Source organism: Lissotriton helveticus, chromosome 12, assembly GCF_964261635.1.
Source record: "Lissotriton helveticus chromosome 12, aLisHel1.1, whole genome shotgun sequence".
In the NCBI taxonomy this organism is placed as follows: domain Eukaryota; kingdom Metazoa; phylum Chordata; class Amphibia; order Caudata; family Salamandridae; genus Lissotriton; species Lissotriton helveticus.
The window spans coordinates 471,026,559-471,098,647 of record NC_136073.1 but is presented as its reverse complement, the minus strand read 5'-3'; positions in this window follow the sequence as shown (position 1 = coordinate 471,098,647).

The following is a 72,089-nucleotide window of genomic DNA, read 5'->3' as shown; positions in this document are numbered from 1 at the left end:
CATATATGTATATGTGAGTCATACGGTTTTAACATTTTGTAATGATTTTAAGTAATCAAACAATAAACTTAAAACTTGACTTCTAAGTTGACAATTAAAAAACTAATTAAAATATGAAATATTCAATTCATATTCAATTTGATATTCTGAACTGAGCCTACCTTACACCTGCCTGAATTAACAAAATATACCAGGGAGCTGTAGCTGCATGTCCTTGCTTTATGCAATTAGATGCCTATTTATTTCATATGCTTAGGTCCTCCTTTCATACTGGCAAAGAGTTCTCGAGGTGCTGTCGATCACAATGGGCCATGTACTAACAAATTCCTCAGAAGTGGGTCCCAGGCTCACTGCGCCATTGATTTCTAGGTATCCTGGCTGATGAAAGGTGAAACCCCGATGCCGATCCTAGAATGCTTGTTTCCAGTCCAGGGCGGACCTGGCTTGGCAGATCGGGCTGGACTGTTCCCATGAGGCATACGGTCAAGACTGATTTGCATATGGCCAGGTCTAAACTGGGATGGCATGGTGAGCAAAAGAATTATGGATTTAACACAGATCTCTTGAGTGGGGGTGAAATGTTTGATTTGTTCTGCGTTGCATCCATCAACTGTGTGTTTTTTGCTCTCTCGCCCTAGGTGCACCAGATATGCCCAGACGTGGGTTCCAGGCTCACAGTGCCACTGGATTCAAGCTATCCTGGTGGCTGATGAGCGGTTAAACCCCATGGCCGGTCCTATGATGCTTGTTTCCGGTCCAGGGAGGACCTGGCTGGACTGTTCCTATGAGGCACAGGGTCAAGACTGATTTGCATATGGCCAGATCTAAAGTGAGGTGGCATGGTTAGCAAAAGAATGATGGATTTACCCAAATCTCTTGACAGGGTTGAATGTTTTGATTTGTTCTGTATTCCATCCATCAACTGTGTGTATTTCGCTTTCTCGCCCTAGGTGCACCGGGTATGTCCAGACGTGGGTCCCGGGCTCACTGTGACACTGGATTCAAGCTATCCTGGCTGTTGAGAGGAGAAACCCTGAAGCCGGTCCTAGGTGCTTGTTTCCGGTCCAGGGAGGACTTGGTTTGGCAGTGTGGGCTGGACTGTTCCCATGAGGCACAGGGTCACGACTGCTTTGCATATGGCCAGATCTAAACTGGGGTGGCATGGTGAGCAAAGGAATGATAGATTTAACCAAGATCTCTTGACTGGGGGTGAATGTTTTGATTTGTTCTACATTCCATCCATCAACTGTGTGTCTATTGGACATGATCCACTGCCCTAGACTCAAGAAACCCTCCACCAAATTCCTTCACATGGCTCTTCTCCTAGCAAAACCCAATATTACACTGCTCTAGAAAGATTTACTTCCTCTGGTTATCAGAAGTTGGACCGAAGTCTCGCTCTCTTGGTTTCGATCTGAGAGCACTCTGTTACACAGGGAGGAATGAGACGGTCTGATCAAATATTTTTTTGCACAGGTGTGAGGTATTTTGGTAGAGGGCTTTAAAGACTGCACCAATTATTAAACTTTCCCCCCCATAATCCCCCCCAATACATGTTCTCTTGGTTCCGATATAGTAGTTGTTCTTGCCACAACTAGGTAACTACTAAGAGCAATGCTTTTAAGGCACCTATCTTCGAAACACTGTCATGATTTCCCCTCTAGAACACTTCCTTCTAAGCATTACAGGGTTCATTGCTTTGCTTCCCTACGCTAATAGTTAAAGCGGCGGTAACTAGACAGGGGGGTGGGGAGGGATAGTTTATTATGGACCAGTTTGTTACACAGAAAACTTTAACAATTGTATGCTAACTCTTCATACATAGTCCAGCACCGTTCTTCTGTACTTGTACCATGAAATCTACTGCTACATAACTGGCTACTATCATGATATATAACATATTTTGGCATAAAACAATAAAATCTTTTTGAAATACATCTGATAGTTTTTCAGTTTAGTGCATTAGATCACAACATTGCAATCACATTTATTTGAAATGAAAGTTTCTAAACATGAACTTTAAAACATTAATTAACCCTGCCTCTTAACAACACAGGGAGTAAACAAAGTGATTAAAAATATATGGTGCCCCTTACATCTTGGCCAATATAATTGCTATGGATGGTGGAACATTCCAGGCTAATAAAACATACAAATGGGTTTTGCTGCACAGTCCATCTTAAACTAAATTACTTGAAAATGCTCTCATCTGTCAATATCAAGTAAATTAGACACATGAAGTAAATTGATTTGACTAAGATCACACAATTTAGCCATTGAGGAAATCTGGGATTTGAACCCAAGCTTCACGGATACACATAGTGCACTTAAACCCCTGACTAGATTAATGTATTTTTCTCAATCTCCTTTAAAAGCAGAAGAAAATGTTTTTGTACAGACCTGTAAGATGAGTAGTAAACTGTGTTAAATAAATACAGTGCACAGGCTAATATGACACAATATCTCAAAATAAAAAGGTTCATAATGAAGGGATGGAAGGCAGTACACCATGTGCTAATATCAGTGATAGACATTATATAGCTATTCTATACATGACCTTGTGTAATGTAAGTAGTGCTCATGTATACTGCTCCAATTCCTTTGGATCAAGTGCAAACTATATAAAACCTGCAGAAAAATGCACAAAGAAGTTAAAGCAAAGCCCTTAACATAAGGAAAGACAAATACCCATTTCCTGGCTGATTTGTGCAAAGTTACATTAGAATACCAGGATCAATTGTGGCTTCCCTACTCAAATTGTGTGTTCGCAGGAAAATGTTTTACTATTCCAAAATTATTTTTCTTCAAGAATGCATACGAAAGCACTTTCAAATATGTGAGGTCCAATTACTAGTTGTACAAAAAACGAATTTATTTGATTTAATAGACTTTAATCTGACTTATTACCACCAATGATTCAAATACAGTACTCTTGAATTATATTGTATTTTACATGATTTTGTTACATGATTTACACAGCAAACATATCTATGCTTAGCTCGTGCATGGGCTCTGAGATCTAAGCAAGACCATTGACTAGCTCTCCTTCTTAATTTGTTGGCTCGACCACCTCGTAGATATTCAATGCAGTGGTTGAAGTGCATTAAAAAAAGTAAAGACACTGCCTTCGGGACAGGGTCGGTAAGTGCAGAGGCGTAACAAAGGTGTGGCTAAGAGCAAAATATTCTGTAAATTTTTAGTTGACCTCTCACCATCAGGTGACTACATATAAAATAATGCACTGATAAATAAATAAAAGTGAAACCAATCAGTGTGCAATGCACTAGTTTTTCTTTTGAAACCTGTATTGGTTACTGCAATCAATACAGATGTGTATGTGTACAACCAGTGGCCCACAGAATTGAATCCTGTTTGATGCAGCACGAAAAAGCGACTTGTGTATTTTTAGCACTTGGAGGGACCTGAAAGCACTGCGATAATGTAAGTTATTATTTTAAACATGGATTAAAAACAGTAAAAAGTGCCTCTAAAGTATGCATTTGAATTCATATGCAGACTATACCTAGTGCAAACATATTTTATAACTGCTCTTTAAAAGCATGCAGTCCACAGCTCAGCTTGGAACACTCTTACAGTAGCTCGCAAAAAGAAAATATCTTGTCATCGGGAAGTTTCAAGTGATTCCGTCAATTAACGCCTCCCAAGCAGCCTTTACGTTTACCAAGTAACCAATTGCAAACCTTTGCATTTCTTTGGGGAAACAGAAACCCTGACAAAAAGGCTTATTTATTTTTAGCAGTCCGACCCTCCCTCCGAAATGCGGCACAGAAGACTCCTTCCCTTGCACATCAGCTAGGGAATCTAAATTGTGGAAATACACTTTTGTCCTTTAGCTGAGAGGCTACAATTATGGACAAATGCCATCTGTTAACACATTCATGACGGACAATGGACAGTCCTTGAAAATTAAGGACGGTTGGTCACCCTAATTCAAAGCCTCATATTGTGCTGGTCTAGTTTGGGGTTTAGATTCATATAACACTCGTCTCAAATTTTCAATTATGATCCCTTTAAAAATACCATATTTAGCAAACTGCAAGAACCTTCTTTCTCCTTGATCTTGTTCCATTGATTAAGCGAAACACATGTGGGAAGCTGAACATTTACTGCTAAATAATTTAGTCAGTTTATGACAAATAATCATTTATATTCAATGATCATGCCATCTGAATTTGTGTAGTAACAGGAACAATATGCAAATTATAATGACATGAAGAATATTAAGTAGACTGGTTCCATAAAAGAACTTTTAGTATTGAAAGTAAACAAGGGATTTCTCAGAATAAGGTGTCAACAGCAAATGAACTAAGTTTAAGGTTCAGGGGGTGGGCACAAGTGTTCAAGCATGAAGCTCAACACTCCAGGCAGGGGAAATCAGCAGAGTCGAGAAGAGATCTTCTCTTAGAGAAGTCATGACAGAGTCTCTCTAACTATTCTTATTCCATGAAACACACAATACATGAAAGACATTTCTGAGAGCCTCTCCACATTGGTTCCGATCAAACGGTCTAATCAGCTTCTGTTGTTCCCTGGGAGCAGGTAGAAGTTCTTGTTTCCCAGCGCTGGACAGAGAAACAAACATCTGCACAACCTTGGATGCATCACTGGTCTGGTCTGCCTGATAGAGGACAATCTCTCCCATCACCGAGCTCTTCCTGTCCACAGCCAACTTCCAATTAAATCCCCAGCTATCTAACAATAAGTCTATCCTAGCTATCAAGAAGCTTGATAAGACACCTGAAAAAAGGGGAGGCTTGCAAAGCATTTTATAAATGTGACATGCATGGTAACTCAGGCCTGCTTACAAGTAAGGCCAACTTTTGAAAAACAGGGTTTCCAAGCAAATGCGATTAGCATGAGTAAATGCACTGATTCCATGTTAATAATATATCTATGCTTCTTCACTTAGTTAAATACAACCGGGTACAGCACACTGATTAATATTGTTTAGCACACATTGAGTATAAATTGCATATAAATGCATGAAGCACTAAATCACATAGGTCTATAGCTGCATTGTAAAAATGTAAATGTCTTAGGTAAACAATTATAAAACTTTGCAGCTATGGGGAGGGGGGCCTATGCTCGTGCCTTTTGTGATCTGCAGACTTCCGATCTGCAGATACTTATGCATCGAAAGCACCTCCAAAAATCAAAGCTATGATTCAAAAGTAGAAACTGTGTATGCGGAGCGGTAAAAGCATGTATGTACTCCTTAAATTGTTGTCCTCTTTACTTTCTAAATACACTGAAATTTATGAGCAGAACACAAGCACCGACCTAATGCCTAATTAAGGACATTTAAAATGTGAAACTTTAATGTGTTTCATTTTAATAAGTACAGAAATATGCACAACACAAGGCAGAAAAAAACTGATTTCATGAAACGTGATTTAAGAACCATGACTCGCCAGACATTACAGAGGCCTTGAAACTGCCAGAATTTTCGAGGAGAGCCTCTGTGGCAGACTTCACGTGCGCATCGGTCACGTGGTTAAGAAAGGCCCGTCCTCAACAGAGCCCACTGGGATATTTTTGTCACATTGTACCTCGCTCACAATCAACTCTGCTTTATCTATGAAACGCCGAGGTTTAATCATTAATTGCACTCGTGTAAAAAAGAAGCGAGAAAATAAACCATCAAGGAAAAACACAACTAATAATCTTTCAACATTCGTGAGCCAATGGGACAAAGGCTGCGCGCCTCACGCTGTTCTGTTTCTGGTTTACCAGCTGTAAATTTCCATTAGACGTACTGATGCTCAAGACAGTGTTGTATTTGATTTGAGGAAGTAAACCAAGCGGATTCGGTACGCAGGGGCGTAGCTTCAGGGGGATGTTACACCAGTGGATCAACAAAACTCGGAGGGGGGTAGGGGTCTTCGGACTGAATCAGGAGCTCCCATGCCAGGGTACTGTGCTTAGGAGGCCTCTGCAGCTTGGAGGCCCCCAGTTACACCACTGTGCCCCCCCCCCCAAATAAATGCATTTTCTGGTAAATAGATGGGTACAGGTGCTTTTGGTGGAGAAGCGTGGCTCAGTGGTTAGAGGCGGCAGACCCGGAAGCTGAGATCGGCTGTGGACCAGGGTTCGATTCCCCACCTCGGCGTGTCTCGGGCTCAACAATTCTCGCTCCGGTGCCTACTCGACTCACGGGGTCACACTCTGCGACTCTGGGCAATAGCTTGCTTAATCTCCACTACGGCCCCTCGCGGCAGGATGCCTGGCTTTCACCTTGTGGACACCCTGCCGGGGTATCTCACAGGGGAATACCAGGACGGCCTCCCTAAGCAAGCGCTTAGATACCATGTCGGTGATTTGCGCTTTATAAATACATGTACATTGTGAGGTGTCTGTTGGATTTCCCCATGTACACACAAAGAGGCAAAACCACGAGTACTCATACACACTCTCGCTCTCAGTTAGTTTACAAAATATTGTTTCCCCTCATTTAGTACCTCTACCAATCAGCATTCTCTCCCTTTCCACTGCCCCTTAAGTCCCTCACAGGTGTCCTGGTTGTCGTATAATGTATTTTAACATTATATGCCAGCATGACTTTTGGAAAATTTGAGGCCCCCCCAAGCTTACTGACCAAGTTACGCCCCTGTCGGTACTGCACTAGTCGGGGAGTAGTACTCCCCGACTAGTGCAGTACCGACAGGGGCGTAACTGGAGTAGAGGAAAAGGGGTGCCTGCATGAGGGCGATGTGCGTTTGTGAGAGACTCGTGCGTGTGTTTGAGAGAGGGCGAGAGAGTGCTGTGCGTTCGCATGTTTGCAAAAATAACTTCTGCACTTATCCATGGAGCCAATAGTTTAGCTTTTAAATATGACAACACATTTTAATTTGCAGTCCATACTACGTAGGCTGGGCCTCGTATTAAACCAGGGAGGGAGCAGGAGAGAGGTCTCTGCCAGCACGTACATTTCAGTTTAAACACACCAATCACTTTGTATTGCATTTTCAGTTTTGGGACATGCGCAAGTAAAGCTGAGGATACCTCTTGGAGTTGGCAGTTTGCTTCAGAGACTCCTTACAATACAGGGAGATACCCAACGAACGAGGAAACTTGAGGAAGCATATGCAAAGAGAGTGGGTGCTACTAAAAAGTTTACTACCATTTGGAAATATATGGCAAAGTTAGAATTCACGGTGGAAGAAGAAACCCATATTGCATTGCAAAGTCTTGTTTAGAATGAAAGGGGGTTGTTAAAAAAAAATACAATGCACTTTAATACTGCACCTTAGGATGAATAGCCTAGGATGATTAAAGAAAGTTGTCACTGGATGCACTTGCGCACTTTAGCACTGTACTTTAGTATTAAGTTGGGATATTAACCACTGTGTTTTATAAGATTTGTATGCAGCCGGGATATCACTGGAATATGCCACACTGCACTTTTTAGTATCTGCTTTATCCAAATGCTTTATATGTATAAGGATGGATATTGGCTAAACGGCGTCTTAAAAGGCCCTGTTTTTATCTATGGTTGTTTATCTCTTCATGCGTTTGCCCAATGAAAAAAAAAGAAATACCAAACTGCTCTTTTTCCACATTCCAATGCCTAACTCTGAACCTGCTCAATACAGATCACCTTTCAGGCTAAATTTCATTTATCGCCCACCAGGCGATAATACAGCCTTTATCAAGGAATATGTGGATCTCACAAACAACCGATCAATGCAAAGCGACAAAGTGATAATTCTGGTAGACTTTAGTCTTCATTGGGTCACCACAGAAGCCTCTGCAATCAGTTCACCTTCTTCCTCTCCAGAAACGATCTGATCCAACACAACTTAAAACCAGTACACACAAAATGTTCGATACTTGACTTAAGCCCGGATGCATCAAGCTAAAAACCGCTTGCAAAGGGGCAGATTCTCAGAATCTGCCCCTTTGCGCCCAGTATTTTTGCATTTGGAATGCATCATCCCAAATGCAAAAACCGCAATTTAAGATATCACAAAATTGCGATTACTTAAATTGCTATTGCATTTAAGGAATCTCAAATTGAGATTCCTTAAATGCAATGCATTAAAGTTAAAAAATTAGCGATTTCCTACAAATTACCATGATGTTGAAGTTCATGGTAATTTGCAAAAACTTTTAGAAATGCACTAAAGTTAGAGCATGTGTGTGTGCAAGATGTACCCATATGCAGATTTCACGGGTGCAACAAGGTGTCCTTTTGACACCCTGGCACCCTTGAAATTGCAATCTCAATTTGCGATTCTCTAATTGAGAATCGCACATTGAGTTTGTCTTCCCATTCATTCCTATGGGCCTCTTGGCCCATAGGAATGAATGGGGAGGTATTCCTTAATTGTGATTCGCAATTTGCGAGTCGCAATGAAGGAATTTTACGAAATCGCTATTTTTTAAGCGAGATCTTCATGCATAGCATTTTCCTATTCCTTATTAGCGAATCCTTATTTTTCGCTAATAAGGAATCGCAAAATGGGTGCTTGATGCATCTGGGGGTTAATCTCCAAAGAAAAACTACTCTAAGTGGATGACCCCATACCACTACACTTGTCCGATCATTTTCTTATGCCTTTCTCATTTGGAGTCTCTCGTTCCGTGACCATGGGCCAACCAAGAAGAACAATACATATTATATAGCAAAAGTAATCCGGTAGCCATGAAAGATGCCCTCTAGAATTAAATAGTTACCTTCCTTATCTGCTCAAATTTCTTTGATTCTCAGTGAGAAATTGCACTTAAGAAAATTGCTACACCTTGTTGTTCGGTAGCGGCAGAGGAGTGATATGTAGCTGAATATATTCTGTCTCTCATCTTCCCCTGACCTTTGTTTAGTAAGTGGGTCTGCTGAAAAAACAGGATGTCGGACCACCTATTTTTGAAGCTTTTCCCCATTGCCCCTCTCTTAATTGGGCTATTCAGGCCTTTGCTTATCAGGGTAGTGATAATAATCATTCATCTGCTATATTGGGGATGAGTGTTTTTGCAAAGATAAATTGGTCCCTAATGTAGTCCTTTAAGTGTGCTTGGGCTGTTTTCCCTCTCCTTAACTTCCCAATAAAATTCCCAAACCAAGAACTTAGAACAAGACAGGAATAAAGCCATTCCCTCCAAACTTAATAGGACAATGAGCCTAATTGTATCTCAAAGGCACCTGGAATCCGGGCACAAGGATCACCCCCTCTCCAACCAGCACAGTCCCAGACTAAGGATTTGTCTGCCACCAGGTCGAGTGTCTGAGCAAGTGAGAGCAAAATTATTAGATTCCCCTTCCTCAATTTGTGTGTCTCTGGCAGTTCCTGCATCCCAATGCTCCTCCTCTTACCTTAACATTCCTCCCCTGTCCAGTTAAACAGTAAACGAAAAAGGAAGAGAAGGATAAAGCGAAAGTCTCCCTGCAGCAATGTCAATGTGCCCCTCTGTATGCTAAGGTTCAGTGCCGTTCTTGATCCCCTAAGCCACGCCGAGCGGCAGAACACCTCTCGGACAGCTCCATCCATGTACGGCCATCCTCTTCTTGGCCAATGCACACAAGTCCTTTTTTTTGCATTGTACCTCTATAGTCCATTGCCGATGCAGAATGACCCAGGAGCTGGGCAACTTGCAATTTATTTGTAATGTGGAATGTTTTCACCACCCTCTCAAAAGTCAGGATGAAAGGAATGGTCCATCTGTAGCTGATATTTTGGCCTCTCAGGTTCCTGAAGATTGGCCTGAAAATCTATAGGTGCTGAAGAGTGGCTTGAGAATTGTCTTGACAGATGATACAAGTATTTTCTTGGAAGAAGATATTGCAGTAGTTGCATGCTTTCTTCAATACTGCATCTTTCTCTGTGTAATAGTAAAACTTGGCTAGTATGTCTCTCGGTTTCTGTGAGGACGAAGAGCTCCTGGGGCCGAAGGCTATCAAGCCACTCCACCGGTTGTCTGTCTCCCAGCAAGGAGGAAAACATTGCCACTACAAAAGCTTCCAGGTTGGAGCATTCATTGTCTTCCTCCAGCCCTCATATTCTCCCAGTGTGAATGGTTCTCAAGGTTTTCAGTTTTGGTGCACGCATCCTGTAGTTGCTGATCCATGGCTCCCACCTAAGGGAGTCACTTGCCAGTGCCTTTCCTAGCTACTCCATCATGGCTTCCACGTCAAGCAGCCTCTGTACTACTGAGTCAACATTGGACCGGAGTTCTTGGAGTTCTGCGCCAAAGTCAGTTCTCAGTTCAGCTAGGCTCTTCTCTGTATCCCTCTTGCATCCCAGCTGTGCAAATTATACTTATGTGAGTTACTCGTATGTGGGACATTTTAGTATTTTGGGGGGATTTTAAACATTAGTGCTTTTATTCTAGTGAATTACTGTTTTTTCCTCACTTATAACTCTACTTTACTCTTCAAACTCAATGAATTTCTATGTTTTTCATAATTGTAAAGTTCTATCTTATTGCGATCCTTTTACAGCCAATCCTCTACCCCTGCCATGCAGGGCCTTCGCCCATGCGTGGGGGGCCCTCCATCCAACCCTTCAACAGGCGAGCAACTACCCATGCACTCCCACCCCATAGTCTACCTTTTTTTTAAATTGTGTTTCCGATCTGTAAGAGTGCCATAGAATCACGATGCCCGACATGGCCCCTCCCCACACCCATCCCCTCCACCACCGCCGACATTTTTTTTTTTTCAATTTGATCCTGGCAGAGGATTGCGACCCTCTGGACCTCCTTATACCTTATTGCATTGTTATGTAAATGACACAGTGACAGAGTTCCCAAGTCCTGTAATGCCAGGATAAAGGCGGGACAACATTTTAGTTCTGTTTGTGCCAGCCAATTACAGTGCACAATCCCGTGGGAGCAGTACTTCCTGTGTGAGCAATTGGAAGACTTGGTGTTTTTGTATTTGTAGTCTTGCAGGATTCATAAGGGACTCTTGCGTAACCAAAGGTTAAGATATCTATAAATGTGTAAACTTAAATTCTCAAAAAATGTATGAACAAATGTACATCAAATCATAAAAAGCACGCTTTCTGAGTAAAGAGCTAGCTTTTTGCAAAATTTGGTGTAATTATGTTCAGCTGTTTTTTCTGAATTGTTGTCTAATTTATCCTATGGAATAAGTGTTTAAGGACCCCCTTTAAATTCCCCTTTTTCATGGATCACCCGAACCGTTTCAGAAAAGAGCTGAGGTGGATTAAATGTTTTGATGAAAGTTTCTAGAAGATTCATAAAAAGTACCAAAGTTAGTAGCCCCAATAATGAATAAGATATAAGTGAGAAACACAGAATGTGCATCTGCTAGTCCATTAATACAATTTTTCATTGCAATGTGATAATTAAGTCTGCTTAAGTATATTCACAGTATTTAATCGCTATAAATAAATATTTTGAGTATTTGAGTAATAAACATAGTTTAATGGGAGTTGATAATCTCATCTCTCGATTATAATGATAAAGGGGATGGATTTGAATGAAACAACACTTTTAAAGTGCATGGCTACCCAAAGGCATCTCAGTGCTAAGCGGTAATCTGAAGCTTCATAGAGATCACTTGGGGAAGAGCCATGTTTTCAACAGCTTACGAAAGACCATGTGATTGGGCTCCTTTCGTAACTGAAGAGGAAGAGAGTTCCAAAGTTTTGAGGCATTATACAAAAAAGACGGCCACCACTTCTGGCCCTCTTAATTCTAGCAACTACGGCCAAATGTTGTTCGTTAGAGCGCAGCTTCCTGTTCGCTTGATAGGGCTGGACCAAAAAGGAAATAATAGCTGGTCCTTTCCCACCAATCACCTTATGAGTAATGCATAAGGTCTTAAAATGAACTCTCTCCTGAATCGGAAGCCAGTGAAGGAGTTAAATGGCGGGTTTTGCCGATTGCCTACTTGGGGTCCCCAAGAGAATCCTTGCAGTACAAATCTGCACAATTTGAAGTTTCGCAAGGACCGAACTCGGAGCCCCAAGATAAAGGGCATTTCAATAGTCCAGGCACAATAGAATGAGCGCCTGGCCCATGAGCTTTCTAGCTTGGAAGGGGAGTAGAGGATGCACTTTACGAAGCATTCTTATAATGGCAAAGCAAGACTCCACAACCTTCCTGGCTTGGGTTTTAAAGCTAAGATCTGAATCGAGCCAAAAACCAAGGCTCTTTATCTCTTGCTTCGGAACAGGAGCTGGGCCCATGCACATTGGCCACATAGTGTCTGCCTTGAATAGAGAGGGGTTGCCGAGAAGCATAAGCTCTGTCTTGTCGCTATTCAATTTAAGGCATGAAAGTTCCATACATTTAGTTGCCTCTTGCAAGCAGGGACAGAGACAGATAGAGGCTCTCTCTGAGTGATTTAGTGCAACCACCAGCTGAGTGTCGTCAACATAGGTTACAATAGTCACCCCAAAGGGGAGAACAATGTCCGCATGAGGGGCCATATCAACATTTAAAAAAGTGGAGCTCAGGGAGGAACCCTGAGGAACCCCACAATGGAGAGGCAAAGGTTTTGAAATAGTCCCACCCTCGAATACCTGGAACGACCTGCCCTCCTCAAAAGATTGCAGCCAAGTGAGAGCGGCTCCAGACACCCCCAGACTTGTAAGTCGTTGGACCAAGATGCGGTGATTGACTATATCAAAGGCCGCGCTGAGGTCTAAGAGGATCACAGCCAGGGAGCCTTCAGCATCAAGGATTTTTCTGGAGTCTTCAACGACTGCCAGTAGGGCTGTTTCCGTTCCTTGATGCAGCCGGAAGCCAGTTTGGGTGGAATGGAGAATGTTAAAAGATTCCAAGTGCTTAGAGAGCACTGAATTGACATACTTCTCTGCAATTTTGCTAATCCCCGGGAGGAGCAAGATGAGTTGGTAATTGCCAAGGCAGTTTGGGTCCAGGCTGGGTTTTTTAGAAAGAGATTTGACCATAGCCTTTTTCCAAGGCGGAGAGACCACCCCGGTGGACAACGAAAAATTGATCAGATCCAAGATAACAGGGCCGGCTAATTCAACCACCTGAAGCAAGATCTTAAGTGTAGCGGGGTCTCTAGGTGACCCGCTTTTTATGAGTGCCGAAGTAGTCTGGAAAGTTTCCCAATCCATAAGCGGGAAGGCCTTTAGAGGAGGTTCTCTACTCCCAAGGCAAGGGTCTTCAGAATGGAGACTGGTCTGACAATCGACCAGGGAACAGGAGCGATAAATGGTTTGAATTTTATTGCAGAAATAGTCTGCAAGTTAGTTGCAGCGTTGGTCCGTTGCTTCTAGAGCATCAGGTGGGGAGGGGGCTTTTAATGATTTTTTATAATACGAAAGCTTTCACGGGGGAGTTGGCTGCTAAAGAGATTTTTTCCTCATAATAGGAGGTCTGAGCTTTGTTGATTTCAATTTTATAGTTTTTGATGGCATCCCTGTACTCCTTTTTCTTATTCGGGGAAAACACTTTTCTCCAGATTCTCTCAATTTTTTTATTTACAGATCTGGTTTAACTCACAGAGTTTGGGGGTGTACCAGGCTGTTCTGCTTGCCTCTTTATGCGTCTGAATAGATTTCTTCAGGAGGACGTGGTCTAATGACCCCTCGATCCAGCTGGTAAATTGGTCGTTAGCCACAATAGGGTCAATGTCAAGGGATGGCTTAGAATTTTCCAATGTAGGTATCCACTATTCTAAGGAGAGTTTCGACCATCATCGAGCTGTAAATTGCGCTGGCCGAATTGGATGTGTGACATAGGTGGGCGACCAATAGAAAAGAATCAAAAAATGATCTGACCAAGGAATAGGAATCGGCTCCTGGCCAAATAACTCCATCAGATTTGAAAATAGAGGATCAAGGAGATGACCTTTTGCGTGTGTTGCGTGAGCCACTTTCTGTGTAAGCTGAAGGGCCACATGATCATGGGAAAGCTCAATTGCGGTCGTTGAAGCAGGGTCATCGAAATGAACATTAAAATCGCCTAGGAGAGTAAAATTCAGGGCGGTGCCTGCGAGATTGGGGACAGTTTCCAGACGTAATTTGCAGAACTGACCCATGGATCCAGGGGGATGATAAATTAAAATACCCGAAAGGGAGAGCATAGGTGTGAAACCAATTGTGAAGTGAAGATTCTCACAATCGGGTAGAGGGCTCCAGAATGTCCGACATCTGAGATGGCTTTTATAAACAATGGCGATGCCACCTCCTTTACGTACAGCCCTATCCAACCTCTGTATTACATAATCTGGAGTCCTTGAACAATGTCCGTTTCTGAGCTCGCATTCATCCAAGTTTCTCTGAGAAACAGTACATTGGGGCTTTCATCCTTTAATAACATAGACAGCTCTGCTACATGCTTAAGCAGTGATCTGCAATTAAGCAGGAGCAGTTTAAAATGTCTATCCAATAGCCGTGTTGTGGGTGAAATAAGGGAAGGCGAGAGGAGCCTAATTGGGCAATACGCACAGTCAGTGATTAGGTTACCAGGGATGATAGAATGAGTACAATTTGAGTCAGGTACTAAGTTAAGCTTTTTTAGCTGCTCTGTGCTATAGCTATACCTGTTGGGCTGAAAAGGGGCAGGGGTAGAGGCCCCTGGCCCTGTCCGGACACGGACGGGTGCAGACGGACTTGCCTTTGGCACGCCATTGGCGCGTTCGCTGCGCACATCCGCTGCGCACGTCCGCTGCGCACGTCCGCTGCGCACGTCATCAGGCTCTTAAGAAGCCTGGGTAGGGTCCAACCACTAGACCGCTAACCCAAGATGGCCACCAAAGTGCGAGTGCGTGTGTAAAACAGCCTTTTCGCCAAGCGTGACTCGTGGCAGCTTCAGGAACTGCTGCGCGGTCGCGTTATCAGGCTCTTAAGTAGACTGGGTAGGATCCAACCACTAGACCGCTAACCCAAGTTGGCCACCAAAGTGCGACTGCGTGTGTAAAACAGTAGTAGAAATACCAATTTGCCCCCCTGAGCTTTAACACAGCTCAAATAACAGCAAAAAGGTAAAAACAATTTAAAAAACAACAGTTCAGTTGAAAAAAAAATCTTAAAATATATCTGTGCCCCCTTTACGCCGAGCGTGACTCGTGGCAGCTTCAGAAACTAGGGACTTTTTTTTCTGCTATGCTTCATACCGAAAGGTTCAACAGTGAACAGGTAACATCATATAAGTTAAGAAGAAAGTATGATTAGTTAGGGAGGAACATCGTGCCAGAAGACTGAGACAAACCATGATGAATTTTGTCACCTACTTCTGCAGAAGGGTAACAACAAGAACATGAAGCCTTCACTTGCTGGTCTTTTTAGCGTACCTGCCAATGCAGTGGACAATAACAAACGGTTTGAAATTCAACTAAGGCCCTTGCTTTGATGCAAGAATTAGTCTAGTTAGCCAAAGAAGTGATGATGGGAATGGAAATATTGACATAATGAAAGCTTTATGCATCAACCAAAATGTTGTAATACTTTTGGCTGTTCACACTTCTCATAAACATTGCAGCTTCTATTCTGTTTACTTTTATTGTGGTTACATTTCACATTGTGTATGATAGGATAGAATTTTGATTTTGCAAAAAAACCTTTAAAATATATCACTTGTTTCCTAGTGTTCTTCAGTAGGCATTTCTATTGGGAAAGATATTTTAGCTTCCACAAATCATCCCTGTGATATGTCACAAAATAGATTGTTACCTGGAATGTATCCCACTCAGATACTGCTCAGTGCATTGTGTGGTGATTTCTGCCCAGCTGGCTTTCTGTCTTGTGTTGGCAGATTGACAAAGTCCTTAAAGCCAGGGAGTCTAAAAAGCATATTTCCAGGCTGTGCTCTGGAAAATTCGGAAAAAGTATCACTGTGTCTTAGACTCAGTGTGTCCTGTAAGGATTCGCCTTCTTGGAGCCTCCAGGCTTACTGGGAAAAGTCCTCTCACCGGCCGACACCGCAGTGAGAAACCAGCTCCTCTCTCTTTAGTGGTGTCCTGATCAGAGCCCCTTGCTGTGTCTGATGACCAAAGTCCCATTTGGGCTACTGTGAAAGTGGTCAGGCGAAGGCAAGAGCGGGTAAGCAGAGAATGTGTCCTACTGTGCTACCATATTGCCCACGCCACACAAGATGGGTAAAGTTACATTTTAACATAAGTATTGTGGGCAATTAAGAGGGTCCTAAGTGCATTAAACTCTCTGTGGTGCAAAATTAGGCATAATAGCAGTGTTGCAAGAATGAGGTATGTGCAGTTGTTAATGGTGTAGGCACACTGTGGCTAGATCGAGTCTCAAAAAGAGGAAAAATGAGGGCAGGTCCTGATGCGGAAAGTGCACTTTTTCGATTAGCAGAGAGCTATTTATGGAACTGTGCGGCAGTTGTTGGCACACAAGCAGCACACTGGTTCCAGACATAGGGTGAATAGATCCGCAATCTACACTGCAAAAGAGGATCATCCGGTAGGTTTCTTGGACTCACTCCACGCATTCTTGGTGGCAAGCACATGGGAATCTTTATCAAAGTTCCTCTGGACATGATGACAATAAGAGCGCCACTCTCAGCAGCAATCATATTTGGATTGAGCCAGGAAACAACACAGGTCTTTGGCCTTACCAGTACTCAGAAATGTCCTCATGGCAGCATTCTACAAGTGTGTACAGTTGAGAAATTTGTTTCTCATGAACTTCAAATATTTTTTGCAAAAACATCTAAAATGTACATAGGTTGCTCAGTTTCCTGTTAATTTGACTTTTGATTCAAAATCAACATGTTTTGCATGTGAATGTAATTTGTCTTTTTTTACTTGCGAAAAAATTCTAAAAAATGCATTTAAGTATGGAATGCCTGTGAGTCACCTGTGCAAAATAGACTTAAACACAGTTGCAAATTATTGGCACCATGAAACACTAGCAAACAAACTGCATGAGTGCCTAGGCTTGGAAAACTCTGCAAACTATGTGAACTATGGGTATGCCAATAATCAGGGACTCCGTGAGACTAAATTCACCCACCTCTACAGAAGACCAGGAGAAGGGCTAGTTGAGATTAACGCACTGTGTTGCGTAGAGGGCCATCTTAAATCTTCAGAGAGTGATCATTTAGGGGAGGAGGGGCAAATAGTCACTTAGATTGCGTGTAATACATGAGATTTTATAGGTGTTTCATTAGGGTTGATTGCATATTGTAGAAACTGTAGTTTAGTTTATTAAATCATTCATCAATTAGTTTTCTAAAAATCCTCATCCCAGGATGATAGCAAACATCCTGTAATATCAAAATGTTTTTTCAAATCAAACAATCTTACAGCCTAACAGATTATTCTTTCTGTACCTCAATCCTCTTCTACCAGAATATACTTTGGTGTGGGAATGGAACATGAAATAATACAGACAGGGCATTTACCCTTTGATGTTGTGGAAGCTCTTAAATTCCACCAAAGTGGTAAGGCACTGCTATGCCTGTGGCCGGGTTCTGATGGGCAGGACTTTTGTCTTTGGGCATGTAGTGCACTGTATTTTTGTAGCAGTTCCCTTAATGAAAAGAAATCAGAACTTTTCCCAGCAACTCCAAAGTCGATCCCCTCTATTAGGTGCTTTTGCATGGCACTCATTACTTCAAGGTCCTCTTTGGTTGGTACAGTGTGAGGAGTCCTGGAGCAATGGTTTTTTTTCTCACATTGAAAGACATGTGATGCAAGTATCAGATGTATTTATCATAAGGGAGAAGTAGCCTTACTGATATCGTGAGAAGCATATATTGAGAAATTCAGCCCAGTGCTTTAGATATCTTCCCTCACCTTAGTACACCAATGGTTTGATATTATTGTTTCAATGTTCCCCATTGCTTCCTTTAGTGATGTGTTCCTATTAGAGTGTTCTATATGGAATGTTTGTTGTCAAAAGTGGAAACAGTGGAAGACTGTGGCTGGAGTTTCTTCTCCAAATAAATGATCTTATTGTTTACATCTCAACATCATTTGATTACTCTGGAGTGTGCAACCTCTTTAACACAGGGCTTCCCAGTTCCAAATGTTGGGGGCCTCAGATTCCCTGGTGCAGGTGTAAGTGCTGGTTAGGGTGTCTGATTCTATGAAAAGGTGTATGAGTGTTAAGGTCCTCATTCTTCCTGCATGCTCCACACAGTAAACACCCTGGCCCACTAGACCACAATACTTCTGATCATGGTCTGTCTGTTGGACCAAGGTGAATGTGGATTCAGCAACTTGTTCCTGGTGAAGACTGGATCTATAGAGGTCTTCTAGATGCCATCTTTCCCTTTGACTCCCTTAGTGGTCTTCTTCATTATGTTGCTTCTCCATTGCTTGACCCCCTCAAATTCCTTTTGCTATTCTCTGCTTTCTTATGCATCCACTGCACCATTCTTGTCCTTCTCTGCTCCTGCACTCTTTGCTAACGCATGTCCTGAACTGCCCTACTACCCTTTGCTGTGTTGCATTCCTTACACTCCCATTTGTCACCACTGTTTCCCCCAAACCTGGGGTTGAGGGTGTATCTTTATCCAGTTGCATATGGGGTGTCTGATTTGCCTAATTTCCAGTCCAGCAGGGTAGCGCTTTAGCTTCCCTCCATGCAGACATGGATGGACTTCAATGTAATTACGATCATACTTTTTTCCTTTATTCTTCATTCTGGAAGCATCAGTCCCTGTAAGTGGGTTACTGCAGCATTTTGAGGAATTTTGCTGTCATCGTCGAGGCTGTTATTGACGAGAGATGTGAGGAGCTGCGCTGGAGAAAGCGCTGTACACTCACTGTTCCGAACGCAATGCGTTGGTCCCAAGATGTGAGGTGCGGCAGCGATGCAAGTCTTTTGCGAAGAGCCAAACCACCCAGCAGTGGCCATGCATTGGTTCTGCTCGGGTATAAGCTGCTCAACCAGGAGATACATCAGTTCTGCTTGGGGTTGTGCCGCTCAGCAGAGAAGATGTGTTGGTTTTCTGGGAAGCATCTTAGGCCCACTTTTCCGGGATCGAGGACTGGGTAGGCACCACTTGGCAGGGTAGACTCACAGATGGCAGAATGCAGGTGCAGGGGTTTTGCAGCCTGTTATGTCCCTGATGCTTCAGATCAGGGGGCCAATCAACTAGCCATTGGAGTCTGGCAAGAGGGCAGCAGACAGCAGTTCAGCACAGCAGAGCAGGAGTCCAGCAGAGTGCCAGACCTTCAGCAGCACAGCACTCCTTCTTGTTGACAGAGTATCCACAGGCCCAGAAGTGTACTGAAGAGGTGCTGTCTGAGGTCCTTCTTTTATACCCAGCTGTGCCTCTGAAGTGAGAAGAAACTTCTAAAGGCAAGCCTTTGAAGTGTACAGATGCTCTGCCCTGCCTGCCCTGACTCCAGACTAACTACAGAGGGTATGCAGACCTTTGTGTGGGTACCAGACAAAGCCTATTCTGGTGTAACAGAGGCTGGTCCCAGCTCCTTCCTCCCATCCTGCCAGTGATAGTCCACTCAGTCACACACAAGCTTCCATTGTGAGTTGTTGTCTAGGAGGAATACCCAACACCCAACTGGCAACTACACCCAGCCAAGTGACCAGAGACATGCTGCAGGCACCAAATGGCTAAGGCAAGAAAATACCAACTTTATAAAAGTGGCATTTTCAGAACTAGAATTTAAAATCCGACTCCGCCATAAATTAGGATTTTAATTTAGGAATCTAGAGACACTAAACTTGAACTAGTTATATTATTTAGAAATGACACTTATAAAATGTCATAATGTAATCCCAATGTTATCCTACGGGAGATATAGGCCTTGCAGTAGTGAAAAACGAATTTAAGAGATTTTTCCCTACCAGGACATGTAAAACTTAAACATACATGTCCTGCTTTTTAATTACATAGCACCCTGCCTGCCGGATTATCCAGGGCCTACCCTGTGGTTGTATTATATATATTAAAAGGAAGGTTTAGACCTGGCAAAAGCTTTCGCTTGCCACGTTGAAAATGCAGTTTAAAACTGCACATTCAGGCTCTGTTATGGCATGCCAGAGCCATGTTTAAATGGCTACTTAAGTGGGTGGCACAATGAGTGCTGCAGGCCCACTAGTAGCAATTAATATACAGGACTTGGGCACTTGTAGTGCACTTCACTAGGGACTGAGTAAAAAAAATATACCAGTTGGGGATAAGCCAATAATATCATGTTTAGAGGAGAGAGAACATGCACTTCAGCATTGGTTAGCAGTGGTAGAAGTGCTCTGAGTCTTAATGCCAGCACCAGCAAAAATGGGTAAGAAAAAAACGAGGAGAAAGGCAAACAACACCAGGAGTGGAGAAGACCACCCTAAGGCTAACAGCATGCACTAGGCACACACAGAAAATGCCTTGTACCGATTTTTTTTACGGTTATTGTAACCATAAAAAATGTGCCACAAATGTTTCTGAAGGTGAAGTAATGATTGTTGCTATAATCGAAAAGAGCCCTTTTATGCTCACTGAAGGCAGAGTTGGTTTCCAGGAATATTTGTGTAACTAGGCCTGTGATTTCATGAAAAAGGGATTTACCCTTTCTGATATAAAAAACATTGATGCAATTGAGAATTGTGGCTAGTTTTAAATGATATAAAATTAAATGTGTTCCTTTTATCAGCCTTTTGTGAGGTATTCAGGCAAATACATCTGCTATTGTTTTATATGCACAGAATTTGGGGCCATTTAGCTCAAAGTTTGCATTCTAAAGAAGCCTTTTTCAGGAACAATTGTAATGTTTAATCTATACCTCAATGGAAGTGCATATTGATGTTGCAGGGTGTTTAGGATCCAACAGACATTGCTGATATTAAACTAGCCTTGCTGTGGATGCAACTCTGGGCTTATATAGCTACCAAAGTGTATCAAGTACTGTACTAGTTCACAGCCAAAAAATACACCCACACCAACTGAACAGCCATGGAATAACTGAAAATATCTGCTACATACAACTGTTCAGAGATGGACTCTAATTTAGGCCAACCCTCAGGTCCCAACTAGCTACATGTGCGCTTCTTGACATCTCAAAATGACAATCAGATATTGGATGATACCGATAAAGTCAATCCAACCTGTTCTTGCAACCATTTCTCCCCACTGATGCTTGCTCAAGTTCATAAATTGTAAGCAAAAAATCTCGGAATGGACAACTTAGTGCAGTACCAACTCAGTGGACTATGGTCATAAGAAATACCATAAAGAGGCCTAAAGAGCACTTCAAAGCTGCCAGGTTACTGAATAACATAAACTGCACATGTATCTCTAGCATCTCTTCATCCACCACTCTGCTAAGCGCTGTGTTCCCTAACACCATAATTGCATATTGGTGGTCATCACACATGACATGGAAACACTTCCCACACAGATCAAAAACAAAGACAACAACCTCCTAAGCATACGTCCTACACATTGCCGTATAGTGTCCATGTAGGCAAGTGCTTCAGTGCCCTACATAGGGGTAGTATGTGCGATGTAAATGTTGCAGTACAATACAATACAAATAACACTGCAGAATTTTTTTAAGCAAAAAACGGTAGCTGTCTCCCTCGAGTCTCACATATAAAGCAGACTCTGATATCAGTGTATATAGACAATATATACATCAGGAAATATCAGGATATATTTATCAGGAAATGTTTTTAATTTTCAGCTTGTTTGTTCCCCTCCATTGGCGGTATCTGCTTGCCCTGACGAAGGTGTTTTACACCTAAACGCGCGTCGGCGCCTCTTCCAAGAATGGCAGTATTTGAGTCCTTGTGGACAACATCTAACATCTAATCTGCCTTCTCACCTTTACGTCCCCGTCCATGCAACTATAATCTCATCTTTTAGTTGCAGGCTATGTCAGTTACTTCCTGATAATTTGTTTGATTGTATGTGAGGTTGAGTGATCCCCTGAAGGTATGAATGTTTGTTGAGCCCCTAGAATTGCCCTGGAGTGAATGGAACCTGGAATAGTGTGAACATATCCTGTTCTGTATGTTATAGGTAAAAATCAAACTGACCTCATCTCTTGAATGTTGTATGTTTATATATATCTATGTATTGAATATTTTTTAGAAATATCAGATTGTATAAAGACAAATAAATATATATTTCTTATAAAAAAGTATTGACTGATCCATATATATGTGATGTCTCTGGCTCTGATGCATTGTTTGGACTGCTCCCCCTATAACATGTGAGGATCCCTAGAGGACCGTAGATATATACCTTGGCAGGGTGTCGCTTTATCTATATACATTGTTCTAAATCCCCTCCCTTCCTGCCTATATCTTTCACCATACTGGGGAACCCCCTTCTATTATATATTTTCTTCACAGCCCTGTGCTGTGGGGGCAGTGTTGTCGATTTATGTGGTGAAGACTAAGTTTCATTTTGAATTGATGTGTGAGAGAATGGTAAGCTAGTAAGACTGGGTTGTTAAACATTTTGTACTCCGAATCTGGATTGCTTATATTTAATTCTCCTAATATACCCAGATATTTAGTTTTGGAAACTTTTATACATCCATCCCTACATGGACAGTATCAAAACCTTTGGCTTCTCCGATGAGGAGTTTGCCAAAATGTTAGGTGTCCCCTTAGATGGAAACCCTCCATCTCTCCCTAAGGGACTCAATGGGGATTGGACAAAATTACTTAATTTAAAGAAAAAAACAAAGAGGACTGAACTTCATGCCCAATTCATATTGGACTATTTAAGAGCTGGCACCATCCCCATTGGATTGAGGGTACGTAACATACCCGGCATGTTCATTGAAATCAGACAGTTCCTGGAGTGATGGGCCTTCATCTCCAATCGGTGCTCCAGGGACTGGATGATGCTCATTGTTGAAACTGCCCGGATAGTGATAGATCTTCTAAACAAGGAAATTGCTGAACTAGAGGATAAACTCAAGGATGGTGATGTGGTGGATCTTGGAAAGAAAAAACTAGAGGAAATCCAACAGGATTTGGACTCATTCTCTGATTATCTCCTGAAAAGGAAAACGGAGAAATTGCGTAAAGACATTCGGTTTTAGTCCCAAGAACGCGATTATCCTTATCTAGCATCTGGATTTTATACCAACCAAAGTGACAACAGCTCACGTGGTCAAACATCCAATTGGGGATACAAAAAGGTCACCACCTTCTCAGATATTACAGATTCTGAGGGGAATACCCCTGATGAATATGACCCTAATTACGATCAGGGACATAGCTCCAGCCGACCCAACAGAAACGGACCTTATGAGCAAAACAACCCTCAGAACCGTCTTTTAGGCAACCGCCGGGGCAATTCACGCCCAGCCCAACGGAGGAACTTCCATCAGGGTCGAGGGCAACCACAAATGTATGTCCAGACCCGCCAACAACAGTACTGGAGAACATAAGGGGCATCCCTGTTTTTAATCTAACAGGTGATGAAATTGATCCTATTGCCATCAAATTGTTAACTTGGGGTCTATCTTTTGTCCCGTCCACCAACTTTGACAAATTTGAATTTAACCGTGACCTACAACTCTTTTTTCGAAAAGTGCGTCTAAAGAAATTCTTTCTGGACCGCCCCCCCAACGTTGATGTTGAGAACAAATCTGGTTGTAGACCCCCTTCCTCTTTCACCCCACCCTTGAAATGGTTGGCCCTGAGGTCAACATTTTCGAAAAGGCCGTAATGAGGAAAGTAGAAAAAATTACCCGATATGTACCAATTCCTACTGCCAATCTATCTGATTCTGAAAATGTAGTTCTCAGGGACCTGAAGGAAAATAAAAAATTAACTATCACACCCTGTGACAAAGGGGGAGGGATTGTCATGTTTGATACTGCTAAATATATTGAAAAAATGAACGAGCTTCTATCGTCCTCAGGGCATTACATGCGTACTATCCGCAACCCTGAAAATACGATGAAACAACGAATTTTAACAATAGTTGAAAAAGCAGTGGAAACAAAGGCCATCTGTGAATCTGAAGCTGAATTCCTTACCCCGAAACATAAGAGTATGCCCCTCATATATGGAGTCCCCAAAACACACAAAAACAGGAATGATCCACCCTTGAGACCCATCGTCTCCACGAATCGCTATATTCTGATATACCTTAACAGGGAGCTTATACCACCATTGAAAACATCTTATCTACCAGACCTGAGATCAGTAACTCTGAGTTCATCCTTCAATGTCTTGAGATAGTCCTCTTTGAGAATTATTTTGAATTCGGGTCCACCATGTACAGACAAACCACTGGAGTCAGCATGGGGGCAAGTTGTGCCCCCAGCATTGCCTGCTTCTACATGGGTGAATTTGAGCGACTAGACATTTTCAATGAAAACGTCAAGGATTGGAAACGATTTATTGACGATGTCTTTTTTATATGTAAGGGGGACCAAATAACTTTGGAAGAATTCATCCTGTGGCTAAATGCAGCCGATCCCAATCTTCGGTTCACTTGCCACTCTAATCAGCACAGAATTGAATTTTTAGACATATGGGTAGAACACCAAAACAATACCATAAAAGTATCTCTGTATACAAAACCCACGGCCCGTAATACCCTCCTTCAATACACAAGCTTCCATCCGCGGTGTCTAAAGGAAAGTATCCCCTACAGTCAGTTCCTCCGTATCCGGAGGAATTGCTCTGACATACGGGACTTCCTCACCCAATCCGATATCCTCAAAGAAAAACTTCTGTTTCGAGGATATCCACTCAAACTGGTGAAGGATTCCTTCAAAAGAGCTAGATATACTAACCGCGAGATAATGTTCCAACCCAAATCATCAGTAAATACTGACCAACTGATATATATCACCCGCCATTCAAACCTCAACCACAAGGTCCGCCAGGTCATAAACTCGAGCTGGCACCTACTAAATCTGGAAAAAAACAAGGCGCCCCTAAATAGACCTATCTTTGCTTTTAAAAAAAAACAGAAATCTGAAGAACCATCTTGTCAGGGGCAAGATATTGGAGACCCCTGCCAATACTCAAAGTGCCATCACTGGCAGCAAACCTGTTTTTGGAAACCACAGATGCGGTACATGCCAAGCGTGTCCCCATGCTATCATTGGCGATACCGTAACCACTATTGAACGTACAGTCTCTGTAGCTCGATACGAAACTATGACCAACTGCCGAACCAGCAACGTGATATATGTGGTTCTTTGTCCATGTGATCTCCCCTATGTAGGGGAAACTGGACGCGAATGCCGGATAAGAATAGGGGAGCATAAATCTAATATCAGGAACAAAAAAATCTTGCCCCCATCGTAGCCCATTGGATTGAAAAATCACATACTGAACTAGATCTCCGCTGGTTTATATTGGAAAAAATAAAAGCCAGACCTGGAACAGATCCCGTCAAACTCCGCAAAAAAAGAGAGGTTTTCTGGATTTTTCTCATGAATTCAGTCACCAAGGGCCTGAATGAAGAATGTCCTTGGCATAACACCTTCCTATAACACCGCCCCTCTGTGGAGACAATAAATATACCGAGTGGGTGACCCCAGCGAATCCGGATGAGCATTACATATGTATAACACCTAGGAGTGTTTCACTCCTGCTCTAATGTAAACCTTGGCATCAGATTTATATTTTACCCGATACAATCCTGAAAATATAGATGTCAGTGATGTACTGACCTGTTACGTCCCATTAGATGATGGACTAATTTGCCTATTATTCCGATGAACCTCCACAAGACTGAGTATATTATTAGACGAACAGAGAGATCTGCTCGTCATTGTCATCCGAGTTTTGACCTATAGATAAATGGTTATACACTAGCCCTCCGAGTATAACAGTCTCAGTTAGACCCTAGATCTGTCTCCTATTGGTTTATACCCGAGTTGCCTTTAGCAATTTTTCCACTCCAAGATGGCGCGTCTCTGTGGAAAACCAGGCCTCCCAGCTATTCCATATAACCGATCTAAGATGGCGCTTGATGGCGGGAATTCCAGTCCGTCATCCATACGACGTTTCCCTGCCCCAGCTGAATCCTATTGCTCCTACGCGCCTTTAAAAATCATGTTTATCGTAGAAGGGTTTCTTTTCTTATCATCTATTCGTCACTATCGGATGAGAATGAAAGAACCCCGGCTATCTGGAAGCATATCAGTTTAAAAACGGTAAGCGGCGTCATTATGCACCCCCTGCTCCCCCTCTCCTGGGCTTTGATTCTATTCTGCATGTTATAAGACCTACCCTGTTTTTTCTATGCAGGGATTTCGCCATCCTGAACCACCCAGACGCGATGGCTACATATTAGCTACCGTCAGGCGAGCTGTCCGATTTCCGAACCACCCAGACGTGAGGGCTACATATTAGCTACCGTCAGGTGAGCACTCCGATTCCCATCTAGACATCGATAATGTGCCCCTCCATCTCGGGATTTATTTCCGTTGTCCCATCCTTTTATGTACAATAATGTTCCCCCTTGGGCCATCCATCACTGGGATTCACTTCTGTATCAGTAACTGCCATCGGAGTCTCGTAATCGGAGGCTTGATCTTGATATATTCTGAGAAAGACCTCTCGGGACGTATTAACTATCACACTCTCTCTTGTCCATACAGTGTTTCGATCATTTGCTATACAAAATCCAGTCTTTAAGAAGAACGATTGACACCGGTGTTGGACATCCCCTTAGTAATCCTAAGGTAGGGAACCATGTATTTTCTTGACCTATGTGGCCAATTGAACAAAAACCTGTGACAGTATACAGAACTACTCATGGTGAGAGTTAGGACCATCCTGAAAATGATGACTAGGGCCTCCATGTATGCGCAAGCCACCTATCTTGACGATGTGCCATTTTTCGAACGAATGACATCTTCCCTCCTCTATTTTTAGGTCTTTTGAATAGGGAGGTGCTTGTCCTTTTTTGAAATCAGGAATTGCACGTATATTACACAGTGCTTAATACCCTCCTTGTTTCTAATTTAAACAGAAAAGAAAAACAGGATTTTCTCTTCGGCCGAATAGAAATTCTTCTACTCCAAAATTGGAAAACCTGGCCCCGCTGAACTCTTGGTTCATTTGAAATTCATCTGGACCCCAGGTAATAACTTATCCCATACCCAGTCCAGATATGCCGGACTAGCAATATTTCGAATGAATGACCTGGAACTACTAAGCAACAATGAATGATTGAATGTTTTAAATGTAGACTTATGATTCCTTTGTCTTCACCCAGGCCTCCATCTTTGTTTGGCCTTAACTCTCCAATCGTGGGGAGTCGTATTCTGGGAGCCTTCATATGATATCAGAGCCTCAACCTTTAAATTTAATAAAATGAATCATAATGCCAAAATTAACTCTTATTTGTAACTATACTATATACTATCAAACTTGAGACTATTAAATTATCTAATATCAGGAAATGTTTTTAATTTTCAGCTTGTTTGTTCCCCTCCATTGGCGGTATCTGCTTGCCCTGACGAAGGTGTTTTACACCGAAACGCGCGTCGGCGCCTTTTCCAAGAATGGCAGTATTTGAGTCCTTGTGGACAACATCTAACATCTAATCTGCCTTCTCACCTTTACGGTTCCGTCCATGCAAATATAATCCCATCTTTTAGTTGCAGGCTATGTCAGTTACTTCCTGATAAATTGTTTGATTGTATGTGAGGTTGAGTGATCCTCGGAAGGTATGAATGTTTGTTGAGCCCCTAGAATTGCCCTAGAGTGAATGGAACCTGGAATAGTGTGAACATATCCTGTTCTGTAAGTTATATGTAAAAATCACACTGACCCCATCTCTTGAATGTTGTATATTTATATATATATCTATGTATTGAATATTTTTTAGAAATGTCATATTGTATAAAGACTAATAAATATATATTTCTTATAAAAAGTATTGACTGATCCATATATATGTGATGTCTCTGGCTCTGATGCATTGTTTAGACTGCTCCCCCTATAACATGTGAGGATCCCTAGAGGACCGTAGATATATACCTTGGCAGGGTGTCGCTTTTTCTATATACATTGTTCTAAATCCCCTCCCTTCCTGCCTATATCTTTCACCGTACTGGGGAACCCCCTTCTATTATATAGACTCTGATATCAGGCCTTACATCCTTTGATCAGATTCCCATTTGTGTGGTAAGAGATCTAAAAAGGAGGTTTGGGGATCAAAATAAATGTAAAACAGTCAACTGCATCTTTGCAGCTCCTCGGGCCCAGACTTTCTGCACTACAAAGTGACACACAGGCAGTGCTCAATTTGAGCAGGTGGTTTCTGGTGCTTGGCACCGGGACTTAATTTTTAACACGGGCGATTGTGATAGTCTGCCACAAGGTGGTGCTGTCTGGATAATTTAGAGATGACCACGACAACAGGTAATTATTAATTCAATATACATTAAAAATGACTATTACCTGCCACCCATGCCATTCTTATAGCGTTTTGGAGGCCTGAAGTCGTCCAAATAGTCACACTTGTAGGACTGTGATGGTTAGTAGTTGTGTTGATAGTATCACTGGCAGCATGGCAAGAGCAATGTGTGGTGCAAGCTGCAGTGGCCTCCTGACAAGAGCCCTGGCACTTATTGCTTTACAAATTACGCACTGCACACAGGCCCTGATTCTGAGTTGCATGCTATTGGGGCCATGGAAAAAATACATGCTATTTTACCGTTACTGGCCAGTATCATTGTCCCAGTATCATGCAATTATGAGTAAAACTCCATGGAATTGGGAATTACTGCGTGGACTGATTTTTGTCCACTTGTATAAACCAGTGGAAATCCCCATCACATGAGGTTTTACCACACACGTTTACCAACTGCTCTGAGCATGTGGTAAATATGTGCATGAACATGTGATGTGTGTAGGTGGGGTCCGAGTGAGGATCCGAGTTGTAGGGAATAAAAGGGGAAGGTGTTTTATGGCAGAATTAAAAAGCAATGAGACTTGCCTGTTATTGCTGTCTAAGTCTCAGAAACACAGGAAAAAACTGTTGTGGAAAAACCTAACAAGTTAGAGTGAGTCGGAGAGAACTAAGGGCCAGATGTAGGTGGCTAAATACCGGTCAGTAATGCCGAAATTCGTTGAATTTCTGCGTTACCGACCGGTATTTGGCAGAGTGCAATGTAGGTGACTTTAAAGCTACATGCAAAATAAGGAATCGCAAAATAGCGATTCCTTATTTTGCTCTTGCATTTAAGGAATCAAAAATACCGATTCCTTAAATGCAATGCACGTAGCACTAAAAACATAGCACTTCAGACATAAGGAATTGCTATTTACAACCAACTTCAAGTTGGTGGTAAGTAGCGATTTCCTTTCAAAAGCACTTTTTTGCTTTTTGAATGTGCCATGGGGCACACATCCATGCCCTTAGGGCATGTATGTGCCCCACATGTGCACACATGCACCATTCAGGGATGCAACAGGGTGTCCTTTGGACACCCTGGCACCCTTGAAATAGCTCCCGCTATTAGCGATTCGGTAATACCGAAACGCTAATAGTCAAGTCAAGTCAGTCAAGTCAAGAGATTTATATAGCGCGCTACATACCCATAGGGTCTCAAGGCGCTTGAGGAAGGGTGGGGAATTACTTGTCGAATATCCAAGTTTTAAGTTGTTTTCTGAATGCTAGGTGGTTCTGAGTAAGGCGAAGGTGAGTGGGAAGTGGGAAGTGAGTTCCAGGTTTTAGCTGCCAGGTAGGAGAAGGATCTACCTCCCATGGTGGTTTTGTTGATGCGAGGTACAGTGGCAAGGGCTTGGTTGGAGGATCGTAGCTGACGGGAGGGGGTGTAGAAGGACAGTCGTGTGTTGAGGCATTCGGGTCCAAGTTCGTAAAGTGCTTTGTGTGCGTGGGTTAGGAGGCGGAATGTTATCCTTTTATTGACGGGGAGCCAGTGGAGGTTTTTCAGGTGACCAGAGATGTGTTCTTTACGCGGGATGTCTAGTATGAGCCTGGCTGAAGCGTTCTGGATGCGTTGGAGTTTTTTCTGGAGTTTTGCGGTGGTACCGGCGTATAGGGTGTTTCCGTAGTCCAGGCGGCTCGTTACCAGTGCGTGGGTGACCGTTTTTCTAGTTCCGGTGGGGATCCAGCGAAATGTTTTTTTGAGCATGCGAAGAATGTTGAAGCAAGATGATGAAACAGCGTTGACTTGTCTGGTCATCGAGAGTGAGGAGTCCAGGATGACGCCCAGGTTCCGTGCGTGGTCCGTCGGGATGGGTGCTTTTCCAAGGGCCTCTGGCCACCAAGAGTCATCCCAGACGGAGGGGGAGGTGCCTAAGATGAGGACTTCTGTTTTGTCTGAGTTCAGTTTCAGACGGCTGTGCTTCATCCACTCGGCTACTTCTTTCATTCCTTCGTGTAAGTTGGTTTTGGCGGTGTTAGGGTCTTTGGTGAGTGAGAGGATCAGTTGAGTGTCGTCAGCGTAGGAGATGATGTTGAGATTGTGTTGGCGAGCGATGGCCGCAAGGGGGCTCATGTATACGTTGAAGAGGGTGGGGCTGAGTGACGATCCTTGTGGCACGCCGCAGATGACTTAAGAGGCCTCTGACTTGAATGGTGGGAGGCGGACTCTCTGGGTTCTTCCGGTGAGGAACGAGGTGATCCATTCCAGTGCTTTTCCTTGGATTCCGACGTTTCTGAGGCGCTGTAGAAGGGTGCTATGACAGACTGTGTCGAAGGCAGCGGAGAGGTCGAGGAGGATGAGGGCGACTGTGTCTCCATTGTCCAGTAAAGTTCGAATGTCGTCTGTTGCTGCGATAAGTGCGGTCTCAGTGCTGTGTTTGGCTCGGAAGCCGGACTGTGAGGAGTCGAGGGATTTGTTGGTTTCGAGGAAGGTGGCGAGCTGGTTGTTGACAGCTTTCTCGATGACTTTGGCCGGGAATGGAAGAAGCGAGATGGGGCGGTAGTTTTTGAGTTCGGTGGGGTCAGCTGTGGGTTTTTTCAGAAGGGCGCTGAGTTCTGCGTGTTTCCAGCTTTCCGGGAAGGTGGCGGAGTTGAGGGAGCAGTTGATGACATCTCGGAGGTGTGGTGCTATGATGGAGTCTGCTTTGTTGAAGATGTGGTGAGGGCATGGGTCTATTGGGGATCCTGAGTGGATGGAATTCATCAGGCGGATGGTGTCCTCAGTGGAGATTGGGTTCCAGTTGTTAAGGATGTTCAAGGGGGGTGAAGGTTCTGCAGAGGGTTGGGTGGGTTGGTCTCCGGGTCGGTTGTCGAAGCTGTTGTGGATGTCTGCGATTTTGTTGTGGAAGAAGGAAGCTAGGGAGTCGCAGAGGGCTTGGGAGGGGGTGATGTCGTTGGAGTTGGCTGATGGGTTGGTAAATTCTTTGACGATGTTGAATAATTCCTTGCTGTTGTGGGCGTTGTTATCTAGTCGGTCTTTGAATGCGGTTTTTTTGGCAGACCGGATTAGTTGGTGGTGTATGCGGGTGGCGTTTTTGAAGGCGTCCCTGGTGCTGGTGTTTGGGTCTATTTTCCAGGCCTTCTCGAGGGAGCGACAGAGTTTCTTCGATTTCTTAAGATCATCGTTGAATAGTGAATCTCTTCCCATTCATTCCCACTAGCCCGTAGGAATAAATGGCTAGGTATTCCTTAATAATAAATCTCAATTACCGATTCGTTATTAAGGAATGTTAAGGAATCGCTACTATTTTAGCAATTCCTATCTACATTCCATTTAGCGAGTCCTTAATAGCGATTCGGTAAAATCGCTATTAAGGAATCGCTAAATGGAATTTACCTACATCTGGCCCTAAATGCGCTATTTTTTATCCGTCTAACTTGTAATCATGGCCTAAGTCAAGAAATGTATCTGGGGCTGATGACATTGCCATATGTGAAGTGGCGCCAATAGATAGTTGTCTTTGGACAGCCTTCCCCTATACAGCTTTACAGCTACTTGGGAAGTAGATGAATACTGTGTATTTTGATCATCAGCAGATAAAAATAATGACATAAATTTTCTTTTATCTGCCCCTTGTGTGATAAAACATGAAGGAAGTGTCTGAAAGTACTTATGTTGGAGTCTGACCGGGAATAAAAAGAGGCGCTGGCCTTGTGCAAGTGTCAACAGAATATGAAATGCCCCAGTTACTTACCATTAATCTTCATTAACCTTAGGTGGATCCCAGCTCATGACAGGAAAAATAAAAAGCAGGAAGTGGGAGTAGTAAGGCCATAAGCCCGCTCACTTTGCAGGACCCTAGCAAACATAGGTTACCCATAATCCTTCCTGGAACCTAAACCAAGGCCAGATGAGACACAGAAATGACTGTGATGAGGATGTAACGGTCTCCAGAAATTGAAGATTATGGGTGAGCAACTAGAGCGTGACTCTATGTTCTACGTCCTCATCACAGTCATTACTTGAGGAATATCAAAGCTCCTGTTGGCTGAAACTAAATTATGGCATATATATGACTACTAAATGCTAGAATTAATTATTTATTAATGATCAATTAAACATAAAACGAATGTCATACACGTTCATAGAAAGATGTTCCGTCAAGTTATTCAAACAATACGGACTTCAAAACATTTAGTGCAAAATGATCGCCATCCAACTGCAAACCTTGACACCGATAATCACTCATAATTGTGCGGGGGACAGCCCACATGCCTACCCTGCATATCTCATTCAAAGAAGTGTTATTCAATTCAGCTCATGAACCCACAACTCCCTTTATCGACTTTCCCAAGATTTTATCAGGAACTTTAGCAACCTCATAAGCTGGTGAAATGGTTTCCCTTATCCGTCCACTCGTGGAAATGTTTGAAGTGCTGTTGCCATGTTCTCTGCCTCCAAAAGCGATTAATAAATTGCCAGACTTCCTAAAGTTTTAGCTCTTTTTACACCCAGACAATGCAACATCTGATAATCCTGAGAAAATAAAGTGGGAAGAAAAATCGCCTGTTCTCCATGTGCATTAGAAGTAATTTTAGGAATAAATTCAGGATAAGGTCTTAACACAATGCCTCCCTCCACCACTCTCAAAATGGTGGCATACACAATAAAGCTTCCAACTCTCCAATCCTACCAGACATAATCACTACTAAAAAAACTTCAATGTTAAAAAATGTTATTCCACAGTTTTGAGGTGTTCAAATGAAAACCCTTGCAAAGACTGTAATACCAATGGCAGATTCCTAGGAAAAAAGGTCTGACCACAAGTCTAGACAAAGAGAAACTTTTGATTAGTCTGGACCCACCCTCCCCTTGTTTTGAAAAACATTCCTAAAATTCATGAAAAGCCTTCCATGCTTCCCACCAAGAAAAATTATAAAATCGTATTGATGTCATATTTATTCAGAAAAAAAGATCATTCAGAACACTACGCATGATAAATCTTCCAGTGCCTGGAATATTCTTTTAACCCGTTTTACCAGATTCATTACTCTGCATGCCAGCCAGCATGTCCATAGTTCATGCCTGAATTTACCCTTAAAGGACTCTTCCACATATTGAGCTCTACTACTCCTGGTTCTTTTCCTATGTCAAGATCTGGATAATTGTGAATCAGAACTTGGATCATCCAAGTGTCTGGCCGATCTTGATCGCTTGCCAGTGTCACCAACCAGCATTCATGGCACAAGAAAAGCCCAAACAACAACGTCAAAATATCTGCAGAACTTACCTTCTCAAGCCCGCTGTTTGACTACCACTACCCTTAATAAAAAAACCTGTGCTGCAGCAGAAATCATGTGCGAATGAGACCTGCCACTTACTCCTAGTGCATGTGCACTTTACTCAAAAATGCTGGATGCTTCTCACCACTTGTGTGACAGACCAATACGGGAATACAGAATGATCATCATGGAAGGAAATCAAATCTTACCTTCGCTCGCTGGACCTCAGACATTCTTGGATGCAGAGACCTCAAAACTCCTCCAGAGATCAATCACCTCTCCTGGAGGATTATCGAATTTCCCTCGTTGCACACCCAAACCTTACTGTGCGAGATACAGAGCTGACACTGAGTGTGAAAATGCTGGAGGCCCAAGCCCAGCAGAGCCATCCTCCTATCTCCTCATCCGGTGGCCCTGGGCACTTGGTGATCCCCCTGATCCCAAACCCGCGGTGAAAAATCTAGGTTTCTTAGTTGATAAAAACCTCAACTTTGAAACACATGCCAAATCAGTGGCCTGGAAATGTATTGGATTATTGCACGCCCTCTGACGGATTTTGGGCCTCTTTGATGCCCAAACACACCAACTGATCATTCAAGCTTCTATATTGGCTCGTCTTGACTACTGCAATGTGCTTCTGCTCGGTTGTAATAAATCTGTGCTTAATAAAATGCAGCGGGTCAAAAATGCGGCAGCACGTGCTATTTTTGCCCTTCCTAAATCCAGTCATGCTTCTAATCTTCTCCGCCGCCTACACTGACTGCCCCTTGAACAGCGTATTTGCTTCAAGATGCTCTGCATCACATATAAGATATTGACAGGAAGTGCCCCAGACATCCTAGGTGATCTCTGCACCCTGTACACCCCCTGCGGGCCCTACGTTCGGCGAACAAAAGTCTTGCATGTATCCCTCATATGCGTAGAGCTAGATCTGGCGGCAGCTCCTTTAGACACCTGGCCCCCACTCTCTGGAACTCTCTCCCCCTACACATCGGCAGCAACCCTGACCATCAGGCTTTCAGACGTCTTGTGAAGGCTTGGCTTTTTTCTCAGGTCTAATTCCCTCTGTCCTGTTCCCTGTCTCTTCCCGGGTATATTTCCCTTGTCTTGTTTCCTGCGTACTCTAGCTTTCCGCGCTGGGACTCCCCTTTGCCGATCTAATCTAATTTATATGATGGGCGTGTCTTTAACCTAATCATAAAAACAGGTGTGCTGTTCTGGGGAGGAATTAATACTTTGCTGGTATTTCAAATCGAATAAAAGGTCATGCAGAAGATGCATTCCTTATTGTCCCTCAACTACCAAAGAGGTATGTTTCATCATCGGGGTGTTCTGCTCGCTAAGTGGGTGCTGCAGGGTCCAGCGGGCCCCAACAAGGGGACTCTTTGCCTGAGTTCTTTTTCTACCTCAGAACTGCCAGTAAGAAAGCAGTCAATAGTACCCTGCACCTAGAACAGGAGGGGGATGGAAGACAGTGTGGTAATTTGGGAATGAGTGAGAATAAGACTCATTAGTCTCAGCACAAATAAAGAATACGCTATTGATAACCCATAGCCAACTTAATCTCAATCATTCCCAATCCACCATCACGAGAGTAGACAAGCTGCAAGATACGAGCCGGAGGCAGCAGCGCGTGTTGAAGGGGAATTTATTGCACTGCTGCCACACAACCAGAGGAGCCAGAGTCAGCTACAGTGTGCTCCAAGTGAGATCAAATGCCCTCCCCCAGATATTTTAGGACATTCTGCCAGCTTAGTAACCTGATGACTTTACTCAGTAACACCAGCTCAGTGGTGGGGGCCTTCTCATCAAGTGAAGGGCAATGCAGCACTCAGCAAGCAAGTAAAGCAAAACCCACAAAATTAGCTTGTAGAACAGGCATCTTGGGTGAAATGCAGTAGTGGCTGACATAGATTGTGGGTCACGGGGTGGGGGTTAGGGAGTGTATAAAAGAAAAGAATCGTACCTCCTCGCTGTGTCTCTCCTCTGTTGTCCTTCCATTGTCTCTCACGGCCGGAACGGAACAGGAAGCACCCAGGCTTCCCTGAGCCAATCACAGCACTGCAATACAGCGTTGTGATTGGTCCAAGCGCCATGGTTCGGTGCTCAGCCAGGGAAAGGGAGCCTGGGCATGTTCTCCAACCAAGCTGTAATACAGCCTGAGTGGAGAACATGCAAAGTGCGCATGACTGTTTGACCGGCCCCAGACGGTCGGCCAAACAGTCATGCACAATTACAGTGTGCCAGCACTCCTTTGTCACCAGAGAAGCCCTGCCACGCCCACAAAGCTGCTTCAGCAGAAAAATAAATGATAATAACCTTGTTTTATTATTATTTTATGTTTCCTTTATTTCACTGCTGCAAAGCAGTGGGATGGTGCTCCTCCGCCATAGTGGAGGAGCCGCCACTGGAAAATGCCCAGAAAGCCGAACATCAGTAACTGCAGAGATGCCCACAGTTGTCCTTAACCGAAAATGATTTAGTCTTACAAAAAAAGGCATGCCCAATTGCGGACAATCTGGCATTTACACTTGAGAAAAGTGTGGGTTTCAATAGCTGCAGGTCAAGAAAGAGCACTGAACAAGCTTGAAGTAACGTTAATAAAAGCACCCTTGTGCCTAGCCGTGCCCCCTCTGTGAAGTGATAAAGGCCCTGGCATGGAGCCGCCCTTTCCATCTCCTAGCAGATGGAATAGAAGTTAGCAACCATGTTGCGGCAACCACCATTATCCGTTAGGATTAGGAAACAATGTTGTACGGGATTAATTAGGTGTGTTTTACAGAATCGAGTTCCAGCAAGCTTCAAATTGGCCTTTGGGTGTGCCCGTTTCAAAGCGGTAATCATCAGACTGCCAAAAGCACGTTCTGGGACCGTCGCAGACGTCATCCTGGTTTCCTCAGAGGTAAACTCCATGATAACTGCACCCAACACGCCCCTGTTTCAGTAGCTGCCCAGTCCCAAACCACCATCATTGGTGAGGAAAGAGCTGACACACATTTTCAATGACAGTGCATTCCCAATGTACCTGTGTGTCATTATTCTGAAATACCTATGGAGACTTTGGAAACAACCATCTATAGCAAGGGCTTCAGAAGGGCCGGTGTCTAAAGCCACAGGAAAAACGATTCCCCTCAGAAAAACTCCTTCCCTGCCGCCCCTCCAGGTTTGGAAGTAGCCCACTGACCTGTTCACTTCGAGCCCACCCATAACCCGCATGGGTAAGGTCAGGATCAGACTTTGTATATGTTCAAAAACACTTGTGTGCCATTGTCCACAAACTTACAAGGCAATCCATTTACTTGTTCCAGCTACTCTCTACCTCTTGTGTGGATTCTACTGGTGTATAATTCTACGCCCTGGACAATTAAGCATTGGTAAAACCAATTATACCTGTCTGGAACGCTTCCTTGGTTCCTTAAAAGGAATAAATGAAGCCATGTTCGGATTGAAACGCGCGTTCGAGGTCAGACATTCTGCTGCGAATGGCGCTCTCGGTGTTTGATTGTGTTGGGAATGCACTTGTGTGGTATCTATCTGGGCGCTCATTTGCAGTGCCTGGGAGAATAGGCACTTTCCTGCCATGTGGGTTCTTTTCTAACTTTTTAGTAAAGAGTGCGTTGACGTTTTTACTGGGAGCTTGGCTTATGGTTTGAAGAGAAAATGCACTGGGGGACTTTCCTAGACAATCTTAGATTGTTTTCATCTTTGTTCCAAGGAAAGCAAGAAACAAACAAAGAAGGAAAGAAATAAAGAAACAAAGAAAGAAAGAAAGCTTTTTGTGGGTGGTGATTAATCTTCTGTGAATAGTCGTTTTTGTTTCAAAGATGTTTCCTCCACAATGATCCTGCTCTTCTGGCTGTTTTATCGTTTTTTTTATTCAAGGTGGAACCTGCCTGTTTTTGTTATTGGTATAAGGATTTTTATGAGGCAGATCTTGCCTAAGATCCAGGTGGTGATGGAAAAAGACTGGTCCTTCGGGTTTTTAAGTATGGGTCTAGTGGAGGACTTTGTTCTCTGGTTAGGTCACGGGTAGGCTTGTTTGGAAGGATATTATGGTCTGCCCAGGAGGGACTGGACATGTGGCAGATAGGTAACGGAACACTGCCTTTTGAAGAGCAGGTCTTACTTGTGGCCTTATGTGTGAAGCCTAGGGCATCAACATTCCAGTGTTTGTTCACAGCTGTTGTTGTGAACAAAGGCCTCACAGAGCCTGAGGGGATTTCATTACCCTTGGGCTCCGTGAGGCCTTTGTTTTACAAATTAGAAAATTCTTCTCTCTAGGGGCGGAATGTAGCAGGCTCTAATGGCCATTAAAGGACCACTCCCTTGCCTTCGGCTAGGGCCTTTAATGCTGGAGGAGTGCAACTTTAATGACTGGTAGAGCCTGCTACAGCGGGCACTAAGGCTATATTCACACTATAGGCTGAGGTCCCCAATAGGAAGCATTTCAGTTTCCATGGGTTGACCTTGGAGGGAGTTGATATGCAATTATATATCATTCTTTGGCACAATATACACATTCTTTGCCGTGCATTTCCACCCACCTGCCACCCACCTGCCACCCCCTCTGCCACTGAATACAAGCACCAGGCCACCACAATATGAACATCCTCTGCAAAGCTATGCCATCCTTTGCCACAGTAGGCACGTTCTTTACCCCGGCGTTCCAAAGTGTAGCATAGTGTACACAGCCCTTGCTGCAGTATGGTGTCTCTTCACACGTTATCAGGCTTGGCGCTAGCACTCTATGCTCATACATGTTAACAATACATCATAGCTCTTGCTGGAGGATGATATATTGTATTCTAGACATGTATGCTTGGATTTCTACTGGGGCTAGATCTACAGAGAAGTGTGTTTCTCAATAGATTTGGCACCAAAGAGACAAGCCCTGGGAAGGCCAAGCATGGAGTAAATATATTATCTATCGCAATGCTCTGCGCACCTGCACATCATGATTTTACATTTAATTCAATTATTCTTTTGAAAAGGAGCTGAACTCCAATGGTGGTGCCATGTTTTCAGACATCTTGGCAGTAGGCATGTGTAATATCTTTGTCCAGAGTTTCTTGATGCTCATTTGACCTTGAAATCATGAAGCTAACACTATTGCTTTTCTCAAGGCCTGGTCAATTCAAAACTAGTAAATTGAATGCTTTATTCTGAAAGCTCTTCTGGTTACGCGATGGTCTGTCGCAGAGTAGTACATAATGGTATGTACAACAGTATAAGATGCAAAGCATATGCATAGTAAATACTGCTGCTGCCCGAGTAGTGCAGAATTAGGAGAATCCATCATCTTTATGCCCCTCTCGCCCCCACTGCACGAGGAGGGAGGTGTTAGTCCCACGCAATCTCAAAATTCAAACTTCCGAAGCAACAGGTGAGTGCCCTTTGGGTGAACGTTTGTTACTCATCCAAGATTGTGAGCTTCAGAGGCTGCAGTGAGACTCCCTGGCCACAGGTGGCACTCTCCTGCATAAGTTCTACCTGTTTTTAAAGCGAGCCTTTCTGCCTCTCCTTCAGCTCCTGAAGCAGAGCCTGGGTTAATGCGGTGTATGCAGAAACTAATTGGTGCCATGGTGTGAGCCCATCTGCTTGTGTGCCTGAAGCAAAGACCAGCATCCTATCAGAAATCCACTGGACAATGAAGGGAATTTACAGCGTTTAGGGGCTGGGGGCAGAGAAGAATCCTATCAGCAGTGCTTTAAGTAGCCTGGGTCCTGCCAGTAATGCCAAAACAAAACAAGCATTGACAAAACAGTAGGTCTGCACAGGCGTCAGGCTATACAGTCTTCTAGGGTTTGATTTAAGGACTCCAGGTTCAGGTCCGTAGTTTTCACATCGTTTACTAGGAAGACCAAGTGTGAAATAGTTATCAGTTTTTATTAAGGGGCAGGAGGCGAGGGAGATATAAGGCTGCAATTGCAAATCGCCTTTCCCTTGTAGGACCCTTATCAGGGCCGGACTGGTAACTGAAAGCAGCCCTGGCAAATTTTGCCAGACAAGCCCCCGTCCTGCGCATAGTGAGCGAGCGTAGCGAGCGAGGCCGACCACTACTAGGGTTTGGGGGGTTCTCCCCCAAGAACATTTTGGAAACAACACACCAAAATGGTGAATTTTACCGCACATTTTTCATTACATATTCAATTCTATCAACGTTCGAAGCACAGTAAATAAAAGATGAGGACCTTAAAGAGCACCAGGTTACCCACCCAGTCATATGTACCCATTGACATTCTTTCAGAGACTACCAAAAACAGGCACAAGTAGTGAATCAGAGAGAACAAAGTAAAAGTGAGACCAGCCCCCACATGGTGTGTAGCGAGCAAGCGCAGTGAGCAACCACTACTAGGGGGAGTTTGGGGGGTTGAACTTGTCCCCCCCAATAGAATTTGGGAGACAGAAAGGCCAAAAACAAAGCATTTTTCAACACATCTTTCATTACATATTAGATTGTATTAACTTTTAAAGCATAGTAAATGATTTCCTTATGGAGCACCAGGATGCCCAGTCATGAATCACAGACATTTCTACAGAGAACACTACAAAATGAAATGTGGAGCACGTAACATGAATTTAAATATAACCAATTTATTCTTCATATAAAATAGCATAAAGGCGTCGCTGCAAGGGTGTGGTCCTAAACTAAACCCCATCTTAAAACAAAAGCAGCTGCCACCTTGGACTTGCCTATGTCTGTGTTTCAATGCAATGCCCTCTGTGACGCACTCTTCTATGTTGAGGTCACTCGCCGATATTTTCAATGCTGAAAATACTGAGATAAGTAAAGGCAGTAAAATATTGTGCGCATCTTGTCGCTGTGTGCGTTGTGTGAGAAGTTGGCCTGGTATATGATGTTCACTATTCTAGTGGGCACCTTGTACCAATACAAACGACCCTTATTGATGGTAGGTTGTAAAGTCAACCTTATAGAAAGCTATCCTAGTGGTAGCTGTGGAGAGCAGCCTTCAGGCTAAGACTTAGAGGCGAGTTAAGCTAGTTGTTTTACCAATTATAATCTCTTGAATGATCAAATGAAAGCACACCACACAAGGTATATATCAAATATATATGTATTTATTCTAAACACAACCCCTCTGGATTCTTTATGAGGTCACAGGTAAAAGTACAATACAAGGAACTTAATTAGCATACGATAAGTTGCACAGTATACGTTATGCCCTAGGGGCCTCACAAATCTTATACTAAAATAGTGGTATAAGAGCCACGTAAGAGTTAGAAAGCAGGCTTAGGGCCTGTAGAACCGCTGGGGCTACCTATAACCACCTAAGGTTAGAATGCAGGAGGCCCACGGGGGACGCATGCAGTGTCTAAACACAGCCACGAATCACCATTGACTTTCTATGGAGAACGAACAAGTTACAATTTTAAAGATTAAGGGCACTTCTAGGTGAACTACGATGGAACCCTTTTAGACTAGGACACTTCAAGAGTCAAGACCCACAGGAGCACTGAAGTACTCGTGTTACCTTACCCAGGGAAGCCGGGTGCATAGGTGTCTTTTGGTGTCGGGTTTCGTCGACGATTCCTATGGAGAGCTGCGAAGAAATGCTGCAGGCGACCAGAGGAAAAGTGTCCGGGTGGATCCAAGGGTGGATCGGAGATGTGAAGAACCTGAAAGCAGAGGAGACAGAGTCTGGGGCACTAGCCAGTGACCAGGATGGTGAGGAGAAGATGCCAGCCGATGTCGGGTGATTTCAGATGAAAGAGGTGAAGCTTGACTCTTCAGCCATGAGGACCAGGAGGCGTTGACGACGACCCGGAGCTGGATTCAAGCTGTCCCACAAAGGATCTGGTAGACTGCGGTGTCAGAATCCGGATTAGACCCAACAAGCCTTGGCAACAGTAACCCACGCAAGATGACAAGATTGGCTTTGGTGCAGACCAGCAAGGTCTGAGGGACTCCTCCTTTGGAGAGGAGTGGGAGCACATCTGGCGCAACCAGGAAAGCTCACTAGATCAAAGGGGCCTTGAGCGGAAATGCACAAACCAAGCCCACGGGACACTCGTGGAGTGTAGGCCTCTGAGCTTCGATGCAAAAGGTGCTCGGGGCAGTGGCTTCAAATACCCCAATGCACAACTTCAGGATACCTCGGGAAGTAGGTGCAGTTGCAAAGATGCAGGATGTCCAGGAGTTCTGGTCCCACGTCTCTCGTGTCCACTACAGGTCTCAGCTTTGCTGGGAGCACAGGTCAGCATCAGAGATGTCTGGAAGTCCGTGTCCTGTGTCGCAGATTCTTCAGATGCAGTTGGTGCCTGTTTGAACAGGGTGGTCACTCCTTGACCACAAGGGAGATTTCTTCTGTCTTCCAGTCGAAATGGAATGTCGAAGGTCCAAGATATATGTTGCAGAGTTTCGTCCAGGGTAATCTAAAGTCCTAGGGACTGGGGTTCTATGCTTATAGTAAGTTTAGGGGTTGGACTAACTCTAAGGTCCCTCCTATGGGTGGACCTGGGGAGGGGGTGGTTACACCCCTTCCCCGTTGTCCAGTTTCACACCAGAGCTGGGGCTGAGCGCTCGTACAACTGGTTTGAACTGGGAAATGCATGGAGCACCTTGTGTGCCCCAGGCAGAGTCTGAAAAGCATTCACCGAATGCAACCCACCCTGCCCCAATACACAAAAGCCTGACAGGAAACCTATTCAGGCCTCCCCTGCCAGAGTTTCATCCAGCGGTACAAAAGGGGGTGGTGATGGACGGAGCATCTGAACCAATCAAAGACTCACACCCAGTCAACAGATCTGGGTTTAATTCATCACCGTTCTTTAGCCCACTCTGCCACCCCAGTTCAGACATGGCCATATGCAAATCAGTCTGACCCTGTGCCTCATGGGAACAGTCCAGCCCGAACTGCCAAGCCATGCCTTCCCTGGACCGGAAACAAGCTTCAGAGGACTGGTTTCTGGCATTTCAGCCGTCTTCAGCCCGGCTTGCTTGAATCCAGTGGCAAAGTGAGCAAGGGACTCACGTCTGAGCATACCCTGCCAACTTATGGCGAACAAAGCGGTACAGTTTTGTACCGCTTTGTTCGCCATAAGTGTGGCAGGGTATGCTCAGTCCCTGAAAATATATTTTAAGCAGACTTGCTGACCCCAACCTTCGCCCTGTTACAGCCCCCAAGAGTCAAGCAGCACAACATCACCACCAAAGGGAGCACAGTCACACGTATCCTGCCTGCTGGGCTGGCTCGGAACATTTCAACTGGCCCTGCTCGGAGTTGGACAGTTACACACACACGACCCTGACGAAAAGAAAAGTTAAAAAAAAAACATTTTTACAGACTCTGACCTGAGCTCATGTGTCATGTTTGAGGTCAGTGCTGCACTGCTGGGGCGGAGGGCGGCGGCCCGTGGCAGGAGGAACCAAAGGGTTGCCTGCAAAGGGGGGGGAAGGTAGGACTACTAGCATAGCCGGACGCTCGCAGGAACAGGCAGGCCATGCATTATTTATTATTATTATTATTATTATTAAAATTTTATATAGCGCACAGCTACCCTGAGGCATCCCGGCGCTTTGAACAGTGCATCAACAGTAAAACCATGAGATAGTTGGGTCACCTCACGCAGGAAACAGATGTGTTTTCAGGCCCTTACGAAAGCGCAAGATGCAGGTCTCAGCACGAAGTTTTAGGGGCAGAGAGTTCCAAAGCGTTGCTGTGTGCACAGAAAAACGTCTCCCGCCCGTGCGTGATCTTTTTACTCTCGGGACATGGAGCAGGCATTTCTGATCGGACCTCAGCGCTCTGTTCGCTTAGTAAGGCACTGCCAAATTTTTCAGGATGGATGGTCCGTTACCCTGAAGAATTTTGTGGGCGATACAAAGTGCCTTAAATTTTACTCTCTCCTGCACCGGCAACCAGTGTAAGGCCTTGAGGGCCGGTCTAGCAGATTCTGTTCTAGGGATGCCCATGAGTAGTCTAGCCGCCGCATTTTGCACCTGCTGTAGTTTGTTAAGAGTAGATTCAGGGGCGCCCAGAAAAAGACCATTACTATAGTCAAGGCGAGATGTTATCAAACCCTGAATCAACAGCTTCCTCGATGGAAGAGGAAGAAGCGGGAAGATTTTGCGAGCGGCCCGCAGCAGGGCAAAACACACTCCAGCAGTCTTTTTGGCGTGAGTTCTGAAGGAGAGATCTTGCTCCAGCCAGACTCCCAGGCTCTTAATCTCCTCTTTCATGGTGGGGAGATCACCCATACAGCTTGGCCAGCATGTTAAAGGCAATGGGGGAGCTTTATTTCCAAGCAGCATAATCTCTGTTTTAGAGCCGTTCAGCTTCAGAGCTGAGCTGCTCATCCAGGTGTGGACGTCCACCAGGCATGAGTGCAACAAGTCAGGGTTCTCTACCAGTTGAGGAAGGGCGACCATCAGCTGAGTATCATCAGCATAGCTGATGATCTTGATGTTATAAGGGGCCACCACATCCTCCAGGGGGGCCATGTAGACATTAAATAATGTCGGGCTCAAGGAGGAGCCCTGCGGCACCCCCCACTGGAGAGAGATGGATGTAGTCTTATTGCTGCCTTCCCAGACCTGGTAAGACCGGCCTTCGAGAAATGAACAAAGCCATTTCAGAGCGGCCCCTGCCACACCCGCCTCTGACAGTCGTTGAGTCAACACCTGGTGGTTCACGGTGTCGAACGCAGCACTCAGATCCAGGAGGATCACTGCCACTGATCCTCCCGAATCCAAGATGCGTCTGGATTCTTCAACGACTGCCAGGAGGGCCGTGTCAGTACCTTGACCGGGACGAAAACCGGTCTGCGAGTCTCGGAGCAGACCATTCGACTCCAAAAAATTGGACAGTCGATGATTTGCAAGCTTCTCAGCAATTTTGCTGAGGCCTGGCAACAGAGAGATAGGCCTATAATTGGCCAGCTCCGCCGTGTCAAGGTTAGATTTTTTTAACAGTGCCTTTACCACAGCTGTTTTCCAGCTGGGTGGCACCAGACCCTGGGAAAAAGAGGCATTTATCAAGTCCGTGATGGGCCCTACCACAGCGGTTACTGCTTGCTTTAAAATTTTAAAAGGAACTGGGTCCATAGGGGAGCCACTTTTTATGGAGGCTATGGCTTTTAGAGTTTCAGCTTCTGAAACTGGGCCAAACGTGTCCAGGGAGATGAGTCGCTCCTTCACCTGAATTGGGGAGAACTCTTCTTGGGTCCCATGAGGTTTAGTAACCTGGGGTAGGGAGTTAAGTATCTTTACAATTTTGATATGGACGAAATCGGCCAACTCCTTGCACTTCTGAAGATCGTGAGTGGCTGCTGGTTCGGGGACTTTAAGGAGTTCTTGCACCACCTTAAAAGTTTCCCTGGACGAATTTGAGGCAAGTTGTATTCGTTCCTCAAAAAATTGAGCTTTTGCCAAGCGGAGGGCTGCTTTGTAGCATCTCATCGCTGTCCAGTAGTCCTTACGCTTAGCAACATCAAATTTCTTCCTCCAAGCCCTTTCAAGTTTCTTGCATCCTTTTTTAAGCAGGCGGAGCTCAGCCGTAAACCAAGGAGCAGAACCAATTCTTTTCTCCCTCTTCTGTATAGTTTTCATAGGAATGAGGGCATCGAGCGAGGCATTCAGCCATCTGTTAAGGTCAGCATCTCCTTTGATCGGGTCTGACTCAGATGGAGGTTGTGAATTTGCCAGGTTGTGGGTCCAGTCACTGATCGATAGTCTGGACCATACACGGTCCACCACAACCGCTTGATGTGTCGGTGTTGAGGGCAATTTGACTTGCCATTCCACCGAAACTAAAGAATGGTCTGACCATGGGAGAGGAAGGGCTGGTCTGGCCTTAAGCCGGGGAATGTTAGAAAAGACTGGGTCCAATAAGTGACCCTTCTCATGGGTGGCTCCTGTATTGATTAACTGGAGCTCACATGCAGTCAAATCGCCTTTGAGATCTGTAGCGGTTGTGTCTGCGATGTCATTAAAGTGCAAATTCAAGTCCCCTAAGACAATAAAAGTGGAAGTGGATGTGGCCAGCAGTGTTACTGTTTCCATCACAGAACTTACAAAGTTGCCCACACTGCCAGGGGGCCGATAAATCAGCAGACCTGCCGGTGTCACGGTAGGAGATATCTGTAGTGAAAAGTGGCAGCTCTCACAGTCAACGACAAGTCCCTTCCAAGCCCTATATATATAGTTTTCTCGATAAAGGATAGCAAGACCACCTCCTCGCCCCTCAGGTCTATCCAAATGAAATATAAGAAAGCCTGGTGGGAGGGCTAGTACGATGTCAGCGTCAGAACTGGGAGTAATCCAAGTTTCTGACAGAAACAGGATATCCAGTTCCTGATCTTGAATGAGGGAGTTAAGTTCCACTGCGTGACGTGGAAGTGATCTGCAATTGAGCAGGCCCCAGAGCAGGGTGCTTTTACCTAATTGAGGAGGAACTAATGTGTCCATTCCTCGTGGGGATGATAATAGAAAACCATTGTTGATGACAGGGTGGTTTTCAATGGGCAGGATACGTAATGCGAGTAGCTCCTCCCGAGAATAGATACGACGCAGCGGTAGTATGTTTGGCATAATGCCAGGCCCCAGGCCCGTCTGAGCCCGGACGAGCCCAGACGGGCTGGACTCTGGCTGGACTCTGGCTGGACTCTGGCTGGACTCTGGCTGGACTCTGGCTGGACTCTGGCTGGACTCCGGCGTGAGTCCGGCGACTCTGCAGCGCGTCTCCGCTGCGCGTCGTCATGGCGAGGTTTAAATAGGGGCGTGAAGTCCTGTCTGCGAGGCTAGTGCGCTGGCCGAAATGGCGCCGCAATGAATCCCTGCCTCACCCAAGATGGCGGTGACAATCCCCGAGTGTGTTTGAGAGTCTACGTGTGTTCCGCTCCCAACAGCGGTGCCTGTAACCTTTTAAATGCGGTAAGCACTATGTGTGAGGGACAAAAAGTAAATTTAAACTATTAAAATAGATGCAGTTTAAAAAAGCGCGAGAAATGCTGCAAAATGTCCTGCAAGCGCGCCTGTAATCTCTGTGCTGCGAAGTTCGAGTGCCTTAGTTCAAGGCCGGTCGTGCCTGAATACTCGCCTTAAATAGGGGCGTGAAGTCCTGTCTGCGAGGCTAGTGCGCTGGCCGAAATGGCGGCGCAATGAATCCCTGCCTCACCCAAGATGGCGGTGACAATCCCCGAGTGTGTTTGAGAGTCTACGTGTGTTCCGCTCCCAACAGCGGTGCCTGTAACCTTTTAAATGCGGTAAGCACTATGTGTGAGGGACAAAAAGTAAATTTAAACTATTAAAATAGATGCAGTTTAAAAAATGTCCTGCAAGCGCGCCTGTAATCTCTGTGCTGCGAAGTTCGAGTGCCTTAGTTCAAGGCCGGTCGTGCCTGAATACTCGCCTTAAATAGGGGCGTGAAGTCCTGTCTGCGAGGCTAGTGCCTTGGCCGAAATGGCGCCGCAATGAATCCCTGCCTCATTTATACAGATGATGTATGATTGCAGCAGTGTAGAGAATCCAGAGAGAGAGTGATGATATAGTTGTGCAGTGCTTTTTGTTTGCCCAGCACCGAGCGAGGAGAGACGCAGTCGGTCACACAGAGTAGTGAGTTGTCTGGTTTATTTTCTGACTAACGCCGTTGTCGGACCAAGAAATCGGCTCAAGCAACAAAACCAGCCCTCTGCCAAAAAAACTGCCCCCACCTCTGGCAGCCTACCGGGGGATTGCCCGGTGTCCGGCATTGCCAGTCCGGCCCTGGTCAGAGATGGCCCATCCTGCCAACACCTATTCCCCGTTGTCTCACTGCCTGGGAGTAATACACATGGACCAACTGCTAGCTACACTTAGTCATGTTACCCAGGCAGTGGCTGAAGTGGGGGGAAAAAGTAGGGGAACTGTGGGAGGAGAATCAGAGGACGGGAATAACCTGAGGATTGAGTCAGTCGGATGAATCAGACGTGTGGCCAGAAAGAGTAAAACATCCCAATTTTTTGTATTTGGTGGGCATCTCATTGACCAGTTACAGCTTATGACGTTATTTAATTCAACCAATGGATGCACATGTTTATTTAAGGTTTAATAGAAGTTATTGACATTAAAATACATTCACTAAGTGGGATATGTTTTCAACCACAGAATGTCGTAAATACAATTAAAAGTGGAATCACAAGCCATTTGTCACGGAGTCATGCAGTTTCTATCATCAGAACTTCTCTTCTCTTTTTCCACAAGAGCAGCAAAAAGATGAATGGCAAAACATCCTAGTTTGTAAATGTTTTTCACATAATTATGGCTCAGCCATATTTGCCACATAATACATCATCTGCTGCATAATCTAAATATTTTAACAAAAAAATAGTTTGTAGCACAAATGGATCAAAAGTTACTAAAAATGTGACTTTGTTGCTGCGAAGTGGAGGGCCCTTTGCAAAGGTTGACTGATAACCTTTCTCAAAGCTGTATTTGCATAATACACAGGTACTAATGAGGCAAAATATGTGCAGAGACTGTTAGTATGTGTAATGATGTAAAAATAATAAAGTATAAGAAAATGTACCTCATTACACGGCAGCCTTTATTGCTGCATAATTTAGTCAACACTGCAACATAATTTGTCCTCTCTGGCTGCATAATTCCAGTGGCCGCAAAGCAGGCAGCACATGTTAAAAGTGCTTGTGCATGATGCAGAGAGACCGTGATGTTTGCACACTTAGTTTGGTGTGCGTGCAAATCCTGCAATGCCGTTCCCTGGTGAGTTGCACTACTACTGCTGAAACAAGGCCTATGGAGGTTCCAACAGGTGAGGTGGACTGGCCTCCAGGGTCCCGTGACCTCAATGACAGAGTCACTGTCACTCAAGGGTGAGCTGCCTTCTAGGCCTGCCCGCAATACTCAATGTGAACTTGTGAGAAGTTGGCCTGATGTATGATGTCCACAATTCTGTGAGCACCTTGTATCAGTCCAAACAATCCCCTATGGTGGTGGTTGTAAAGTCAACCTTATATACAAGCTATCCTAGAGGTAGCATGGACTAAGCAGTCTTAGGCTTAACTCAAGAGGGCATGTGAAGCCAGCTGTTTCACCATATGCAATCCTGTAATATCAAATGAAAGGACACCACACAAGTTATATATTATAAAAATATATGTATTTATTACTAGAATAATCCTCTGTACTCTATGAGTGCAGAGGCACAAGCGTTTAAACAAAAGCACAGTTAAAGATACAAAAGTTGCACAATTATGGATAGGCCCGGTGGCCGCTAAAACCATATACTAAATAAGTGGTATAAGTATCACTTTACGAACAGAGGTAAGGCTTAGGGCCTTGGGAATCGCTTGGACTACTCTGGACTAACGACAGTTAGGACGGGAGAGGCCCGCGGGATTCGGGTGCAGTGCTGAAGGCACAAGCTTGCACCAATGCAAAGTCAATGGCACGTAAAAGTTACAAAGTTACTGTTTTGGAAGTCTTCCGACTGGAATAGAATTAAGCCACTTTAAACGAGGACACTAGAGGTATGTACCACTACAGGAGCACCGGTGTTAGATCGTTACCTCACCCAAAGAAAGCGGGTGCATAGGTGCCAAAGTGTGTCAGGTTTCGTCGTGGAGATCTATGGAGCCTGGAGATGAAGATGCTGCAGGCGGCCAGGAGGGAAGAGTCAGGTTGGATTCAAGGGTGGATTGAAGATGTAGAGTACCTGAAAGCAGAGGGGACAGAGTCTGGGTCACTTGGCAGTGACCAGGATGGAACCAGGAAGGAACCAGGCAATGTCGGGCGCAATCAGGTGGTTATTGTGAAGCTTGTCTCTGCTGCCACGTGGACTCTGGGGCATCGAGGATGTCCAAGAGTGGATTACGAGCTGTCGCACAAAGGCGCTGGCTGTCGGCGGTGTCGGCTTCCGGATCGGAGTTAACAAGCCTTGGCAAATGCAACCCACGCAGGATTCAAATATCGCTTCTTACTCGGACCAGCAAGGTTAGAGCAGTGGCTCCTTTTTAGGGGAGCAAGGGCTAGTCTAGAGCAACCAGACCAGTGGTGTAAACTCAAAGGTTCGTCGGTACTGGGGCCACTAGCCAGCAGGCAAGTGACCGGACCAACACATCAAGCAGGAAAATGCAAAAGGACCCCATGCAGCACTCGGTGAGTATGAAGGGGTGAGCTTCGGTGCAAGAGCTGCTCAGGGCCGGGGCTTCCTAAACCCCAATGCACAGCTTCAAGGATACCTCAGGAGCTGCACGGTAAGCACTTTGCAATCTTTTCAAGATGGCCGGCCCCACGCTTCACGTCGCCTCCATGGGTCTCAGATTTGCTGGGACTGTGGATCAGGCTGTTAAAAGTCAGGGAAGCTGAGTCTTATGATCTCTGTTGCTCGAGTTCCGGCAGGAACTGCAACAAAGCAAACCATTGGGCGCTGGATGGTGCCTGTTTGCACAGGGTGGTAACTCCTTGGCCACAAGGGAGATTCTTCAGTCTTCCACGTCGAGTGGGATGTCGAAGGGTCCAGAGTTTTGTTTCAAAGTTTCAGTCAGGATGATCTGAGGTGCCTTGGCACAGCTCCTACCTTTATTCCAAATCAAGGGGCTGGATCTCCTGCTAGGTCCCTCCTATGGGTGGGACCAGGGAAGGGGGTGGTTACACCCCTTTCCCCTTGTCCAGTTTCACGCCAGAGCTGGGGCTGGAGTGCCCCTGAACCAGTTTGACTGGATTTTGCATGGGACACCTTGTGTGCCCCAGGCAGTGTCTAGTTTCATCCCTCCCTGCCCCAATCTACTATTGCCTGTCTGGGGTGGCCTAACACCTCCCTGTGACAGGAAACCTTTTGTCCAAGCCTCCCCTGCCAAGTTTCGGTCAGCAGCAGGAGGCCAGACTTGTGTCTGTGGCAGCAGCATCCATTTTGTGATGCTGAGGCTCTGGTTAGTTTTAACCGCGTTTAAGTAAAGTTACATGTCTTCTCCCTCTAGAAGGGTGGAATGATACCCCCGTCGACAGAACTGGCGAGGGGGTAGTATTCCAAAGTGTATGACACCTTACACGACATGTTTTGATAAAGCCAAACCAAAGTTAGCAATAACCGCGAGGGTTATAATGCACTTAAGAGTATATAGTATGGCAATACCCTGGAACAGCTAGAAGGAAATGGTTCCGAAAGCTGCAGACAGGCTCAGCTCATGCTAGAGCACCATCTCACATAAAACCAAGCACTCTGCCTCCAGGATTATTAAGGCCTGCCATAGGAGTGACTTATAGGCATATATGTGTCCAGATATAGGTTTAGATATAGGTATACTATATCCAAGCAAGGGGTGATTACACGACATTGCCCCAGCTGAGTGATCAGTCAGTTGTGTCAGTTTGGATGGCCAGCCAGGGGTGGCAAAAGATATGCTGCAGCCCCTGGTAGGCCTTGGATGCACCTATGCCCTGGGTACCTATAGTACACTGTACAGGGGCTGATAAGGTGACCCAATCCAAATAGGCATGTACCTAGGGTACATGGAGTCCATTTTAAGGAGAGAGCAGATAGCCTGGCGCCCTGATTAGCAGGATCCCAGGCCAACTAAGTCGAAAACCAGCTAAACACGAGGCAAAAAAATTTGGGGTAACCATAGTCAGGCATCTACCCTCTTACATTACCCCCCCCCCCAACGAGATGGAGATAAGGCTATCCTTGGCCAGGTAAGCCTCTATTACCTGAGTGGCCGTATAAGGAGGAACCTGCACTGGCATGGTTATCCCCTGTGTCATGGTCCACCAAATAATCCCTCACCCTAGGGGTATCAGAGGGTCTCCACCATAGGGAATCACTACCTGTGCTGTGTTTTGGCATAGTAAAAGGCTGGTGTTGAGATGGAGTACTGAAGTGAGGCTCCACTAATGTAGGGCTCAGCTTCCTCCAATCATCTTCCACCAGGTGTGCCTTTCTTTCCTTGACTGAGTTGCACTGTGCTCTCAGGGTCAACCTCTGGCTACCTAAATCTGGAGGCTGGGTCCCTTTTGTTGGCTTACTGGAGGGACAGGTCAGGTTTGGGGCCTTTGGGCCCCAGGTTTGGCTGTGCCCAACAGTGTCCATCTGGGGGAGGTCCCTAACTAGGTGTAAGGGGGATCCCTCAGGAGTTTTCAAAAGTTTCACCTTGCGAGGGCTGCTAGCTTTGGTGCCCCAAATCTGCTGATGGGGGTGTTTTATTGGATAGGGGGCCCTTTGGGGTCCACTGGCCTCTTTGACCTCTGCAGCCCTGGGCTGGCTGAGGCAGGGTAGAGAGGGGCAGGTTACCTGCTCCAGACTGGGTCCCACTTTGGAAGGGTCCACTGACATCAGGGCTCTGCAGGCTAGGCCTGACTACCTCTGGGGCAGTTTCTTCACAAGGGGTAAGATCAGTTCCCTGAGCAGGCTGATCCTTTCCTAAAGTCTGGTGGGAGGGAGATTTCTCTTCCTCCTCAATGCTCTCTGTTTGTGTGGAGTGATCCATAGTTTCAGGCTTCACAACACATGAATCTGTTTGAGTTTGGGCTGTGGCCATCACAGCCCCACCAACCTTTTCATGAAGGGACTCAGTTTGGGTATGGGCTGTTACCATCACAGCCTTGCTAATCTGTCTAGGAAGGGAGTCTGCTGAAGATGGGGCTGAGACTTGCACAGCCCTACCAACCTTTTCAGGGAGGACATCTTGGACTGGGGCTGTGGCCATCACAGCCCCACTAACCTTTCCATGGAGATTTACCATTTTAGAATGGGTTTCTTGTTCAACCTCAGCCCAGGCTGAGATTTCCAAATCATTCCCCAGTAGACAATCCACAGGCAAGTTTGTAGACACTGCCACTCTCTTGGGGCCAGTGACACCTCCCCAGCTGAGATTTACCACTGCCATGGAATGATTTGTCTGAACTCCATCAATGTTTGTCACCTGGTATGTGGCACCAGGTAAAAGATGCCTTGAGGGGACTAGATTCTCAGTCACCATAGTGATACTAGCCCCTGTGTCTCTGTAGGCCTCAACTTTCTGACCATTGATGAGGGGCTCCTGTCTGTACTTGCTCAAAGTGTTTGGGCAAGCAGTGAAGTTGGCAAACCTCATGCCATTTTCACAGACAAGAGTAGCTGTAGTTGGGGACCTGTTTAGGCCAGAGTCCACATGAGTTCCAAAAGTAAACCCAGCCAAATTCTTGGCGGTGCTCCCACCACCTGGTGGATTACTGCGAATAGTAACAGGAGGTGTTGGAGCAGTACTTGGAGGAACATTTTCTTTATTGTTGTTCTTTGGGTCACTGCTATCAGTCTTCCGGTTGCCAGGCTTTTTACAGGCATGGCAATAAGGTTTCTTTTGGGTAGAGGAAGTGTCTTGGGACCCACCCCTATCCTTGGAGTTTTGGGGCCCTGTTGGAGACTTGTCTTTAGATTTATCCCCCCCTTTCTCTTGAGCCTTGGAATTATCCTTCTTTTGGTCATTACCCTGATTCTTAGGCCTAATCCTGGTTCTGACCCATTTGTCTGCCCTTTTACCCAATTCTTGTGGAAAGGTCAGATCTGAGTCCACCAGGTGCTGGTGCAAAAGCTGGTTTTGACAATTACTAAGGATCTGCTCCCTCATAATCAAATTATACAATCCTGTATAGTCATGTACTTTGCTGCCAAGTAACCAACCTTCCAGAGCCTTAGTAGCATAATCTACAAACACAGTCCAGTCCTGAGTCTGAGCTTTTTGGTATCTCTGAACAACAACCTGTATTGCTCAGTGGTTAAGCCAAACCCATCAATAAGAGCACTCTTCAGGACAGTGTAATTTTTAGCATCCTCAGGTCTAACTGTGAGGAGCTTATCTCGCCCTTTCTCAGAAAAGGAGTACCATAAGATTGCTGCCCACTGTTCTTGGGGGACCTGCTGTACCATGCAGGCCCTCTCTAGAGCAGTTATCCATTTGTGGATGTCATCCCCTTCCCTATAGGGGGGCACACTCTTTGTCAGGTTTCTAGTGTCATAGGACCTGTCTTTATCTTTAGGGATAATGCTGCCACCAGTGGAATCTGGTCCACTCAATTTTTTCTCCCTTGCTAAAGTAAGTTTCGCTTTGGCCAGGGCCACCTCCTCTCTCTCTATCTGGAGTTCGACAGCCCTCATTCTAGCCCTATGTTCTCTCCTCTGAGGTGAAGTCATTCCCCTCTGAGAAGCTCTTGAGGTATTAGAATTGCCAGAGTCCCTGTAAAGGGATCTATCTCTTCTATTACCTGGGAGTATTCTGCTATTAGGTCTGGGAAGGTGGTTCACCTCTCCATTCCCATGTAAGCTGACATTAGCCTGGCTAAGTCTTCTGACCTGGACCTAAGTAGCTTCTTGATCTGAGTCTTGATCATTGTCAACCTCCAAATCCACCACCACTGGGGTGAGGGTCTCATCTGGAAGGTTGGCTCTTTCTCCTGTAGGACCTGAGGGGGCTTCATTAGCCTTCTCAAGATCATCTGTCTCTAAGATTCCTACCAGGATTGAGATTGTAGGGTTGTGAACCTTTTTCAGCCCCCTGTTATGGCACAAGGCACTCAAGTCCCTGAAGCTGAGTTTGTCATAGTTGGAAGGTGCCTTGGTAAGGTCACCTGTCACAGGCAGAGCACTGCTTGGCTCACCTGTGCCAGACATGACTCTAGTGAGGTGTAAGTGATGCACTTACCTACACTAAGTGTTTTCCTACTGGAAATGTGCTAGTGAGTTGTAGTCAGGGTGTGCTAAGCCCTTTGGTCTACAACTACTATTCAGTTTCATAAACTTTTATTCGATTATAAATTTGTATAATCATAAAAAGTACATTTATATATAAAAAACACAAGTTTGCACAATTAAAAAAGAAAAGGGTCATTTACATAGACATTTATATGTTTAAGAAACGATTTCACGACGAGTTATTATTACTGATTTTAAAAAGTTCGCCATCATTTTTGCCTCGTGAGGGGTTTTCGGTGTCTGGAAATAAGCGAGTGCTGGATATGTATATCTGAGTCCACTTAGTCGGAGAAGGGGCAAAATCCATCTTTTCCTTGCTGGGCTATAGTATTTGCAGAACAAAATGACATGGACCGTTGATTGTTTAGAGAGTCCGTCGCAGGGACAACATGTCATGTTCCGTGACCAGTTGTTCAATTCGGGGAATGAAACTATGCGAAAGAAAAGGTCGAACCGTAATCTTGTCAATAGGAATTTTTCATAGTTTGAAAGAAAAAACCTCAAATAGGGCTGCATCAGTTTCTCTGGCTGCAATATGCGGATTTTTTCATTTTGTATTTTAACGATCTCGGCTTGATTGCGAAGCTCTCTTAAATGTCCCATGCAGAGTTCTTTAAGTTGTTTCTTTGAGATGTCTTCTATTGAGGGTGGTTCGAGGAAATATTGCTCTCGATCTAGATCTTGGAAAAATTTATGGATATAGTTGAGCCATGGTATTTTTTCCCAGTGTGCTAGGCCAAGGCATTCGGTGATAAGGGAACGTGTTATGTGGCTTGCAGGGTTACACCATATCCGGTGCCATAGTATGAGTGGCTGGCATCGTATGGTGTCTGTTATATATTCCATGCCCAGCTCCCGATGTGTAGATAGAGTCGGGGAGCTTTGAGGAAGGGCTAGAATATATTTGATAAAAGCGTTCTCCGTTACCTGAAGTTGATCAATGTGGCTATGGCCCCAAATGCCTGCTCCGTACGTGGCCACACTATGGCATTTTGCATAATAGATCGTCAGCAATTCCGCTGGTGCGGGTTTACCAAGTTTCCTGGAAAAAGCACTTAGTGCTGATACTGCTCGACGGAAATTGAGGTTCCTGGCTTCGATTGTTTTGTGCCAGGCCATTTTCTCATCCACAAGTATACCCAGATATGGGTATACCGAGGTTTTATCCAGTCTGTTATTGTTGATAAATATAGATTTTAATGCTCCCCGTTTTGGACCAATGGTCATTGTGAAGGTTTTTTTGATATTCACTTTTAGGCCTAAAGAGTCCATATATGCCACGTATTTGCTCAGCTGTCGTTGGAGTTGGTTGGGTGTCCGAGCCAGGATGACCGAGTCATCGGCGTATAAAAGAATGGGTATCGGGCGGTGTGCGATCTGTGGAAGGTCCTGGCTCCCTTCCAACATAGCCTGTTCAATCCCGTTGGTGTATAGATTGAACAGGAAGGGAGCCAGCACACACCCTTGCCGTACTCCTTGTGATATTTTGAAACGGCGTGATAGTTCGCCACCAGTGCCATAACGAACTCGGCCCTCCGCGTTGGTGTATAATTCCCTAAGGAAGGCTAGTATCGATGGATCCACTCCAAGGCCTGCCATGGTCTGCCACAACTTTGCATGCTGAACGCAGTCGAAAGCCGCGCTCAGGTCTACATAGACCAAGTAGATGTTACCTCCCTTCGCGCGTGTATATTTCCCGGCCAAGAGGATTAAATTTAGGGCCTGTTCCACCGTCCCCAACCCCTTCTGAAAGCCGTATTGCAGGTCTGTGATGATACTGTTTTCCTGGGCCCAAGATTGTAGTCGGTCCAGGAGTAGTCGACCTGCAATCTTGCCCGTAGAATCCAGAAGGGAAATTGGTCGGTAACACGCGGGGTCGTTGCGGTCCCCTTTCTTAAATATTGGCAAAAGGGTAGAAGTTGACCATGATGGGAGGAGTCCAATTTCGGTGACTGCGGACATTACCCGGGTTATTATTAATGACCAATAGTCACTTTTGTGTAGAAACAAATCCATGGGTACCCCGTCTGGGCCTGGGGCCTTACCGGTTTTTGAGGCTTTTATGGCTTTACTTATCTCAGTAACTGTAAAACGTAGGTTGATGGGATAGACGTTATTTGTTACTTGTTTCTGGCATTCTGGTTGTGGCGAGTCCGTTGTTGAGCCAAAGATTTTTTTAAAGTGACTGACCCAGTCGTTCTCAGTTATTGCCACATCTAAGTGATGGGGGTCGGTGCAGTTATCCAGAAAAGGTGATCTTACTGTCTGCCAGAAAGAAATGCTATCTTTTTTTAATGCACTCTCGTGTAATTGGCGCCATAGGTCTTGCTTTATCTGTCGCCTACGTTTATTCCGAGCGTTGTTGTACTGTTTCCGCCGGTGTGAGATGAGTTGGACATCTTTGGGTTTTTGGCGAAGAGCTGCTTTGAGAGATGTAAGGGCCTTTCGACAATTGGAATCAAACCATCTCGTCGTTGGGGGTTTTAATTTATTTGATGTGTTTTTGTGTAGCTCTTCCCTTATTACTCCTTGGATGTTATTAAAAGAAGTAATAATTGATTCAGGAGATGCTTCTGCGGACAGACAGTCCGTTAGCCATTTCTGCGTTTTTGCGAATATCTTTTGAGTAGTCTCTTCAGGGTCGATCTTTGACCATTTAATGGTGTAACCATTCTTCTTCTTTATGACTAACGATTGTTGGTCAAGAGAAGAGGCTTTTGCTGAATATGAACCCACTTTTCCCATGAGGAGTTCCACACTCAGGGGATAGTGGTCACTAATTGGACTGGATCCTACTTTGTAGTTTTTTAGCGAGCCTTTACAGGTGTTTGATGTTAGGATAAAATCAATGGTTGTCGTACAGCCTCGCCCGTGGAAGGTAGGTAGAAATTCTTGTTCCGGGTCGACTAGTTTATTGACAAAATCTAGGTCCAACGTGAAGAGAATTTCGTTGAGCTTACTTCCGCCAGGAGTGTGAGCAAAGTGGGGAACGGGTGTTTCAAATTCGTTCTGTAGTCCACAGATCCCACTTTCGTAGTTTGAACATAGTGTTTGATTAAAGTCACCTCCCCATATGAGGTTAAACGTTATGTTGGGATTTGCGCTTTGAAATGATAGTATAAATTCCATCATTCCGTCTAAGTGAGAGCAGCGTTCTAAGGTGCCTGCATTGTTATAATAGTTTATAAGTATAAATGAATTTTCCGTTTCTTTCGTTTCTGCCACCAGTTGGGTAATTTGAATGATTTGGAAAAAAAGTGTTTCCTTTAATAATTTCACTGTAAGTGGGACAGTGTTAGAGACGTAAATTATAAGACCGCCTTTTGGTCTTCCCATGGCGCTAGGCGTTGCTTTGGTAAAGAAAGTCTTATAGCCTACTAGATGGAGAGGGGTTATACGCCAGGTCTCTTGGAGGCATAAGATTTGATAAGACCTTGCGGTGTTCAGCCATATGGGGCATGTTATTTTTGCGGTTAGACCCGCAATATTCCAGTAGGCTATATCTACGCTCATGAGTTCTTTGTCGTTCACATTGTTGACTGTTGTTGAGTTGTTAGTATTGACTTCCCTGGCTATAACTAACTCAGTGTTTGATCTTTGACTGATATCAGCTTCTGCTAAGGGAGTACCAATCCGAGGGTCAGTTAGATGAAAGAATGGAGTCTCAGTTATAGGGGTCATCTCTGTTTGTACTACGTGTTGTTTGTCTGGCAGGGAATATTGTATGGTATCAGCTTTATGGTGGCTAGATCTGTTCAGAAATGGTCAGTCGACCGTTTCGAGGCAATCGAAACGGTTTTGAGTAGGGAAGCCCTGCCATCCCTCATATGGTTGGTATGATCTATCTTGATGGTAAGAAATTTGGCGTTCTACATACCTTTCTCTCGGTCCACCCCTAACTGGATAATCATACGGGTATTCCATCTGGTTCCACGGTTCTTGATACCATGGATCCTGATTTCGAGGATCTTTGGGTTGGTGGTGCCATACCCACGGAGGGGGGTTGCGATGTTGCTTCACTGGGGGGTAGAAGTAGGAAAGATGGCGGGCATCTATTCCCCCTTTCTTATCAAGTTGAGGCCAAGCACAAATGTAATCTACAGTAGCGGGATCTCTACAGGTCACGATGATGCAGTCACCGCGTATGTTTTTTTTCGTTTTGCCTACCCAGGCTACCCTTCGGGCTGCGGTGATCCCTCCCGAGAGATGCGATTCAAGGGGTCTGTTAATGCTAAGCCACTGCATGGTTTTATTTTTAAGTGACCATGCAGTTTCTGATATATCGTCTGTTAACTCGGGTACTCCTGTTAGTACTATTGTATGTGGAGTGGCTTCCGGGGGCAGGTGGGCAGGACGTCTAACTGTAAGGGGTTTTTTTGGTGTGTTTTTGGGTATATTTTGGGGAGGCAGGGGCTTTGATGTGTGGGGTTCAGATTTCTCTGGACAAGTTCTACTAGAGTCTATATTTGCTGCTGGGCATGGAGTGCTCGCTGTGGTTGTGTCTGTTGACACTGTTTGCTGTACTGTTTTCTTAGGTAGTATCTCCTTCTGAGGGTGGGACGTATTCACATTGGATTCAGATATTGTGACAGATTGCTTTGAGTTCTTTTGCGCTAATGGTGCTTGGTTTGAGTGGTGAACTTTTGTCTGCATCTGTGATTGATTTTGCTTTTTTGGTGGGTGTGGGATGTTACGCTGCCCTTTTATGTCTATCCGGGTATTTGAATCTAAAAGAGTGGCCGAAATTACTGTTAGCTGGGCTTCAAGGTTTCTGATACTTAACTGAATTGGTTTTAGGTATTGATACAGTAAGTCTTTAGTTGTGGTAAGTACTTGTGAGGTAATACTGCACGTCTTACATTGATTAGGAAAGTTATCACTTGAAATTGCCTTGTGTGGGAGAGTTGTTTCAGGGATATATAAAATGCTATTAAGTGTTGAAGAGTTTGAATGGGACGTTGGATGGTCTTGGCAGACTAAGCTGTGTGTATCTCCACTGTTTGTAAATCGGGTTTTCGGTACAGCTCCTTCTCTCTCACCTAGCTGGGGCAGGTTGTCGGTGGTTTCGGGCTCTCCCTGAGTTTGACAGCCAACTAAATCGGGAGTTGCTTCTAGGTCGTCCATTGTTATGGAAAGATCCGTCTCAGAGTGCGTAACCGATAGGTCAACTACTGATGGTACGGTATTTAAGTCAGGAGCTATTAGAGTCGCTGGAAGGGATATGTTCTGGGTGTTAGGATTGATTGGGGAGGCTGCATTAGCTATGGCACCTAGTGAGGATCGCTTAGCGTTTGCACTCATGAGGTCCAAGGATACTCTCTTCTCCATGAGAGCTATGCTTTGATTTATAGTCTCGTTTACCCGCGTTATGAAAAGGTCAATGGGGCCTGTCACCTGTGCTACCTCCTGAGCGTGTTTGGATTTTGGTTTTGAAGTACTTCTTGTTTTTGCTGGCATATTTGCTTAACTCCTGTGTCGTGGATAAAAGAGGGGTGGCCCGAACCGGACTCTATCGGGCACTAACGGGCAACAACGGGCCCGCCCTTGGCCCGGGCTTCGCCCCGGGCTGCGTCCCACGCGCGTCCCGCGCAGCGGGTGCCGCGAGATGTTGTAGCGGTCTGCTGGGGGCGGGGCACTGGAAGGGGGCGCGGCTCTCGCAGGAAGAGGACCAGCTGGAGATGGTGAATGCTGGTCCTCGCAGTCCTGGGGCCGGCGCCTCGACCTCCTCTGCGGCCTCGCGTTCACTCGCTCAGCAGGGCTCTGTCAGGAAAGGCTGTGCTACTCCTGTAGCTAGAAACCAGTGGCAGGAACAGGAAACAAGAGTCTCAGGACGGTGGGTCTTCCACGAGTGGCACCCGCGCAGCGGGTGCCGCGAGATGTTGTAGCGGTCTGCTGGGGGCGGGGCACTGGAAGGGGGCGCGGCTCTCGCAGGAAGAGGACCAGCTGGAGATGGTGAATGCTGGTCCTCGCAGTCCTGGGGCCGGCGCCTCGACCTCCTCTGCGGCCTCGCGTTCACTCGCTCAGCAGGGCTCTGTCAGGAAAGGCTGTGCTACTCCTGTAGCTAGAAACCAGTGGCAGGAACAGGAAACAAGAGTCTCAGGACGGTGGGTCTTCCACGAGTGGCACCCGCGCAGCGGGTGCCGCGAGATGTTGTAGCGGTCTGCTGGGGGCGGGGCACTGGAAGGGGGCGCGGCTCTCGCAGGAAGAGGACCAGCTGGAGATGGTGAATGCTGGTCCTCGCAGTCCTGGGGCCGGCGCCTCGACCTCCTCTGCGGCCTCGCGTTCACTCGCTCAGCAGGGCTCTGTCAGGAAAGGCTGTGCTACTCCTGTAGCTAGAAACCAGTGGCAGGAACAGGAAACAAGAGTCTCAGGACGGTGGGTCTTCCACGAGTGGCACCCGCGCAGCGGGTGCCGCGAGATGTTGTAGCGGTCTGCTGGGGGCGGGGCACTGGAAGGGGGCGCGGCTCTCGCAGGAAGAGGACCAGCTGGAGATGGTGAATGCTGGTCCTCGCAGTCCTGGGGCCGGCGCCTCGACCTCCTCTGCGGCCTCGCGTTCACTCGCTCAGCAGGGCTCTGTCAGGAAAGGCTGTGCTACTCCTGTAGCTAGAAACCAGTGGCAGGAACAGGAAACAAGAGTCTCAGGACGGTGGGTCTTCCACGAGTGGCACCCGCGCAGCGGGTGCCGCGAGATGTTGTAGCGGTCTGCTGGGGGCGGGGCACTGGAAGGGGGCGCGGCTCTCGCAGGAAGAGGACCAGCTGGAGATGGTGAATGCTGGTCCTCGCAGTCCTGGGGCCGGCGCCTCGACCTCCTCTGCGGCCTTGCGTTCACTCGCTCAGCAGGGCTCTGTCAGGAAAGGCTGTGCTACTCCTGTAGCTAGAAACCAGTGGCAGGAACAGGAAACAAGAGTCTCAGGACGGTGGGTCTTCCACGAGTGGCACCCGCGCAGCGGGTGCCGCGAGATGTTGTAGCGGTCTGCTGGGGGCGGGGCACTGGAAGGGGGCGCGGCTCTCGCAGGAAGAGGACCAGCTGGAGATGGTGAATGCTGGTCCTCGCAGTCCTGGGGCCGGCGCCTCGACCTCCTCTGCGGCCTCGCGTTCACTCGCTCAGCAGGGCTCTGTCAGGAAAGGCTGTGCTACTCCTGTAGCTAGAAACCAGTGGCAGGAACAGGAAACAAGAGTCTCAGGACGGTGGGTCTTCCACGAGTAGAACTTAAGTATTTTAAGCTTTGTTTATATGTACCTATGGTACTTAATGTGATCTTTCAAATGATATAAGATTGCAATGGTAAAACAACAGCAGATTCAAATCCCAACCGCTGCACACCAATGTGAGAAGTTGGCCTGATGTATGATGTCCACAATTCTGTGGGCACCTTGTATCAGTCCAAACAATCCCTTATGGTGGTGGTTGTAAAGTCAACCTTATAGACAAGCTATCCTAGAGGTAGCATGGACTAAGCAGTCTTAGGCTTAACTCAAGAGGGCATGTGAAGCCAGCTGTTTTACCATATGCAATCCTGTAATATCAAATGAAAGGACACCACACAAGTTATATATTATAAAAATATATGTATTTATTACTAGAATAATCCTCTGTACTCTTTATGAGTGCAAAGGCACAAGCGTTTAAACAAAAGCACAGTTAAAGATACAAAAGTTGCACAATTATGGATAGGCCCGGTGGCCGCTAAAACCATATACTAAATAAGTGGTATAAGTATCACTTTACGAACAGTGGTAAGACCTAGGGCCTTGGGAATTGCTTGGACTACTAGGGAGAAGCGTGGCTCAGTGGTTAGAGGCGGCAGACCCGGAAGCTGAGATCGGCCGTGGACCAGGGTTCGATTCCCCGCCTCAGCGGGTCTCGGGCTCAAAAAAAAAATCCACGGACTCGACAATTCTCGCTCCGGTGCCTACTCGACTCACGGGGTCACACTCTGCGACTCTGGGCAATAGCTTGCTTAATCTCCACTACGGCCCCTCGCGGCGGGATGCCTGGCTTTCACCTTGCGGATACCCTGCTATGGTATCTCACAGGGGAATACCAGGACGGGTTCCCTAAGCAAGCACCTTGATACCTTCGGGTGATACGTGCGCTATATAAGTCGCAATACATTTACTCTGGACTAACGACAGTTAGGACGGGAGAGGCCCGCGGGATTCGGGTGCAGTGCTGAAAGCACAAGCTTGCACCAATGCAAAGTCAATGGCGTGTAAAAGTTACAAAGTTACTGTTTTGGAAGTCTTCCGACTGGAATAGAATTAAGCCACTTTAAACTAGGACACTAGAGGTATGTACCACTACAGGAGCACCGGTGTCAGATCGTTACCTCACCCACAGGAAGCGGGTGCATAGGTGCTGATGGAGCAAGGTAATGAGCAAGATTTTGTTCAAACTTGCAAAGTTAATCTTCCGAAATTATAACTGAGTTAATATGCTTGTGGTGAAATTACTAATCAACATAGTTTAAGAATTTTTGCATCACTACACGCGGGATAACTAATGTGCTTTCATGTTGCAAACGCAAAGAAAAAATAATAAATTAATCACGTCTATTGTCTTTGTCAGTATTAAAAGCGGCTGTTTAACTAATAGCATGTGCTTATTTTGTGGGCAATGTTATGTGTCTTTGTGACAAAATGCAAAAAAGAGTTCCTGAAATTCCTAAAAAGAAAGGTAGATATAATGCTGCTTATTTGTGCTTTAGCTAGGTAACATCATTAACGGATTTAATTAGTAAAGGAGGTGGGTAACAGAATGCGTTTCAATTCTTTTATTAATTGATGTCTTGTGTTTGTTTAATAATAGTTTCCAAAGTGAGGCCTAAAGATCGTTTAAGAAAATGGCTGACAGAGCTGCAGTTCCGAAAGCTTGTCCAGAGTTGAGCCTCGCACATGCGCAGCAGTGGAGACTTTTATACCACATCGACAATAATATTCGAAAAGGTTCTTTGGTTGTGCTGAATGTGCTCTCTTGGAGAAAAGGCTCAAGGACAGGAACTTGTAGTATCTGCCAAGCCTAGGAAGCTAATTTGTAAAACCAGTGGAAAGTATCCTTTTTGAGGAAACAGAAAGTCGTGGAAGCAAGAGACAATAGGGCTTATGTAAAAGCCCAAGCCTGGTCAAGTAACGTACATGACTTAACCAATTTTATCGTGGACTGACTTTACTCAGCCAATGGGAAGCCTGGATTTCTTTTCAAGAATGTGAATTTAGAAAGTTTAGCTAGTAAGAAAGGAATAAAACCTGACACTTGGAGCGGAGAAAAACTCTCTTCTTTCCGATTCCTGATTGACGTGACATGCTGTCGGACTCTTGGCGCACGTAAGGACAGCAGACTTTAATGATTTTTCCTTTCTAGGTAAAGTGAGAATAGACAGGGAAATAGTTTTAGGGAATGGAAACTGTTATTTTGCTAATAAATTGTGATTCTGAACTTGTTTAAAAATGTCAGTTCATTAATATGGTTCTTTAATAAAAGCTGCTTTCCTAATTGTTTATGAAATAAAGATTCTAAACGTTTAAAAACTTTTCCTAATGAATAATAAAGCTAATAAAAATTGATTTGAAATGACAAGCTGGTCTTGTTTATTCATGATCTAGTTACCATCAGTTGATTCAATCGCCTTAGTGGCTTAATTAATAAATGATAAGTGTTTAAAACCATGGTGATTACAGTTAAAACTGCAGTTGTAAATATTTTGTAGATAATATGTGAATAGATTTTATTAATTAGGTCACCAGATTCAGTCGCTCAAAAATTGTTTCATTGGTGCTATGGGCCTTTATATGTGTTGTATGATCAATGGTGAGTATTGAGGTGATAGGTAGTGTTATTGAGACAGTTTTCCAATAGGAGCGCTGGATCAATTTCTTGGTAGCAGAGGATGGTTACTATGGTAACTGACATGTTACATGGTAAATACATAGGATCGATGTTTAACATATGTTACGTTTGTTAAGTCTGATCAGTTGTTATATGTAGTGTCGAAAGGTTTTTTCCAGCAGTGTGAAAATTCCTGGTTGTGCCGGCATGAGAAGTGTGACAGGTGAAGTTACACAGTGCATTTGTTCTGTTTCATAATAGTGGTATTGTTATGTATCACTGGTGTTGTGGACGTACAGCACAAGTTTAGGGATTCTAGGTGTGTAAGGTAGAATGTATAGTGAGGATTGTCTATGAAATCGTAGCTTTGAGTATAGGGACTAGGAGCCTGTTTTAAAACTCTCTGTGAAAAGAGTAGTAGAATTTATCTAAGCTTAAGAGAAGGGTAAGGAAGCGTCGTCTATCTTACTGGCGAGTGAGGATTTCTTTGGATGGGTTAAAGTCCTACTAAAGATTTAATGTAAGCATGGTTAGTGATTTTCTCGTATGGATGTGTGTAAATGAATTTGTAATATTCGATCGAGTTAAACTTTGAATTGTCTTGTGCATTCAGAGGGAAATAAGTTTGTTATTATCTGCTAGAAGGGTAGAGTAGCCTTGCTTTATCGACGAATGTAAATATTCTGTGAAAATAGCGTCGTCTATTTCACGCAAAAAGAATACTTGTATAACTGAAAAGCTATCACTTTACTTAGCGAAACAGACAAATGGTTTGTTATTCGTGGAGTTACTAACTGAATTCAATTGAAGGATTTGTAAATATGGCGCTTTGAAAAATATTTTGTAAAGGAGGTGTCAGTTTAAAGAGTGAGCGAGGGACAGAGAAGCTGCAGCGGCAGCATACGTCACAAGAGTCGCGCTGTGATTGGCTAACATACGTCACAGTGTTCGCGCACTGATTGGTTCATGTGACTAAGACGAGCTTACCGTTGATTCGCTCATCCTGAAAAGCAGTAATTCTATTTGTTGAGCAGAATACTGACGTAGCTTAACCTGATTGGCTTGTTGCTGACTTTCGTGCACGGATTGGTTGGTGCCGCAGAACAACAAGGAAATTATTACGATCTTTTCTGAAGTGTGGGAAATTGTTTTAAAACATGGATTATTATTTCAGGAAAGAAAAAAAGAAGCTTTCTTGGTTTCAGAAATTGAAAAATAAATTTAAACCTGACAAGAAAATTGCAACGCGAGGTGGAAGATTAATTCATAAGTACAAAACACCTGCAGCGTATATGTTAGGTGAATATGGTTATCATACTTGTCTTTGGATTGAGAATTGGATGGAATATACTAAACATGATGGTGTATTAGCATGGCCAGAAGATGGATCTTTTAAGATGGCAGTTTTGAAAAACTTAAGAGAAAAAATGATGAAACTTGTACCAAAGTCTAGACCTACACAATTTGAAGCACTAGTTGAATGGGAGGATGAAATGTTTGAATTACAACGAGAAAGTAGAGGAGTATCAAGGAGAGGAGGTCTAGATCTTAACAGAGAAACGCATCAGGATAAAATGCGTCGATGGAGAGGTGCAGATATGTATGATGGTTTGTATCCAGCAAGATTGGTTAGTGAGATAACTGGACAAAAGAGTGCCCAAAAGAAAAATAATATTATTGAAGAGAATGATTTAGAAGATCCAGTATTAGAAGAAATAAATTTATACTAGAAAACCGCCACCTTATCAACCAGTTTGTGCATGGACATCTCCAAGTGCCTCTCCAAGAGAAATTATTGATGAGTCATCCCCTAAAACAAATCCCGATTCTAGAAAAACGCCTGAAAGAGTGGAAACAAGATGTAGTTCAAATATTTCAGGAGCAAATAGAAATTATGATGAAACTCCAGTCCGTAGAAATGAAACCCCAGTCCAGAGAAATATAACTCCAGTTCAGAGAAATGTAACCCCAAATGGAACAAGGACAGAAATATATGAGAAATTACCAAATATCTCAGAATATAATCGTTCAAAGGAAGAATTAATACAGCAGTTAACTAAAAGAATGGAAGCAGTAACAGTATCAGTAACGATTGGACCTGTTCTTCCAGTATTTGATCAAAAGGAAATTTGACATTCAGCTTTAACTGTTCCGTTAAATTCAGAAATACAGAAAGTGACTGAAAAATGTTATTCAGATTTGTCTGAAATTAACCGAGAAAGAATAATAATGCTTGACTTAACTTTTAATCAGAGTTTAACAAGCAAAACTCCATCTGGTGCAGAATCTGATTCTGGAACCCCAGAAAAGAGTCCAAATAAAATAGATTTAACGCAGACCCCAGAATGTAAATTACTTGATGTTGCAAAATTGAAGGCAGATATTGAAGAATTAATAATTGGAACAATCGGAACTGACAGTTTGAAGCTATATCAGGATGATGAATTGTTATTTATTTGCAAAAGTATAACATGGAAAACGAAAAACAAATATGATCAATTAGAGGAGATGGCTGCTGAATTGGAAGTAGATTTAGGTAGGCAAAAGATTATGCAGAAACATTACAGGGTGGATTTCACTGAAAAAGATATTGAAAATTTGAATACCACAGGAAGAATCATTCATATAAAAGACTTAATTGTGGTTTTGAGAAAATGGGGTGATCTAGCTAAATGGAGAGTAAAATGGACAAAGAAAAGAGATGAAGACAGAAAAAGTTTAGCTTTTCCTGTCAGAGAAAAGGAAGACGAAGTAGTGAATGAATTACCAATGAGAGAAATACCAGGAGGTGGGTATGTACATGTTCCATGGTCAAGGCAGGACATTTTAATGTTCACAAATGATTTTCCTCGATTAAGAGAAAAACCTGTAGAATGGTATCGACAGGTAGACAGATTTGTGAAAAATTCTAAAGTTTTATGGGTTGATCTTGATGGATTCTTTGATATAGTTGTACCATCAGATCTTTGGGCAGAATGTAAAATTTCTATAGATTAGCCTACAGAAGAATTTCCTCGACATAAGGTACCAGGTGCTCCTTCAGCAGACGTGATGAGAATGTATAATAAAGTAATTGTGTTTTTGAAAACCAAGATTCCCCCAAAAGAGATTGACTGGGTTAAAATAGATAGAACTACACAAGAGCCAAAAGCATCAGTACATTCATTTTATGAAAAATTGCTGCTGGTATTTAAACAATACAGTGGTTATGAAAATTTAAGTGAAAAGGATATAAGCCATTTCATATACAGATTTGTATATGGTTTGAGACCTGAAATTGGTGAAATGATAAGAACTGGAATAGTTGGTTGGCAGTCAAACACAGTGGATGATATCCTGAGAAAAGCAAAATACTGTAGTGATGAAATAGATGCTAAACAAAAGAAGCTAAAAGAAAAAGCTATGTGGGCACAGGTAAAAGTGGCTGAACAGCAATTAGCAACCTTTGGAAATAAAAATGTTGATCAGAATCAAGGAAAATTTAAAGGTAATTATAATAAGCCAAAATTGATGGGAAATATAGAAGAGCTAAAACATAAACTCCCATGTTTTAATTGTGGCAAAATTGGACAGTGGAAGCGCGAGTGTAAGAATCTGCCCAGAAATTTGTTAAAAAATGCATCATTAAATCCACAGATGCAGAATGAGATAAATCTGCAGCAACAGCTACAGCGACAGGTAGTGAATCAGCAAAGTCAGATACCACAACCGCCACTACCAAACTGTGTAAATGTGCAGAGATATAGTGCAGAAACAGGATTCAGCGGAGGTGAACAGGTAATTAGAACACCAAGAGTGAATGTGTCGAATGAGTCACAAGAATATTGGTTCAAAGAAGATGGTGGGAGTGAATCTGATGATTACTTCGGACGGTGCCTGAGAGAGGAAGAAGAGTGTGTGCTTGGAGCCACTCTTGAGGTAGATCAGTCTGGTCCATTTGTAAATGGTAAAGTGAATGATGTAGAAATCACTTTCCTAGTGGATACAGGTGCTACCCGTTCTACTGTTAGATCAGTGGAAATAGAAAACCTTCCTCTCTCTGGTGACAAGATCCAAGTAGTAGGTGTAGCTAATCAGCAGATTAAAACAGATCTAACTGAGCCAGTTAAAGTTGAAATAGGTAAATTTAAGGACAAGCATAGGTTCATAGTTTGTGACACCAGTCCTGTAAATCTTTTAGGTAGGGACATTTTGTGCAAGATGAATTGCGCAATATATTGCTCACCGGATGGTATTGAGCTTCAAACTCCAGAAGAAGATGGACTTTACAAATTAACAATGTCAATGATTGAGGCAGAAGAAAGTAAAGTATTTCCTGTGTTTGATAAGAATAATTTACCTGAAGAATTAGAAGACACAGTGAATGTTAAAATTTGGGATTTCACTGGAAATGAAATGGGTTTGATGAAAAATGTTGATCCAGTTAAAATATCAGTAAAACAAGGAGTAGATTATCCAAACATTCCTCAGTATAAAATGAAAGCAGAGGTGATTGAGGGAGTTATTCCTGTAATAGAAAAATTCATAAAACAAGGTGTTTTAAGAGAAATTGAGAGCAGCCCATATAATTCACCAATTATGGCAATTAAAAAGCCAAATGGAACTTTCAGGATTGTTCAGGATCTGAGAAAGGTTAACAGAATTGTTATTCCATGTTGCCCAGTTGTGCCAAACCCAGCGGTAATTTTATATCAGATTCCGCATGATGCAGAATGGTACACAGTTATTGATTTGTGTAACGCATTCTTTACTGCTCCATTGCATCCAGAAAGCCAGCAAATTTTTGCGTTCAAAAAACAAGAGACAATTGTGTAACTGATACCATTACTCTTTTAAATCATCTGGCAGATGAGGGACATAAAGTATCTCCTGCAAAATTACAGTTTTGCAAACAAGAAGTAAAATATCTTGGTCATAAAATTGCAAAGGGAGTCAGACAAGTGACAACTGAAAGAATAAAAATGATTCAAGCAATGCAACCTCCAAAGACACAGAGGCAAGTTAGAATGTTTCTAGGAATGGAGAAGTTTGTGTGAAGCTCCAGCATTGGTAATGCCTGACTATGAAAAGGAATTTGAGCTATATTATTGAGAAAGAGAAGGATGTGCATTATCAGTTCTGATTCAGAGACATGGAAGAATGAGAAAGCCAATAGCATACTTCTCAGCTGTTCTTGACCCAGTTGCAAAAGCATTACCAGGTTGCTTAAAAGCAGTAGCTGCAACTAGTGTGAGTTTGGAACAAAGTGAAGGAATAATAATGGGATTTCCTGTAAAAATAAATGTACCACATTCGCTTGATATTCTTCTCACAAGAAGCAAAACACAACATTTGACAAACAGTAGGCTAACAAAATATGAAAAGGTTATCCTTGGTTCAGACAATGTATCTATTGCGAGATGTGTGAATTTAAATCCTTCCACAAAATTACCTGACATTTCTGAAACAGAAATCAGGGATGAGGCTGCTGATCACGAATGCTTGGATGTTTTGGAATATTGTACAAAACCAAGACAGGACATAAAAGATGTCCCTTTAGCTGAATCAGACTATGTTCTATTTGTTGATGGTTCATGCCTAAGAACGGATGAAAGTGTTCTGAGCGCAGCATATTCAGAATGCACAGTTGCAGATATAATTGAAGCTTCTTGTCTCAAAGGAATTTGTTCAGCTCAAATAGCAGAATTGATTGCTTTGATTTGTGCATGTGAATTGGGAAAAGAGCAAAAGATTACCATAGTGACTGATAGTCAGTATGGACATGGCGTAGTCCATGACTATGGCCAGCTCTGGTCTCAAAGAGGTTATTTAACTTCTGCGGGATCACCGATCAGAAACGCACAGTTGATCAAAAGATTGATCGACGGAATTCAGTTGCCAGAGAAAATTGCAGTTGTAAAATGCACAGCACATAAAAAAGGAGAAGATTACATAACAAAAGGGAATTCATATGCTGATGAAATAGCAAAATTGTGTCAATTAATCGGGAAAAAGCAAATGAACATGTTTTGAACTCACTTATGCTAACAACTGTAGTTGAAACTTGGCAGGGAGTGAAACAGTTGCAAGATGAGGCAGATGAGGATGAGAAAAACACATGGTTAAAAGCTGGTTGCAGACAGAGAGAAGAGGATGATATTTGGGTTTACAAAGATGACAGACCAGTAATGCCAGACAGTATGATTTCTGACATGGCACGCATGTATCATGGTCCAGGACATATTGGCAGAGATTCAATGATCAGGTTGTTTAGAGAAACATGGTACAATCCAAAATTCAGGATAATTGCAGAATCTTTTTTTCAGAGATGTTTAATCTGTCAACAGATTAACCCAAACAGGAAAACTGTTGTAAGCATGGGAACCATAGGACGGGAGGGTGGTCCATTTACCAGATTACAGCTTGACTTCATTGACATGCCACCTCATAACAAACTCAGATATGTTATGGTGATAGTTTGTTTGTTTTCAAGATGGGTGGAAGCATTTCCAACACGCCACAATGATTCAATTACTGTGGCAAAATTGCTTTTGAGAGAAATCATACCAAGGTATGGTTTTCCAATAACGGTCGAGACTGATCGTGGAACACATTTTGAAAACAGATTGCTACAATTGATTTGTGAAGCACTTGACATAAAACAGAAGCTGCATTGTGCTTACATTCCACCATAAGCGTGGAAGGGTATACTCAGATGGAGTCCCTTGCTCATTGCACCATCAGGATTCAAGCAAGCCGGGCCGACGACGGCTGAAATGCCAGAAACCGGTCCCCGGAAGCTTGTTTCCTTCCCAGTATAAGAATTGGCTTGGTAGTTTGGTTTGCCCTGTTCCCATCATGCACTGGGACAGGAACAGACTAATTTGCATGTAGCCAGGTTCTGAGCTGGGATGGTGCAGTGAGCTAAAAAACGGTGATGGATCAAGCCCTGATCTTTGGACTGGGTAAGAGTGGTCTGCTTAATTCAGACACTCTGTTCATCACCACCCCCTTTTCTGAATCATTTTGTCCACCATAAGCGTGGAAGGGTATACTCAGATGTGAGTCCCTTGCTCATTGCACCATCAGGATTCAAGCAAGCCGGGCCGACGACGGCTGAAATGCCAGAAACCGGTCCCCGGAAGCTTGTTTCCTTCCCAGTATAAGAATTGGCTTGGTAGTTTGGTTTGCCCTGTTCCCATCATGCACTGGGACAGGAACAGACTAATTTGCATGTAGCCAGGTTCTGAGCTGGGATGGTGCAGTGAGCTAAAAAACGGTGATGGATCAAGCCCTGATCTTTGGACTGGGTAAGAGTGGTCTGCTTAATTCAGACACTCTGTTCATCACCACCCCCTTTTCTGAATCATTTTGTCCACCATAAGCGTGGAAGGGTATACTCAGATGTGAGTCCCTTGCTCATTGCACCATCAGGATTCAAGCAAGCCGGGCCGACGACGGCTGAAATGCCAGAAACCGGTCCCCGGAAGCTTGTTTCCTTCCCAGTATAAGAATTGGCTTGGTAGTTTGGTTTGCCCTGTTACCATCATGCACTGGGACAGGAACAGACTAATTTGCATGTAGCCAGGTTCTAGGCTGGGATGGTGCAGTGAGCTAAAAAACGGTGATGGATCAAGCCCTGATCTTTGGACTGGGTAAGAGTGGTCTGCTTAATTCAGACACTCTGTTCATCACCACCCCCTTTTCTGAATCATTTTGTCCACCATAAGTGTGGAAGGGTATACTCAGATGTGAGTCCCTTGCTCATTGCACCATCAGGATTCAAGCAAGCCGGGCCGACGACGGCTGAAATGCCAGAAACCGGTCCCCGGAAGCTTGTTTCCTTCCCAGTATAAGAATTGGCTTGGTAGTTTGGTTTGCCCTGTTACCATCATGCACTGGGACAGGAACAGACTAATTTGCATGTAGCCAGGTTCTAGGCTGGGATGGTGCAGTGAGCTAAAAACCGGTGATGGATCAAGCCCTGATCTTTGAACTGGGTAGGAGTGGTCTGCTTAATTCAGACACTCTGTTCATCACCACCCCCTTTTCTGAATCATTTTGTCCACCATAAGCGTGGAAGGGTATACTCAGATGTGAGTCCCTTG